The sequence below is a fragment of the Bombina bombina genome, chromosome 6, assembly GCF_027579735.1.
Source record: "Bombina bombina isolate aBomBom1 chromosome 6, aBomBom1.pri, whole genome shotgun sequence".
Taxonomy (NCBI): domain Eukaryota; kingdom Metazoa; phylum Chordata; class Amphibia; order Anura; family Bombinatoridae; genus Bombina; species Bombina bombina.
In genome coordinates, this window is record NC_069504.1 from 404,847,550 (window position 1) to 404,919,638 (window position 72,089).

Consider the following 72,089-nt stretch of genomic DNA (forward strand, 5'->3'; position numbering starts at 1 on the left):
TTATCGAATCATGAATAAAATACACAAATACCCCCTATTCGTCATCATTGAGTAAACTTTGACCCTGTACCTCGCAGTCAGAAGACACATTACAGCCAATCAGCAGCAGACCCTCCCTCCCAGACCCTCCCACCTCCTGGACAGCATCCATTTTAGATTCATTTGGAAGCTGCATTCTTAGTGAGAGGAGGGACAGTGTAGCTGCTGCTGATTTAATAGGGAAATCGATAGCTAGGCTAGTGTATTCAGTGTCCACTACAGTCCTGAAGGACTCATCTGATCTCTGCTGTAAGGACAGCACCCCAAAAAGCCCTTTTTAGGGCTAGAACATCAGTCTGCTTTTTTTTTTTTTTTCACTGTGTAATCTAATTGCAGTTGCCTGCCTGCCAGCGTGTGTGTTAGGCTCACAGCGTATACTGTGCCCACATGCCCAGTGCCAGTACTCATATCTGGTGTAACAGTAGTGTACATTTAAAAAGGGGGGATGCTACATCACAGCAAATGTAAATATGCTAAAAAAAAATTAAAAAAAAATTAAAAACCTTTTATTTTAGTACTGGCAGACTTTCTGCCAGTACTTAAGATGGCGGGGACAATTGTGGGGTGGGGGAGGGAAGGGAGCTGTTTTGGAGGCATCAGGGAGTCTGATGTGTCAGGTGGGAGGCTGATCTCTACACTAAAGCTAAAATTAACCCTGCAAGCTCCCTATAAACTACCTAATTAACCCCTTCACTGCTAGCCATAATACACGTGTGATGCGCAGAAGCATTTAGCGGCCTTCTAATTACCAGAAAGCAATGCCAAAGTCATATATGTCTGCTATTTCTGAACAAAGGGGATCCCAGAGAAGCATTTACAACCATTGGTGCCATAATTGCACAAGCTGTTTGTAAATAATTTCAGTGAGAAACCTAAAATTGCGAAAAAATTAGTTCTTTTTAAATTTGATCGCATTTGGCAATCTCTACACTAAAGCTAAAATTAACCCTGTAAGCTCCCTACAAACTACCTAATTAACCCCTTCACTGCTAGCCATAATACACATGTGATGCGCAGCAGCATTTAGCGGCCTTCTGATTACCAAAAAGCAACGCCAAAGCCATATAAGTCTGCTATTTATGAACAAAGGGGATCCCAGAGAAGCATTTACAACCATTTATGCCATAATTGCATAAGTTGTTTGTAAATAATTTCTGTGAGAAACCTAAAGTTTGTGAAAAAGTGAACAATTTCTTTTTATTTGATCGCATTTGGCGGTGAAATGGTGGCATGAAATATACCAAAATGGGCCTAGATCAATACTTTGGGTTGTCTACTACACTACACTAAAATTAACTCTACAAGCTCCCTACATACTCCCTAATTAACCCCTTCACTGCTGGGCATAAAACACGTGTGGTGCGCAGTGGCATTTAGCAACCTTCTAATTACCAAAAAGTAACGCAAAAGCCATATAAGTCTGCTATAATGGCATGTCTGGCACACAGTGTTGGGGCAAGGGTCCATCTGATCACTGATACCTGGTCTGCAAAGCATGGTCAGGGCAGGTATATCACCTACACTGTGCACTGTGAAGCGGGCGTAACCCTTACACTACCTGATCGATACAACATCATACCTGATGTTTTAAAGCACGCTATTCCAAACAATTTAGGAATGTTAGGTGATTTATGCCCTTTATGGATTAAAACCAGACTCTGCATCAACTATGTAATTTTCCATGGGAGTTTTGCCATGGATACCCCTCCGGCATGCCACAGTCCAGGTGTTAGTGCCCTTGAAACAACTTTTCCATCACTATTGTGGCCAGAAAGAGTCCCTGTGGGTTTTAAAATTCGCCTGCCTATTGAAGTCTATGGCAGTTCGCCGGTTCGCCCGTTCACGAACTTTTGTGGAAGTTCGCGTTCACCGTTCGCGAACCCAATTTTTTAGGCTCACAACATCACTATTAGTCAAACCATCTATAACATCTGATTCAATAAATATATTTACTGTTTCTGTACAAGTCCAAAAAAAAAAACTTTCATGATTCAAATAGGGCATGTCATTTAAAACAACTTTTCCAATTTACTTTTATCATCAATTTTGCTTTGTTCTCTTGGTATTCTTAGTTGAAAGCTAAACCTAGGAGGTTCTTATGCTAATTTTTTAGACCTTGAAGGCCGCCTCTAATCTAAATGCACTTTGACAGTTTTTCACTACTAGAGGGTGTCAGTTCATGTGTTTCATATACATAACATTGAGCTCATGCACGTGAATTTACAGAGGAGTGAGCACTGATTTGCTAAAATACAAGTCTGTCAAAAGAACTGATTTAAGGGGGCAGTCTGCAGAGGCTTAGATACAAGGTAATAGGAGAGGTAAAACGTGTGTTATTATGACTATGTTGGTTATGCAAAAATGGGGAATGGGGGGGCGGAGCTAACTAGCTTTCAGAACAGACGTGTTTGATCATAGCTCCTGCCATAAACATATATAAAAGAACTAAAAATCAAGATTATTGCGTATAAAATCTGCCCCAGACCACCCCTGTAGCTGAGTGAACAGTCAGACTATGTACCAGGAACCCGCGGAGTGTGAGACTTATGAAATCTGAAAGATCCTGGTAACATGCCAGCATTGGGCCTTCAGGCCGTGAGTGTCAGAACGGACATGATTTTCTTACCGCAACTGACCCTTCATCACCGAGGGGTAAGCAACATCAGCCTGGTGACACAAGGGCCATAAAGACCATCAACACCTCAGACACGGATGCCGGTCATGCTGCCTGACAGTAGCTAATCCCTACACAACATTATGCAGTGTTGCCACCTGCGCTGTTTGGAGCCTTACAACCTCCAGGATGGAGGATTTATATAGTGCAGTAAAAGATATGTTTGCGGAGTATGAGTCTGTAATGCTGGCCAGATTTGATCATCTCCTATTAAAAATTCAGGCTGTCAGTGTCCGGGACTATTCTGCTGAGGCTAAAACAGCAGGGGAGATGGGCTCTGCCAGACAACAGAAGAGTACGCTGTGCTTTGCTGGTCAGAATGAGGATGCGGAACTTGGGGAGCCCATCGTCAAATGTGGGGACATGCACCCTAACCTATATTCGTTGCCCAGTGAGATCAGATTTACTCATCCCAAGCTAACTGGTACTGAGAAACCATACCCCTTAGCCCTGGTTACTGCGCGGGGGGATGCGGCCGCCCCTCCAGTGCAGAAAGAAGAGGTTGAGGCTGGCTTTCTTCGTGAGAAGAGACTGCTGAGCATGCCCGCGGCAAAGTTTCCCAGTCGTAAGTTACCTAATGAGGACAGAATTACTTGCCTGGTGTCTGACGGGTCCCCTAGTTTTGTAGCTTACATAGTAGAGTCCAAGGGGCCACATCACAGGGTGGGTATGCAGGAGAGAAGCATTTGGCGCTGCCCTGTGCAGGGATTCAGCACAGGTCGGACATTTTTGGTTTTACAAAGGCTCCTCCATAGGACACTAACAGTGATTGCAGATGCCTTGGTAAGCTGTGTAGAGTCTGGGAGTGTAGCCTGCTCACTAGCGTGTAGGAAAGGAGTGGGTTGAAGAGTGACACTGTATGTGGATCTAAGCCTACAGGACATTGAGACACTGCTATTGTTGATGTCTGGTGACTTTAATCTCACAACTTACTAGAGCCGGGACACTGAATGTTATTTAATGTTTTTTATGAAGCCCCCGGGCTGATTTAGTATTGCAGCCTGTGCTCTAGATAACATGATAAGGCAAACCTTTTTAGTAAATATGCTTATGTTGACTTGTTAGTTATTTACTCCATGTTAAGATGTTGAAAAATACCCATTATATGCAACAAGTTTTTCCCAGCACTTATATAGACTGAGCATTGTTTAGTAGGGTCTTTCATACTAATAGATTTGCGAATCATTTATACTATATATTACAATACTAGCTACAATACGTGGGGTGATCTAGCATCCATGAGAACACATGTTCTGAAACTATCCAGACCCCACACTTATACCATAAGTCTGTCAGAAATCTCTATGCCATAGTATATATGTGTGTGTATCACCATTCTGTATTAAGGGGAGGTATAGATTCTACAAATAGACTACAGGAAGGATTAGACTTAAGCCCTCTAGGGCCCACTATATAGCATATCTGCCCCTAAACAGTCGGGTAATTTACCATTAGTGGTACCTCCGTAGAGACAGAATTACCTGCTACGGCTATATTATATACACAGAAACATATAGATTCTCAAACCTTTACGGAGGCCTTACCCACTAAAAGTTACTAGTAGCCACTAATCTAGAGAGACTTTTGGCATTCCCTGCCATACGTATTTTGTAAGGAGATTATTACCTTAATACTGCTATTGTCGCCTCTGGAAGCTATATTATTCTAATGAGAGCATGTACAGCATATACAGGTCAGGCTGGGTATTATGTCTGATATAGGGGACTTTGTCACAAGCCTTTTATCCGCCCCCCCCACTGTGTGGTAATGGATAGATTGTTTATCCTCCACATCTATTTTGTTGGCAGAGTTTAGTAGCCTCTGCCCAGTTTGTAGAGCCTTTATTAAAGTTTGTCCTTATATTAGTGTAAAGATGGCTCTCCGGGCCCTAACAAGGAAAGACCTATTGTGCCTTCTCGTATGTGTTTTATTGTTTGCAAAACTGTTTGATCATATGACTTCAGTATGACTGTTATCCTACATGAAAGCCAATTGTAACCGTTAAGACTGCAGGGATTGTGGTTGATGTTAAATGATTTTAGCTGTAAGCAAAGCATAATGAAAACAAGAAACTTTTTGCAACTACAGTCTTCACGGTTTCTGTTTCACTAGCCTTATGGCAGGTATAACAATGTTAACAGTCATGAGCTTTAACGCATTACCCACAGTTCTTGTACTTTCCTTTTTTGTTGTTTCTCTGGCACTGTATAAGCTATCATCATATTAACTGTTATTAGTCCATATCCTATTAATTGCTGTGACCTCCTTCAATTCTTGTATAAGTTTTTTGGACCTACCCATGGTCCTGGTAGACATGCGAAGGAAAAAGTTAAGTATAGGCCCAAAAGTGGCCTATACCACACAAAAATCCTCTGATTGCCTATTTAAATTCATTGGGGTCCAAAAGTGGCCTCAGCTATCCTTGAGGTAAAAAAAGAGGGAGGTCTTGTGTTTGCTCTCCAAGCATTATACATGTGATTTATTTCTTAACTTGGTCATTGAACTGAATTGTAATGTATAATCTTATGTATGTTATTAGGTATTTTTGTATTAACCTATATCTTATGTTTCACTGAGCAAACCGAATCTTGCTTTTGTACCTGTTGGACCCTCAATAAAAACTTTTTAAACAACAAAAAATCTGGTGTTGACTGTCCCTTTTTCCAAAGCTCTGAAGATGTGCTAACCCGAAAAATGTTATCTTCAATTGCTCAAACGATTGTGTTTACTTTCAACTTGTAATATAAGCGCAATTTAACTTGCGCGCAAACTAACACAAAAACCCAATATCGCTCGCAAACATTTGCGCTCCACTCATAACCTGGCCCTTTATATAAAATTCACAAGGTGTTTTTTCTCCCTTTAATTTTGACTTCCAAGTATCTTTAATCTTACATATAACATTTTTAGCTAGATTTATTATGATCTAAAAGTCCCGACTGGTTGCAGACTCGATCATGTGATCCTGCAACTGATATTTATGAAGCAGCAGTTTAAACCAATGCTTTATAAATCCTCTCGGCCAATTTAGAGTTGGCGGATGAAAATCAGCCCAGACTCATTGTGGTCATTGAAAAGCCCTACTAAATACAACTGGTAATGAAAGGGCAGGGGTGTGGCATTGCATGTGCAATTAAATGCTGACAGAAAACTAGTTAACCCTGCCCGTCTGTAAGTTGATAAATCTAGCTTTTTAAGTTGTGGCAATTTCCTTCATTCATCTTTTTCATAGTTTCTTCTTAATTGTGACTGATCTTGTATGCACGACTGCAATGAAAACAGCTTTCAATAAATCAGGAAAAACATTCAATTTTAAAATAAAATAGACAAGATCACACTGGTATTAATTAACTGGGACAAGATAAAAACTGCTCTATTCCAATCTCACCTGTTACTGTTCTGAAGATCTCACCCAGCAACGTATTGGCATTCTTGCTGTGCGGCTCATAGTCTTTGTCTGCTTTATTTTAACTCTCAGCAATGAAACATTGCTGTTACTTTGACATATACAAGTATCACTTAGTAGCCCCAAGCTGTGAAACCACATTTGTAACGCCTGAATAATTTATTTCTCAACCCAATAATTGAAGTTTAAAGCCCTATTGTGATTAAAACATCATTTTAAACAGCTTACTATGCTTTGAACAGGATAAGCATAGCAATATCATATAATTTAAAGGACCACTCAATGTAGTAAAAGTGCATAATTAACAAGTGCAAAATAAAAAGACAATGCAATAACACCTACTCTGAATTTCAAATATGCAGTAGTTTTTTTTTCTAAAAAATCAATTTTTTCTCCCATTTTCCTGGCCCCTTGTATCATGTGACAGACATCAGCCAATCACAGACTAGTATACATATACTCTGTGAGCTCGTGCACATGTTCAGTAGGATCTTGTTCCCCAGAAAGTGTGAATATCAAGACTGTGCAAAATTTGATAATGGAACTAAATTGGAAAGTATCTTAAAACTGCCTGCTCTTTCTGAATCATAAAAGTTTATTTTGACTTGAGTGTCCCTTTAAAATAATTTAGTGAATAACATTTTCAATTTTAGAAAAAAATATATATTATAATTACATAGTTATAGAACAGTGTACCTTTATTAATCATGCACAGATAAATGGCTTTCAAGAATAAATAACTTGACTTTTTATATTATAAAGAATTTTTTTTAAAAAAAATGAAATTTTCTTCTCATTTCTTAAAGGAAAAGTCTAGTCAAAAATAAACTTTAATGATTCAGATAGAGCATGCAATGTTAAGTAACTTTCTAATTTACTCCTATTAACAATTTTTCTTTGTTCTCTTGGTATCTTTATTTGAAAAAGCAAGAATGTAAGCATAGGAGCCGACCTATTTTTGGTTCAGCACCTGGGTAAAGATTTCTGATTGGTGTCTAAATGTAGACACCAATCAGCAAGAGCTATCCAGGTGCAGAACCAAAAATGGGCCAACTCCTAATGTTACATTCAAATAAAGATAGCAAGAGAACAATGAAAATTTAATAGGATAAATAAGTTTTATTTTAGTTGTAACTAATGCTTCACAGTGCCTAATAGGCAAAAGGGTGAGAGGAAAACAATGTGCGAGAGTACTGCAAATTATCAGCAATGACAGATCGAATGCTGACTGAGTAGGCATGCTCGGTCCTCATGAATGGTGAGAGTGTATTACTATTTCTCCTATGTGATTATTTGAACTATAAGCGTTCTGGTAATTGTGACCACTGTTGGGACGTATTATGTATTTATCAAATGTGCACCATTTAAAATTAGCTCCCTGAGAGTGACTGTGCAACTTTGAGTCACTAATGGAGGATATTTTTGAGTTTACAGTCTCTTATATCCTTTTCAGCGAAACAGTTTTGTATGTTTTTATATGCCAGTAAAAAGTAGCGTAGAATTATACATAGAAGCATCTAAATTATATTATTTTAATTTATTTTTAATAAATCTGGGCCCTTGGTAAGACACATATCTCACTATTAGCTATAAGTGGGTCTCTCTCTACAATATTTTTAACATATTTCATAGCACATCAGTTTAAGTTTTAAGTGAATTGTGAGCACATATAGTTAATTATGACTGCATATCTTTATATAGAGGCACATTAAAATAGGCCCTGAGCTTAAAGGGACAGTATACTGTAAAATAGTTTTTCCCTTAATGTGTTTACAATTGCTTTTTTTTCCAACTGCAGAGTAAAAAATGTATGAAAATGAGCTTTTTAAGGCTTATTTGTGTATATTAAAGCTCTGATTTTGTGTTTTGAAGCCACAACCTAATAAAATGGGTTGAGCTTGTAGGTATAATCTGATCTCATTACTGTATCACATTGTGCAAATATACCTGCTTCTTTATCTTATATCTGTCCTTAAAACAATCACCAGTACTTTGAGAGAACAATGGAAAATCAACATTTTATTACCTTATCTCTGCTATATCGCACTGGGAGTGTAATTTCTTCTGCTGGCTGTGTTTACAAAGCTTATCTATAGCTGGTACGCGCGGCCACAAACTTTCAGAATAGGTGGGGATACCACATGCTAAATCAACAATTTCAAATGCCAATATAAGGGTAAAGGAGCTACTTGTAAACAATTTAATACACTCCAGCAGGTAAAGTGGATCATTGGGAACAAATTAAAGGGGAGAAAATTTTTGAGTAAACTGTCCCTTTAATGTTCAGGAAGATCAAGACACAAAGTCCTATAGACACAGGAGATGGACAGGTAAAAAGAGAGACTGATAATTTAGACTACTGCTGTGATATAACCCATCCATTATGTAGCCCTGTCATGCAATATAAAGGGAATGATCTCAAGGAATAACCCTTAAGCCTAACAAACAAGTATTTCTGAAGAGCATTATAAGTTTTAATGACCATGACTGTAAGAATTCAGAAACTTGCAATCAGTCCTGCATTGCTTTTACACTGGACTCCACATGACACTGTGCCCTTAGGGGTTTATTTAGCCTATTTGTTTGTATTAAGAGCTAAGAAGTGCTGAGGTTAGAGTTAGCAGCCTGTCTGCACAACTCTATCATTCTGGTTAGATTAAAGAACGTTACATTTTTATACATACTACATTTTTTATTTCACTTATACATACCTAGTTCACAGGGCAGAACTATTTGGAATTGTTTGTACCTTAAGCAGATACATGCAACTGAAAACATTTGATGTCATTCTGATGATAAATTACATTCCTGAAATGGAGCATTTGTAATATAATGTATAAAATATTCTTGTATTATCCACCTATTACTATTTATAAGTTCTAAAACTGGAAAATATAAAAAAACACAATTTTATTTACTCCATTTAAAAGTAGTGAAGACTCACATGTTTATGAAAAAAAAATGATTAAAATTAAAACAAAGGTCAAGACAAAACACTTATAAAAGAGAATATAAACAAATGACATAATTTGGAAATTCTTTGATTTGGGAACGAATACCCTGCGTCAGTAATAACCAAAGAAATAATAAGTTAATTCAAGAAACAATTCAGAGATTGTATTGCAAAATCAAATGACCTTTATACAAACAAAGGCAGATCTTTTTAAAGTTCTTGCCATTATTAAAGTATTTTTTTAAAAAAATACACATTTTTCTGATTTAATGAAATGGAAATTTTTGATAAATGAAGAGATAACAAAAGATTCATAATGTAAATATGATATTGTCAGAAGCTATCAATTGCAAATAGAATTACTAAGATGACTCCTTTCACCCATTTTGTTAACCAAAATAAAAATTAAGAAAAAAAATAGTGTAAATATCACTAGAGTTAAACAGTTCTCTTTATGATCAGGGTATAAGAACTGTATTCTAGTTGAAACATAGTATTTGTACAATTGTTAAATCATACAAACGTGTGTAGAAAGGACTAACAGACATGAAGTACCTGTCTGTTTTTACTTAGAAGACTCCTGACATGGTTTAGCTTCACTTTGACTAAGTCAAAGGGACATGAAACCCCAAATTTTTCTTTCATGATTCAGATAGATTCAATGTTTTATGTTCTTGTAGAAATATTATATAATGATATTTTTGAAACCGGAGGATGGATACTTTTTCTTTTTTGTCCATCAATTGAACTTAGAAGCATGGGCATCCAGACGGGGTGGCAGTATGTATTTATGTACAGGCACCTCTGCCATTCATAAATGTGTTGTAAAAGCTTGAGAACAGGTCCAGCTCTATATTAGAATCTGGCAGAATATGAGGATGAAGTGCTAGCATGAGAACAAATCTGTGCAGATTTGAACTGTAATTTACCCCAAAGTTATAAAACACGGAAGGGGACTACACTCTCAGACTGGACTGGGTACACATCCCATGACCCTGCAACATGCTCAGCCCTGGGTGCTAATAGCACTCTCAGGAAGCTGTGCTTTCACCAGAGTCACAGGCAGTGAACCCCAGACAAGTCTGGGTGCAAGGCCCATAGGGAAAATTACAAAATAAATTAATACAACACACAGAGAAAGTCCAGCACTCACTTACAAGCTCTCAGCTAAGATTAAAAGCGAAACTATAAGAGTTAGTTACCGCATTTGGCCAAATGGGACAAGCCCAGGTGCCACATCAAAGTTTCACCCAAAACCTGGGTCCCTAATACAGCCATACAAATGCCAGCTCTCAATCAAACAAACTGGGAACAAGTCAGGGTTCACAGACTTATGTAATCACCCTAGACATATACAAAACATGGAAGGGGACTGCACTCTCAGACTGGTCTGGGTACACATCCCATGACCCTGCATCATGCTCAGCCCTGGGTGCTAATAGCACTCTCAGGAAGCTGTGCTGTCTCCAGAGTCACAGGCATTTAACCTCAGACAAGTCTGGGTGCAAGGCCCACAGGGAAAATTACAAAATAAATTAATACAAAACACAGAGAAAGTCCAACACTTGCTTAAAAGCTCTCAGCTAAGATTAAAATCCAAACTGGAAGAGTAGGGGGTTAAGGTTAGGGACCCAGGTTTTGGAAGAGACCTTGACGTGGTACCTGGGCTTGTCGCATTTGGCCAGATACGGTAACTAACTCTTCCAGTTTTGCTTTAAATCTTAGCTGAGAGCTTGTAAGCGAGTGCTGGACTTTATCTGTGCGTTGTATTACCACAAAGTTATAAGCAGGCTAGCTCATAACATTTGTGTGTGTGTGCGTGTGTATGTAAATAAAATATTTTTGATCATGTTCCAGGCTCCAAAATTTGGGTTTTTTGACTTGCTCCTAGATTTTTTAACTCATATTTGTCCAGCCATGTCTAATGCCTAAGCACTCACTTAAAGGACCACTAAACACAGTAGTGTTAGTATAATCAATAAATGCAAAATAAAAAGACAATGCAGAAGCACTTAGTTTGGATTTAAAATGTGTATTAGATTTTTTTCTGACAAATGTCCAAGATAGTTAAATTTTTCTTCTTCATGCATCATCTGACAGCCATCAGTCAATCACAAAATGTATATATATGTATATCCTGTGAATCTTGCACATGCTCAGTAGGAGTTGGTGTCACAAAAAGAGTGCATATTTAGATAATGGAAGTGAATTGGAAAGTTGTTTAAATTGTGTGCTTTATCTGAATCTTTAAAGGGACAGTCTACTTGATTTTTTAATTGTTTAAAAAGATAGATAACACCTTTTTTTACACATTGCCCAGCTTTGCACAACCAACATTGTTATATTAATATATTTTATAAACTCTAAACCTAAATCTTTGCCTGTTTCTAATCCCCTGCAGACATTCTGTAGAGGCTTAGATACAAGCTTATTATAGAGGTAAAAATGTATATTAATATAACAGTGTTGATTATGCAAAACTGGGGAATGTGTAATAAAGGGATTATCTATCTTTATAAACAATAACAATTTTCAAGTAGACTGTCCAATTAAGTCACTCTTTTGACACCAATGAGCTACCTTGTTTAAAATTATGTGCAGCTCATGCATAAAGCAGCAACTCTGTCTCCTTCACATATTGCCACTGATATTATTATACTAAAAGTATTTTTCTTTTGCCCCCCCCCGGAAAAATGTCTGCGGATGCCTATGCTTAGAATGACAAAGAATAATTATAGTGTTAGCTGGTTACTAGACTACTGTGAAATGTTGAAGTAATGGTAAATTATGGTGAATCCATATAATTTATTTATAAATATAAACCTTTCATTTATTTTTATAAAAATTTGTTGCTGAAGACTTTAAAATCAAATCTTTTATTGTTTGCGTTCTCACTGGAATCCTCTGTTGCCTTTCTCTTCCTGTTGTGCACCTAAGTGGCTTAGTGAACGGTCGAACCAACTCTCTACAGCGGCAGAAATGCACGGTCCCGAGAGTTCACCTTTTTGAGGAATAGTTTAAATGTTAAGATTAATCGTAATCAGTCAAAAGCATATGACATATACTAATTTATTCTAAGCCTGTGTTTCAGATTTAAACATTCTAGAAGCATTCCATTGGAAATCTAATGTGCATGTGTGCTACGTGCACGCCCACGATGTCCTGTACAGCTCAGAGGATTTTATGGACAGCAAAGATCATGTGCAGCTCGGCAACATTTTTCTTCTTCTTCAGAGTCATAGGGCAATATCACTGATTGGTTCAGAGCAGATATGGGCACGGGCAAATTTTTTTAGTTCTGCCTATTCTTTCAGACCAAATATTCTGAAAATGTAGTTTTCCAAATATTTGGCTGCTGTTCTTTTCAATATTAGTTTAGTTTTAAACTAAATGAATACTGAACATTTGTTGAACATTTACATTTGTTTTCCTTAAATGAAAGTAAATGTTCCTTCGCTACAGGTGAGCCACGCTAAACCCGACCCTTCTTCACCGAGCCACAGGGAGCTCTAATAAGTGGTTTAGCGAGCAGATCCCAGAGTTTGCACTAAAGCACCTTCGCATGCTAGAGGTATTTTTAACCCCAAAGGTCATTTAAAGGAAACAAATGAATACGGACAAATTTCCTCAGTATTTATTAATTTTCTTTAAATTGGTAGTGCATTAGTTTGGAAATTCATTTTGTAAAAATGAAACGAATATCAATGTTTTGTTAAATAATTTGCATTCATAACGAAACAAATACACATGTCTAGTTCAGAGATGCAAACACCACCTTAATAAAAAAAAAGACTAAATTTGAAGTGGCAGGTGATTAGTAGAATAAAAAAACAGGAATAAAATGTATGTTTTTACACATAAAATATAACAATTGCTGAATGAAAAACCCACAAAAAAAAAGTAACAGATTAAGACAATCGGATCAGTGAAATAAAAAATTACTATTACTGTAATATTATTATCATTGTCAGAATACTTGTAAATGTATCTAAGAAGATACAAATCTAAATGTGTTTTAATCAACCATGTGTACCCTGAAAAATAAACAACCAAATGCCTAAACAATAGCATTATGTTTATCTTTTCAGCGATTAAGAAACAGAAGATTAACCAAATACAAAGCTTTAACCTATTTGCTGCTACTTAAAAAGGATCAAGGCCTCATCTTGCACCACAGACAGACTTGCTGACATATAAACAAGTACTTCCATCAAATGATTAAAAATACAGAAAATGTGGGGATGACCGTACAAAATTGCAAAACAGCAGGATGTACCCTGTGTAGTTCAAATTAGAAAGAAAAAAAGGGCTAATTACACAGGACATTAAATGTAATAATCCCTCCAAGCAATGTTGATTTTCTAAGCACAACAATGTGAATGAAAGGGTTGTTTCCTAAATAACAAGATAAGAAACAAAATAAGAATAGACTACCACAGGGGTTCTAATCATAGAGACCATATTTGCTTGTTAATTAAAGAGAGAAGTTAAAAACAAGTTTTATCGCATTTATGTAATGTAATGTACTGAAAAAAGTAATTTCAAAAACATTAGACATAGATTCATTTATATTAATTAGTTATTGTTCTATTGCAATTAAAAATAAAAATGTTCCTCTTTAAATATAGATAGTCACAGGTTAAGGATTAGTGGACAGGTCTGATCATGTCCCTTTTGATAGAATATAGCCAGACTATTATGATCTGCCACCTGATCTTTGTCAGGCAAATGCCCTCTGTCTGTACCAATTAAGTTCAGCGTTACATCAGGCCTTTTTTGAAGACCACATGTCATATAAACAAAGGCACAGCAGCATCCGCCAGCCACACTCTCTAAGCCATATATATATATATATATATATATATACTCTGTACACTAAGGGCTAGAATACAAGTGGAGCACTAATTTATTGCGCACACGTTTACTGGCATGCAATAAATCAGTGTTTTTCAACCAGTGTGCCGTGGCACACTAGTGTGCCATGAGAGATCCTCAGGTGTGCCACGGCAGACTGACAACAGTGTGACATATTTTTTAAACTTTGCTTATTTTTTACTCCCAGTGTAGGGGTAGTTTGTAGGAGGCATGGCATAACAGCACAATACATACAGTATGTGTGTGTTTGTGTGTATGTGTTTATATATATGCTGTATTAGGCTACAATGTGTGATTTTTTTTAAATTTTGGGATAGTGGTGTGCCATTGGATTTTTTAATGTAAAAAAGTGTGCCACGGCAAAAAAAAGGTTAAAAATCACTGCAATAAATAACCAGCCATTACAAGTGACTTGTTATTGCTACTGCCAGCTCTGGTTAAGATCTGGTCAGATCTCTGGTTAATTTTATGTGTCCTCCGATTGCCCCTAAAATTAGGAATAGTGTGCCTTAAGTAAAATAAAAAATTATAGAATATTTTTTAAATAACTGCACTAAGCAATTTTTGGGGGCTAAGGTTGGCAGGTGTGGGGTGTTTGTAAAAAAAAAACGGCACTGAAAAGTGCCTTTACATTGCGGTCTATAGGGACTGTGTGTTCCCAATAAATATATATGCATGTGTTAATATACATATATATTTATGTGTTAATATGTGTATATTCATATACATATAGATTTATATTTGCTACCCATCGCTGTGCAACTTACCCCCTTTGTTGTGCTAGTTCTCATGCCGTGTCTGATGGCATGAGAACAAGACTCATATTGGAGTCTATGGAAGCGCGCTTTCGTGAGCGCAATGCTTCTGTGCACATTTGCATGTGCTGGTATTACTAAGTTAAGCACAAATTTCGCTATAATGGAAGTGATATTTGCCGCTCATCTTGTAATCTAGCCCTAAATAGTTAAATGATATCCATTCAATGAGAAATGTACATGGAATTACATTGAAACTAGTAACTGTGTAAACCCAATTGAGGTGTATAATTTTTTTCTTTTACTTTCATAGTAATTTACCCAGAAGATTACAATTTTACACTGTGGAAAATATTTTTACGAAATGGAATCTTAAATTTTTATCTCTGAAGCAAATATTTTGTTTAATAGATTGTGAATCATTTTAGAGGACCAATATATTGAAAGAGCAAAGTGAAAGAGTGTTTTCTTTCAAAGTTACACAATTCTATTTTTTTCAGAGACTGAAAATCTAAATTCTTGGGAATTACCTAATAAACATTAAGGGACATAACACACTTTGTAAAACCTTTGTGTAGTGTTGCAATAAATTAAATTATATAAGATATGTAGCAGGGTCAGGCTTGTGAAGTCTGCAATGTGTGTGTCCAAGTTTCAGAATTGGAAATCACATGCAATAAATTAGTATATTCCAAACCTTTTTTTTAACACTCATTATTTAGTATTTTATATATTACAGTGATAACAGTGATAACATTATTTTATATATTACAGTGATAACAGCCAATCAGCCTCATCAGTGTTGAGTTCACACTTTGCTTTACTGTGCTCTTTAGTGTTTCGTAATAATCTCACAATATTTCATAATAAACTTCCTTAAACTTAGGAGGGAAATACATTTATTGTGCTTGTACATGCCATTGACCCACACACTTGGCATTTGCCATTCCCACAATAACTGACACGACCACTTGACTCTGGGGTGAAAAGCCTGCTGTCCGCATTTATTAACAGGTCATTTTTATACAATAACCATTAAACCATCTTAAATCAATATATAAATAACATAGGCCTAGATTTAGAGTTTGGCGTTAGCCGTGAAAACCAGCGTTAGAGGCTCCTAACGCTGGTTTTAGGCTACCGCCGGTATTTGGAGTCACTCAAAATAGGGTCTAACGCTCACTTTCCAGCCGCGACTTTTCCATACCGCAGATCCCCTTACGTCAATTGCGTATCCTATCTTTTCAATAGGATTTCTCTAACTCCGGTATTTAGAGTAGTTTCTGAAGTGAGCGTTAGAAATCTAACGACAAAACTCCAGCCGCAGGAAAAAAGTCAGTAGTTAAGAGCTTTCTGGGCTAACGCCGGTTTATAAAGCTCTTAACTACTGTGCTCTAAAGTACACTAACACCCATAAACTACCTATGTACCCCTAAACCGAGGTCCCCCCACATCGGCAACACTCGAAAAAAATTTTTTAACCCCTAATCTGCCGACCGCCACCTACGTTATCCTTATGTACCCCTAATCTGCTGCCCCTAACACCGCCGACCCCTGTATTATATTTATTAACCCCTAATCTGCCCCCCTCAACGTCGCCTCCACCTGCCTACACTTATTAACCCCTAATCTGCCGACCGCAAAGCGCCGCCACCTACGTTATCCTTATGTACCCCTAATCTGCTGCCCCTAACACCGCCGACCCCTATATTATATTTATTAACCCCTAATCTGCCCCCCACAACGTCGCCTCCACCTGCCTACACTTCTTAACCCCTAATCTGCCGACCGGACCTGAGCGCTACTATAATAAAGTTATTAACCCCTAATCCGCCTCACTAACCCTATCATAAATAGTATTAACCCCTAATCTGCCCTCCCTAACATCGCTGACACCTAACTTCAAACATTAACCCCTAATCTGCCGACTGAATCTCGACGCTATTCTAATAAATGTATTAACCCCTAAAGCTAAGTCTAACCCTAATACTAACAACCCCCTAAATTAAATATAATTTAAATCTAACGAAATTAATTATCTCTTATTAAATAAATTTTTCCTATTTAAAGCTAAATACTTACCTGTAAAATAAATCCTAATATAGCTACAATATAAATTATAATTATATTATAGCTATTTTAGGATTTATATTTATTTTACAGGTAACTTTGTATTTATTTTAACCAGGTACAATAGCTATTAAATAGTTAAGAACTATTTAATAGCTAAAATAGTTAAAATAATTACAAATTTACCTGTAAAAAAAATCCTAACCTAAGTTACAAATAAACCTAACACTACACTATCAATAAATTAATTAAATAAAATACCTACAATTACCTACAATTAACCTAACACTACACTATCAATAAATTAATTAAATACAATTGCTACAAAGAAATACAATTAAATAAACTAGCTAAAGTACAAAAAATAAAAAAGAATTAAGTTACAAAAAATAAAAAAATATTTACAAACATAAGAAAAATATTACAACAATTTTAAACTAATTACACCTACTCTAAGCCCCCTAATAAAATAACAAAGCCCCCCAAAATAAAAAAATGCCCTACCCTATTCTAAATTACTAAAGTTCAAAGCTCTTTTACCTTACCAGCCCTGAACAGGGCCCTTTGCGGGGCATGCCCCAAGAAATTCAGCTCTTTTGCCTGTAAAAAAAAACATACAATACCCCCCCCCAACATTACAACCCACCACCCACATACCCCTAATCTAACCCAAACCCCCCTTAAATAAACCTAACACTAAGCCCCTGAAGATCATCCTACCTTGTCTTCACCATACCAGGTTCACCGATCGGTCCAGAAGAGCTCCTCCGATGTCCTGAACCAAGCCCAAGCGGGGGGCTGAAGAGGTCCATGATCCGGCTGAAGTCTTCATCCAAGCGGGCCAGAAGAGGTCTTCCATCCGATTGAAGTCTTCATCCAAGCGGCATCCATCCGTAGTGAAGCGGCAGCATCCTGAAGACCTCCACCGCGGAACATCCATCCTGGCCGACGACTGAACGACGAATGACGGTTCCTTTAAATGACGTCATCCAAGATGGCGTCCCTCGAATTCCGATTGGCTGATAGGATTCTATCAGCCAATCGGAATTAAGGTAGGAATATTCTGCTTGGCTGATGGAATCAGCCAATCAGAATCAAGTTCAATCCGATTGGCTGATCCGATCAGCCAATCAGATTGAGCTCGCATTCTATTGGCTGATCGGAACAGCCAATAGAATGTGAGCTCAATCTGATTGGCTGATCGGATCAGCCAATCGGATTGAACTTGATTCTGATTGGCTGATTCCATCAGCCAATCAGAATATTCCTACCTTAATTCCGATTGGCTGATAGAATCCTATCAGCCAATCGGAATTCGAGGGACGCCATCTTGAAAGACGTCATTTAAAGGAACCGTCATTCGTCGTTCAGTCGTCGGCCAGGATGGATGTTCCGCGGTGGAGGTCTTCAGGATGCTGCCGCTTCGCTCCGGATGGATGCCGCTTGGATGAAGACTTCAATCGGATGGAAGACCTCTTCTGGCCCGCTTGGATGAAGACTTCAGCCGGATCATGGACCTCTTCAGCCCCCCGCTTGGGCTTGGTTCAGGACATCGGAGGAGCTCTTCTGGACCGATCGGTGAACCTGGTATGGTGAAGACAAGGTAGGATGATCTTCAGGGGCTTAGTGTTAGGTTTATTTAAGGGGGGTTTGGGTTAGATTAGGGTTATGTGGGTGGTGGGTTGTAATGTTGGGGGGGGGTATTGTATTTTTTCTTTTACAGGCAAAAGAGCTGAACTTCTTGGGGCATGCCCCGCAAAGGGCCCTGTTCAGGGCTGGTAAGGTAAAAGAGCTTTGAACTTTAGTAATTTAGAATAGCGTAGGGAATTTTTTTATTTTGGGGGGCTTTGTTATTTTATTAGGGGGCTTAGAGTAGGTGTAATTAGTTTAAAATTGTTGTAATATATTTCTAATGTTTGTAAATATTTTTTTATTTTTTGTAACTTAGTTCTTTTTTATTTTTTGTACTTTAGCTAGTTTATTTAATTGTATTTCTTTGTAGCAATTGTATTTAGTTAATTTATTGATAGTGTAGTGTTAGTTTAATTGTAGGTAATTGTAGGTAGTTTATTTAATTAATTTATTGATAGTCTAGTGTTAGGTTTATTTGTAACTTAGGTTAGGATTTATTTTACAGGTAAATTTGTAATTATTTTAACTATTTTAGCTATTAAATAGTTCTTAACTATTTAATAGCTATTGTACCTGATTAAAATAAATACAAAGTTACCTGTAAAATAAATATTAATCCTAAAATAGCTACAATGTAATTATAATTTATATTGTAGCTATATTAGGATTTATTTTACAGGTAAGTATTTAGCTTTAAATAGGAATAATTTATTTAATAAGAGATAATTAATTTCGTTAGATTTAAATTATATTTAACTTAGGGGGGTGTTAGTATTAGGGTTAGACTTAGCTTTAGGGGTTAATACATTTATTAGAATAGCGGCGAGATTCGGTCGGCAGATTAGGGGTTAATAATTGAAGTTAGGTGTCGGCGATGTTAGGGAGGGCAGATTAGGGGTTAATACTATTTATGATAGGGTTAGTGAGGCGGATTAGGGGTTAATAACTTTATTATAGTAGCGTTCAGGTCCGGTCGGCAGATTAGGGGTTAATAAGTGTAGGCAGGTGGAGGCGACGTTGTGGGGGGCAGATTAGGGGTTAATAAATATAATATAGGGGTCGGCGATGTTAGGGAACCAGATTAGGGGTACATAGGGATAATGTAAGTAGCGGCGGTTTACGGAGCGGCAGATTAGGGGTTAAAAATAATATGCAGGGGTCAGCGATAGCGGGGGCGGCAGATTAGGGGTTAATAAGTGTAAGGTTAGGGATGTTTAGACTCGGGGTACATGTTAGAGTGTTAGGTGCAGACGTAGGAAGGGTTACCGCAGAGCAAACAATGGGGCTGTGTTAGGAGCTGAACGCGGCTTTTTTGCAGGTGTTTGGGTTTTTTTCAGCTCAAACAGCCCCATTGTTTCCTATGGGAGAATCGTGCACGAGCACGTTTTTGAGGCTGGCCGCGTCCGTAAGCAACTCTGGTATCGAGAGTTGAAGCTGCGTTAAAAATGCTCTACGCTCCTTTTTTGGAGCCTAACGCAGCCTTTATGTGGACTCTCGATACCAGAGTTATTTTTATGGTGCGGCCAGAAAAAAGCCGGCGTTAGTTTTTCGGGTCGTTACCGACAAAACTCCAAATCTAGGCCATAGGGTGCCGCCCCCCAGATAGCTACACATGCCTTCCCCTGGCTACTGCCAGGCATGCCCCCAATCTCAAAACTCTCCCCCTTCTTCAGGGAAGGTACCACATGGTCTTGAACCCGCCTCATAAGGCCAGCACCCTCCACAGATGCAACTACCTCATCTTCTACCTAATCTTCAACACAAAGGGAGGGAGCTTTTTTCCCGCTAAACAAAAATGACTCCCAGCATACGCTGCACACCCCTCTTTATCCTCTCTCTAAAACCTCCCCTTGGTTACTCATCCTCCTATTAACCCTTCCCTAAGGCCTACAGTGTGGTCACTAACACTAACTATTTTCTTCCTTTTGGGGTTCTATTGACCCACACATTCAGAACTTTCCATTCCCACAATAACTGACACGACCACTTGGCTCTGGGGTGAAAAGGCCGCAGCCTGCATTTATTAACAGGTCATTTTTATACAATAACCATTAAACTATCTTAAACCAATATATAAAAAAACATAGGGTGCCGCTCCCCAGATAGCCACACGTGCCTTCCCCTGGCTACTGCCAGGCACGCCCCAATCTCAAAACTCTCCCCCTTCTTCAGGGATGGTACCACATGGTCTTGAACCTGCCTCATAAGGCCAGCACCCGCCACAGCACGACCTACGGTCGAGCCCACCCAAGCGGACCAAGGCCTTTTGCACCCCTTCCCTCAGATTGAAATTAAATAGGTGTAGCCCTACCTCACTGAGGTGAACACCATCCTTTAGGAAAAAACACCTTTCAGACTCCCCCTCAAACACAACATGGTGAATGCCAAAACCCCCCAACTGTTCTACAAAACTCGAAATTGTCCTATTAACCTTTTTCCTGGATGCATCAAGCCTCCTGACATCCCAAGCTGACCTCCACACCAGCCTGGTCTCAATCTCAGACCAAATTATCAACAAGTGCGGGAACAGCTCCTTAAGCCTCCTAAATCCCTCCTTCATCCTATCCACCTGCTCTTTCTGAGCCATGAACCCAAGGTCATTACCAAGATGTCAGGAGGCCTGTATAACCTGGCGTATTCACACACCAAACTCACTACCCTTTCCTATTTTAAACTTCTGACCCTCAACCATCGAATTACAACTAGGTCCCCTGGAAAGGCTCAATTGAATCACCATCTTCTTCACTGCTGCCACCTTCCTTGCCCAATAAATGTATGAATGGCCCACTATCCAACAGTGGAGCGGACCAGCTGTTCGGAGACACAAAACTACACTCTCAAACTCAGCCTTACATAATGTCTAAAGCACCGACTTCCATCTCCCCATATGCTTCACCACATCCACACCCAAACCTGCTTTATACGCTTCCGTCACAGCCCATATCCTTGGAATTTTGACAACACACTGCCATCTTCATGTCTCAAGAACGGGCCACCAACCTCAGGGCCGCATCTTGCCATTCCTCAATCCACACCACCAAACAGGTCAATCTCCCTCTCTGCGACAACATACTCCCCATCCTTGACATTCTATCAAACCATTTTTTCCACACCGGTACATATGCCTTCCATGTATTAAAGGCTAACACCCCCTTTGCCAGCCTTAGTCCCTGGCCTAGAAAGTTAATCTGCCACAACTCCCCCGGGCAAACCAGCCCTTCTGCATCTGCCTCCGGAGCTGCAGATCTGAACCTCTCCCACTGCAAATAGGAAAGAGAATCAGCAATTATGTTCATCTTCCCCGGCACATGCACAGCTCTAAAAAAGACAATCCCCCTCAAACATTTAAGTACAAATACCCGAAGGAGCCATATCACAGGGACTGACATTGCCATCAACTTGTTAATAGCAAAGACTACCCCCAAATTATCTGAATGAAAAACTACCTTCCTGTTCCCCGAAACTTCCTTCCACACCATTACCACCACTACCAATGGAAAAAATTCCAAGAACACTAAATTTTTGGTTAAACCATCCTCTTTCCAGCCCGCTGGCCAGGAACTGGCACACCACTTGTCATTCATATAGGCCCTGAACCCGACACATCCGTGTACAGGTGCAGCTCGTCGTCTGCCACCGCCACCTACTGAACAATTAAACGCCCATCAAACTCTTCCAGAAATCTCAATCACACCCTCAATCATCCTTCAGAACTTTTGAAAGGTGGATCCTGTGATGTGGAGCCTTCAGACCGGCCATAGCCAGTGACAGGCGCCTCCCGAAAACCCTACCAACTGAGATTACCTGCAGGCAAAGTTTAGCTTGCCGAGCAGTGACTGCACCTCCCTCAATGTTACCTTCCCCTTTCTCAGAGCCTCAGAAATAACCAGCCTTAAATCCTCAAGCTTCTCACACGGCAAACAACACTCCATCCTTACTGAATCTATTTGAATACCCAAAAAACTCAGCATGGCAACCAGGCCCTACATTTTGTCACCCGCCACCGGGATCCCAAACTGTTCTGCTGTATCCAAAAATGTCCCTAACAACAGTTTCCAACCCGAGTCAGCTGCCCCAAGAAACAGGAATCATCCAAGTAATGGACAATTGAGCTCCGCCCCGACCTCACCTTCACCACCCATTCCACAAAAGAACTGAATTTCTCAAAATACGAGCATGAGATGGGGAACAGCCCATGGGTAGGCACAAATCTACAAATAATTCCCCCTGAAAATGGCACCCTAACAGGCAGTGACACACCAGGTGCACCGGCAACAGCCGAAAGGCTGCCTCCACATCCACCTTTGCCAAAAGGGTACCCCTCCCTGCCTGCATCCACCACTTTGTCTAAAGAAGCATAATGGACCGCTGTGAGGGTGGTTCAATTCCATCGTTCACCAATGTCCCTTTCGGATAAAAAAGTTGGTGAATCATCAGGAACTGACCCACTGCTTTCTTTGGGACCACTCCCAAAGGAGAAACTCTGAGGTTATCCAAAGGTGGGTCCTTGAAGGGACCTGCCATCCTACCCAAAGCCACCTCTCTTTCCAATTTAGCTCTTACCACCTGCGGAAATTGCAACGCAGACCTCAAATTGCCCGAAATCTCAGACCCTTCCGATTCATTAAAAGGAATAAGGAAACCCGAACTAAACCCGATAGCAACAATTCTGCATCCCCTGCTCTCCCCTGTCTCCTACCATATAGCCTTAGCCACGGACACATCTCTGTTACCCTCACCAGTGTCCGCGCCCACAACAGCACTCTCCCACTTCCTTTATTCTGCTTGAAGCACTTGGCGCCCGAGTGAGCTCCCCACACACTGAGCACTTGTGCTTGTATTTGCAGACTGACCCAAACCTGCACACTCCTTCATTAAACTGAAAGCACAATCCTTTTTGGATTGCCACCGCAGTTGCCCCCACTCCACTGCTACCTGGCCTCGTGCTCCGAAATGGACTGCCCCTCAATGGAGTCATGAGCTCCAACCAAACCCCCATTTCGCGTTCATCCCGCCGCATCTCTGGATGCACCGCCATCCTCTGGCGAAACTGCTCATCGTAACACCAACATGCTACCCCACCGTATGTTCTCTGTGCCCCCAAAATCTCATCAAAGCAACAGAATTTCTCCCTGATCACACTGGCCAATATACAAAAGGCCTTGGACCAGTTGGCAAAAGTTTTGGCAACTTTCTCCACCTTTTCTTTCTCTCCTCCTCCTCCTTCTTTCCCTGCTCTACCTTGGGGTCCTCCTTCACCTCAATAAAATTATCCAGAGGAAGCAGTGAGAAAATCTCCACAAACTCCCTCTTCCAGATATTCTCCACTTCCTTGCTCAAGTGAATTCCCAGCGGACCCACCGAACATAAACACAGCCTCCTCAGGGCCTGATACACAACCTTTAACACCACCTCGGCAGAAGCCGGGACTACCGCCTCTTTTCAAGCTGCTGCAGGGGCCACCCCACCTCCAACTGCTGGCAACTCTGCTCTACTTCCCCCGACGGCTACCCACGCCCCAGCCGTGCCCCCTACCCGATTTCCTTCTAACTGGGACACCAGCTTCTTCAACCCTTTCAGCACCAACTAATGCACTCCCCCCTTGACCCCCTGAGTATTACCCTCCAACAGCGAGGACCCTGCTGCCTCACCTGCCCTTGACGCTGCCTCCATTACTGTAGCATTCACACTTCTGGAGGTCCCCTCTACTTGACTCCTCCCACTAGCTGAACTCAATCTCTCTCTTCTCGGTCTATTTACTGCGCAAGCCTCCAGCCTGCCCCATGTGGGCGACGTGCGCCCCTCTCGCTCACTGTAGTGTCTCTGGGGCGATCGGGATCTCTCCCTTTGACATTCCTCTCTGACATTGATCCTAGCCTCCCTACCTGCCTAAGCAAGGTAGGGGCTGACTTCTGTCAAGGGGGAGAAGCAGTCACCCTGTGGCCACCCACTTCCTCCCTACCCCCCTAGTTCTCACACTCCCCCTCTACCCCTAGTACTTCCAGTTCAAACCTTGTCTCCCCCCACCTTTCCTGACCCCGGCACAAGGGAACGTAGCAACTGCATCAAGGCAGTTGTTAAATGCATTCCCTACTCTTCCCTCCACCCCACCTCTCCCCCTCCCATGCTCAACCCTCTGTCCTCTCCTGCTTCTTCCACTCCTCCCCCTACCACCCCTCACACCACCTCTCAGCTCCTGTACCAGCACCTCTACCACCTCGCCCCTCCTGTCCTTGCTCCAGACCTCTAACCTATCTCCTCTTCTCAACTCCCCCTCCTGCTCCTCTGCCAGACCCTCTTCCCTTTCCACACTCCTGACGTTCGCCACCCGCACCCTACTGTTTGCTCTCCATCCCTGACTACCAGCTCTCCTTTTTTCACTACCTGTCTGCCTCCCGGTGCTCTCCCTCCTCTGCCCTACACCATGCCTGCACTCCGCCACCTCCCCTTCTCCGTTTCGGCACCCCCCTACTTGTACTAATGCTCTCCACTGCCTCCTCCTGTGCACCGCTTCTCCGTGCGACCTCCTGTCGCTCACGTTCTATGCCATCTCAGCGCTGACGTCACTGGTCCTGGCAAGCCGCCCTCTCTGGCGCCCTCTAAGGCCCTCAGCCGCCATGACAGGCAATATTACTAGGCCTCCAGCGCTCCTCTTATGTCCGCCCAAACTCCAACTGCTCCCAGCCTCAGGTACCGACCTTCGTCGGCTCCCAGACCGTCTCCTTCTCCTTAATGATGGACTAAGCCTCTCCGGTGGCCGTGACCAACGCACCGGCCAGCAGTTAGACAGCACCTGCTTCATTGCAATCGATGGCTCCCCAGCCGTCCCTGCTCCAGCATCGCTGCCAGCGTCCTCTTCTTTCAACCTCTGTTGTATCCAGGTGAGACCCCTACTCTCAACTAAACCTTTAACCTGCTCCATTAACGCCTTAAGGCTCGCCATCCCTGCTCAGCTTTTTCCCGCTTAACAAAAATGACTCCCAGCTTCCGCTGCACACTCCTCTTTATCCTTTCCCTAACACCTCCCCTTGGTTACCCATCCTCCTAGCAACCCTTCCCTAAGGCCTACAGTGTGGTCACTAATCCCTCCAGTCTATTTTCTTCCTTTTGGGGTTCTATATACTGTCCTGTGACTAGCATCCTGATAAGCAATAAGATAAGGCTATTGAGAACATGAGTAAAATATCTTCCTTTTTTACATACAGAAGTTCATGTGATATTTTTTAGTCAGCTTTTTACAGATATGCTGCATCAGTTTCAAGTGATTCAATATTTGTGTCCTTTTTAGTCAGTGTTTAAACCTGTGGGATCTTGTGGGGGATAACTTTTAATGGGGAATAGCCACTGAGGAAATTATGGATGTGTGAACATCTATATGTAATAGGAGTTTGTAATTGTGAGGGAAAGGCTAGTGGGCAGGTTAAATGATTGGGGTGACAGTCAAATAGAAGGACCAAAAAAGTAACAGACGTCATTATTACATTTAATTAAGTTTGCGGGGTCCCAGTAAGACTTAAAGGGACATTCAAGTCTAAAAAAAACTTTCAGGTTTCAAATCGGGCATGTCATTTTAAACAACTTTCCAGTTTACTTTTATCACAAATTTAACTTTGTTCTCTTGGTATTGTTAGTTGAAAGCTAAACCTAGGAGGTTCATATGCTAATTTCTAAGCCCTTGAAGGCCGCCTCTTATCACATGCTTGCTTATTTGCTTTTCACAACAGGGGAGAGCTAGTTAATTTAAACCATATAGATAACATTGTGATCACGCCCATGAATTGTGGCAGACACTGCACTAATTGGCTAAAATGAAAGTCAATAGATAATAAATAAACTGTCACGTGATCAGGTGGCTGTCAGAAGATGCTTAGATACAAGGTAATCACAGAGGTAAAAAGTATATTAATAAAACTGTGTTGGTTATGCAAAACTGGGGAATGGGTAATAAAGGGATTATCTATCATTCAAAACAACAAAAAATCTGGTGTTGACAGTCCCTTTAAGTGATGCAGGGAGTTCTCAGTGGTGGTTAATTGTGACATTGGGTTGTGCATTTGTTTTACATCCCTGGACCTAAATAACAAAGGTACCAGTGTTATTATATTAGGGATGAACATCTTCTAACTAGGCTGGTCACTGAGACCAGCTGTAAGAAGTTGCTATTACATAGTAACACAGAACTTTAGAGATATCATTAAATAAGTTATGTGCTCACAAAAAGCATTTGTTTGTAAAATATATCCCATTTTTTGTTAGCAACTTGTGGGCTACTATGTCCCACAAGCATTAAGCCAAATAATTGTTGTTATTTTTTTGGTAAAGGGACATTTGTTTTACAAACAAATAAATAAATAACTAATTTTCAGCTTCATTCATTTACTATATATTCAGAAAATCAGGGAAAAGTGCAAGAAAAGTTACTAAGACTCCCAGAGAGGAGTTAATTGTGTGCTCTCGGATTCAAAATTAAATCAGTAATGTGCAAGTGTTGTTGGGTCACTTTAAAATCACCCTGTCATTGTAATTTTGTAAGTGCAATCTATGTGTGCCTAAATTTGAGTATTTCTGAACATGTTTCTTTAATCTGTGACTAATATTTAAAGGGACATGAAACCCCAAATTTTTCTTTCATGGTTCAGATAGAGAATACAGTTTTAAACAACATTCCAATTTACTTCTATTGTTTAATTTGCTTGATTATATATATATTCTTTGTTGAAGAAATAGCAATGTACTTGGGTGAGCCAATCACACAAAGCATCTATATGCAGCCAATCAGCAACTACTGAGCCTATTTAGATATGCTTTTTAAAAAAGGATAGCAAGAGAATGAAGCAAATTAGATAATTGAAGTAAATTGGAAATTTGTTTAAAATTGCATGCTCTTTCTAAATCGTGAAAGAAAACATTATTTCAAGCTATTTTCAATATGACGCTCCCCTTAACAAAGGGAATTTAGAACTTCTGGGGAAGCCTTCAACTGGGTTGGGTTAATGTACCCCCCCCCCATTTTATTAAATATTTTATTGGTTCATAGAGGCATTGGAAGCCTAAATTGACACAGGTTCTGGGACCATCAAAGTTAAAGGGACACTTAACCCAAATTTTTTCTTTAATTCTTCAATTTTTCTGCATTCTCTTGCTATCTTTATTTTATAAGCAGCAATGTAAATCTTAGCAGCCAGCCCATTTAAGGTTCAACACTACGGATAGTGCTTGCTTATTGGAGGCTTACATTTACCCACCAATAAGCAAGCACCCTTTAAGAGAAAAAAAAAATATCTCATCCCAAAAAAGTATACAATCAAAACTAGCCCTGTCTAATAAACTGTGCATTTTAGAGAGTTTTATGGTTACATTACACTAATAATTTTATTTATTTTTTATTATTACTTTAACTTTAAGGTTCGTGTATTGTTCCTACCAATAATCTCTCTGAGACTTGGTAAAATTCCTAAGATGTGGTTCCCTGCTGCATACTAATTTTTAAAGGGACAGTCAACACTAAAATTGTTATTGTTTAAAAAGATATATAATCCCCCAGCTTTGCACAACCAACATTGTTATATTAATATATTTTATAACATTTAAAACCTCTAAATGTCTGCCTGTTTCTAAGCCATTAAAGACAGCTTCTTATCACATGCTTTTTTTATTAACTTTTTACAAAAGGGGAGTGCTTGTTCATGTGAGCCATATAGATAACAAGTGTGATCACGCCCGTGGCTTGTGGCAGACACTGCACCAATTGGCTAAAATGCAAGTCAATAGATAATAAATAAAAAATCATGTGATCAGGGATCAGAAGATGCTTAGATACAAGGCAATCTCATAGGTAAAAAGTATATTAATATAACCATGTTTTCTGTGCAAAACTGGGGAATAGGTAATAAAGGGATTACCTATCTTTTAAAACAATAAAACTTCTGTTGTAGACTGTCCCTTTAATGTAGAATGTGTCATTCCTGTGTCAAATCTGATCATACACATTGCTTTAAAACTGCACTGCTGACATTATTCAGCAGTGCCGAGATCATTATTTTGTTTTTATGCAGAGCTATATTACCATTCTAATACTTCTAATGCTAATTAACTGCTCATGGGGCAGTGGATTGAAAACTGTTTTTAATAAAGTTTGAAGTTCATGATTTGGTTCCTAAATATATCAAGTTTACTGTAAAAGTTTCAGCTTATGATTAATTGGAATGTTGTTAGACAAGATAGAGGTTGATTTACTGTTTTCTGAAAAACAGGCTTTCTGTATGTCAGTCAAACCTCCAATATCACCTTCATGGAAACTCTCAATCATGCATATAAATGCTCTCAGAAAATGAAGTATCTTTGCCTTATTGTTATACACTTGTTCAAAGGGAATGGTATTTTACATATAGTAAGATTTACTAGGTATATCTCACATTTTTTTTTACTTTTCATATTTGAGAGGTAATGTGTATTCGCTTTATAGACACAATCGTGGCTGGGGGGGGGCGGGGGGGGGCTTTGTCTTAATTTTTTGAATTAAGTGGAAGATCCCCAAACAACCCTCCTCCCTGCGATAGTGTCCATAAAGTGAATACACATTGCTCCTTAAAGGCATAGTCTACACCAGAATTTGTATTATTTAATAAGATAGATAATCCCTTTATTACCCATTCCCCAATTTTGCATAACCAACAAAGTTATATTACTACACTTTTTACCTCTGTAATTACCTTGTACCTAAGCCTCTGCAGAAGCCCCCTTATTTCAGTTCTTTTGACTGACTTGCATTTTAGCCAATCAGTGCTGACTCCTCCGGGCGAGAGCACAATATTATCTATATGTCACACATGAACTAAAGCCCTCTAGTTGTGAAAAAATGCCAAAATACATTCAGATAAGAGGTGGCCTTCACGGGCTAAGAAATTAGCATATGAGCCTACCCAGGTTTAGCTTTCAACTAAGAATACCAAGAGAACAAAGTAAAATTGATGATAAAAGTAAATTGAAAAGTTGTTTAAAATGACATGCCCTATCTGAATCATGAAAGTTTATTTTTGACTAGACTGTGCCTTTAAATATGAAAAACAAAAGTTAGATTTACCTAGAAAAACTTACTATATTTAAAATAGGACTCAAATGCTTGTTTATTCTAAGGTATGTCGTACTGATGCCACATGCAGCCGAGATTGCAGCAGTAAACATTGAATCATTATGAGGCTGCTGTGCAATATTCATAGAACTGCACATTGGATTATTTACTGAGAGCCCTCAATGCAGCCGTGCAGGAGAGTGCTGCTGATATGATACATAAGGCGTATGGTGTATCTCCTATTGGTCCACCATATGCCTGTCAACATGGAACAGGGTTATTAAAAAGTTATTTATTAGGTCAAATGCATTTAGAATTAAAATGAGAGTCTCAATTTATATTAATAATTTAAAGCTATAATTGCAGATGTTTTATTGAGCATTCAAACAAAATATAACTAGAATCCAGTAGTATGTATTCGTTGAAATTGCTGTTTGTGACAGAATAACTGTAATTTTATCAAAGGCAAAAGGACTCTTATTTTATTAACTTATTATTGTTATCTAAAGCAACAAACATAATAGTACCCTTATAACCTTAAAGAAACCATTGAAGGAACAACATTTCAGAATCATTTTAAAATATACTGCTCCAGGAGGAAAAAAAAAACAATTAATAAGCAAAGTTTTTTAGGTATTAGAGAACAGTGCACTATTTCTCTGTTGAAGAGGACTATCTTCCAGAATGTTATTAAGAAGTTGCTCATGAAAATAAGATCCGATTACAAGTATGATACCTAAGTAAACAATTTTTGAAATGGCAAAAGATGCTGAGGAAGAAAAATAAATAATAAATGAAATATATTTTATTAACACTGAATAATAAGAGCAAAATTGGGAGGGAAAACACTTGTCTCTGTGTCTTTAATAAGGTCACGATTATTCCATCACAAAGATAGGATAATCTCCATTTCATTACAAGACAAGATACCTCAGATCTACAGCAAAAAGGCCTTAGGGCCTGGAAATTACAGAGAAAATATCTGGTATCTAATATTTGTGTGTGGAGAGCACTAGTCTGCCACAGTGCTGGATAGTACCAGCAGATACTCTTTTAGGAATGATACTCTTTTAGGTATGTTTTCCTTTGATATTTAGATTAATTAATTTGCATTTACATTTAAGTACTTAATTGTTCGTTTGCTTGTAGGTGCTGATTAAAGTACTAGAGAGAGTTCAGCAACCAAGATTAGTCTCATTGCTCTCTTGCTCGGTTACTGTGTTATAACTTGCATTGTCCCAATAAGGGTTTGTGATGAGTTTGGCCTCTCAGCAATTTATTTCAACTTGTTATAATTTGGGACAATAGCATACCAGATGATGCTGGAAAAGACGCAGACTCGGACAGGATAATGGCTTGCTGTTTTTTACAGTTGCTCAGATAGCACATGCAATTTTTAACAAGTTTCCAATTTACATCTATTACAAAATGTGCACAGTCTTTTTATACAATAATATATCAGCACTACAATCCTAAATGTAATGGTCCATGAGGGTGGAAGGAATATAGGGTTAAACCCCAATTAATAACCTACCACCTGTGCACGGAGAGTTAATTAATTTAATTCCATTATTAAAGAACAAAAGTAACTCTTAATCCAGCACAATGGGATCCCAAAATTAAAAAAATAAAAATAAATAAATATGTGGCACCATAGTATATACTTAATTACACTATTTCACACCTGGGAGAAAAATGAAGGAGAAGGAGGAGTTTTCAGGCAGGCTTAAAATCGTTAGAGCCCTGCAATGGATTACAACTCAGCTGGAAGAAGCCCGTTGAACTGTGGGTGAAACGCACGTAGCTGTTTGTCAATCGGCGGGGGAACAGCTGAACCTCGCCGCTGCTGGAAATACCCTTGTTGCAACAAGTCGTAAGGGTAAACCCTAGCTACACAATGCAGAAAGAAGTTAGGCGTGGATTACACCACTAAGTGCCTCAAACCTATATTACAATGTCCAAGCAATGACCAGGTAAATCAACGAACTTTTATGCCATAATGTTGAAGCATGTTGATTGAAGGAAGCCCCAGGTATATTACTGCAGTGTGCATATCGCTGTTTGCGCTGTCCTGGTTCAGCCAGTAATATCGAATGTGCTTTGAATACTTCTACAATCAAGCTAGCTCAGTTGCTTTTACTTTGTAACTGATCCCTAAATCGATCTTAGGTGTTATGATTGAAGTCAAGTTGGGATCGTTGTTTTTGCTGTCCTGGTCCAGCTTGTTTATTGGTGTGCTTTATTAATTCTGCTATTAAGAGAACTAAGTCACTCTATTTGTATACTTACAATTCTGCATCATGATTAATTTCTTTGGAGACCTAATGAAGGAATAGATCTCTTGGCTGTCAGTATTAGCCAAAATGTATGATCATATACCCTGCAATAGAGGCCTCTAAAAGGTTTAATACCAATTGACTTTGAATAATTACAGTGGGATTTCAGCTTTGTTTTAATTTTTGTTGCCATAAATTATATGTATATTCTTGTTTTTGCTGCTTATATTTGTTTTTGAAATATGATAAAATTTACCATAACTGCAATTTCTGTTTGTCTGCTTAACATTTTGGGGTAGCTCTTCAGTCTTTTTATAGTTACACTTTTTGAGTCACCAGCTCCTTCTAAGCATGTACAAGAATTCACAGAATATACTATATGCATTTGTGATTGGCTGATGGCTGTCACGTGATAAAGGAGGAGTGAAAATATACATATCTTTGAAATTAGTCAGAAAAAAAATCTACTACTCATTTGAAGTTCAAACTAAGGGTCCGAATTATCAAGCTCTGAATGGAGCTCAATGCCCCTGTTTCCAAGCGAGCCTTCAGACTCGCCGGAAACAGCAGTTATGAAACAGCGGTCTAAAGACAGCTGCTCCATAACTGGTCCGCTGCCTCTGTGGCTGTGGTCTTCAATCCGCCCGATCCTATACGCTATATGTTTGTGCAATGATAAATGCTGACAGCATATGCTGTCGGCATTCAGCAATGTCTGCCGGACATGATACGCTACAGCGTATCATGTCGGACAGACATTGATAATCGGCCCCTAAGTGCTATTACATTGTCTTGTTATCATGCATTTGTTAATTATGCAAATCTATTGTATTTACTGGTCCTTTCATTTGAATGAATGAAGCATTCGATAACCTTTGATATGCTGGAGATCATGGTAGTGGAACCGAGCGGGGAAAAGTTTCCAAATATCCACAAAATGAGCGCGCTTGCCACATACTTTTTTTTGTGGGAAGAATTTATAGTTTAGAGAAAATGCAGAAATCTCTGAATATTGTACATTTTGTTTGACCCCTGGATTGTCTAACTCTGAAAGAAGTGAATCTTCAAGGAAAGATACCAGGTCAGATAATTATTTTTGGGAATTTGCGAGTTACAGAAAAATTAAAAAAGGGTAGCTCTCTAGTACACGCCAGGTAAAAATAAAAGTGGAAAATAAAACTGTAGGTAGAAAACAGCAGAAAAATGCAACAGTAAAACTAAATGGTATATATAAAATAAGCTGACATATAAAGAAAAACAAATACAGGAAATAAAATACAGGAAAGCACAAAAAAGGAAAAGGTAAAATATGATTATTAAAAAAATAAAATAAACAGAGATTAATGAAAAATATAAAGTTACAACAATTATGCTGTAGGTAAAAATATCTGAGAATACTGTAGGACAATTTTTCACAACCACAATCATCAAGTACCACTAATAGATCATATCTTATTCTTCATAATATCTGAACTAGATCATAGACAGACCATCGGAAAACTGCTTCAATGGCCTTGTATATATATATATATATATATATATATATATATATATATATATATATTTAAATTTAAATATCATAATGTTGTATGGATAGATAGAATAGATGGAGTAAAATGGAGTTAAAAGGTTTGTTCCTATAAAATACGTCTTATACCATGAGGGTTTAATACCAAATTTCCTCAGTTCCCAGGTGACGTGGGTTATGGGTGCAGAGCCTAGTTGCTTATGCAATCACACATAATCTGCATCCAATTCAGAGAGCGTATTATCTGTCTGAGTCTCCCCTTCACCCTGATTATGAGGATGATCCAGAACATAGAACATACAGAAAGAGAAAAAGTGGTATCGGAGGCCTTTCAAGTTAAAGGAATAGTCTAGTCAAAATTAAATGAAAGCAGGATAGGGGATGCAATTTAAACAACTTTTACTTTTATCATCAAATTTGCTTTATTCTCTTGGTAATCATTGTTGAAAGCTAAAACTAGATTCAAGGCCGGATTGGCCTACCAGGATACCAGGAGATTTCCCGGTGGGCTGCAGTAGCTGGGGTTGGAAAGCTATAATTTAAAGGGGCGATTAATGGATGCAATTGGGTTGTAGGGTGCCTATATATTATCATTTTGGAACTTTTTTTAAATACAAACTAATATATTATAATTGTGAGAAAAAAAATATTTGAGGGAGGAGTATCCCAGCAATCCCCTTTGATAAAAATTGTGTGAACATTCTACTGACTCAAGTAAAATAGGGCTGGTCTCCAAATTTTCCAGGGCTGCTTTTTATACCCAGTCCGGCCCTGACTAGATTGGATCATATACTAATTTCTAAACCCTTGAAAGCTGCCTCTTATCTTAGTGCATTTTCACAGTTTTTCACAGCTGAACAGTGGTAGTTCATGTGTGCCATATAGAAAATATTGTTCTCACTCCCGTGAAGTTATTTATGAGTCAGCACTGACTGGTTAAAATGCAAGTCTATCAAAAGAATTGAAATAAGAGGGTAGTCTGCAGAGGCTTAGATACAAGGTAATCACAGAGGTAAAAAGTGTATTAATATAACAGTGTTGGTTATGTAAAACTGGGGAATGGGTAATAAAGGGATTATCTATCTTTTAAAACAATAAACATTCTGGAGTAGACTGTCCCTTTAAAGACCAAATGATGTCTTCTCTAACGGTAAATATCCATAACCATATACATATATGAATATCTAGGACATTTGCATTTAAATATGTTTTTACAATATTACGGTTGAAGCAAGATTGAAACTTTCTTGAATGTTACGACATCCTGAGCTGTTGAACAAGTTATATTCTCAAACATTGCAGTTTTTTTTGCTTATTCTTATAATTGCTAATTATTGTACATGCTTCTTAATTTACTAAAATATTTAAATTCAGTAAAATCTCTAGAGAAAATGAAAATAATTCTAGATTGTTCCCACGTGAAAAGTGCCCTCATTTCCTCCTTTATTTGTTTGTCAAATTTGTCTCATCTCTTAAAAGTATTGTATCATTGTTTTACTTATACTAATTGTCCCCTGCCCATGGACAGAGCTGTGGGATATGTTGGTGTTTTATAAGTAAAGTATAATAATTATAAAAAAAAAAACTTGATGCAAAAGGAATTTCTGACAAAACAGGTAATTTAGGTATTCTCTGTATCTAGCCGACCCTCCACCTCATGGCAATTACTTCCTTATCACCCTTCACCCTGTTGGAAGTCTAAGCCGTACTCTCAAGCTGAGGTAGTCAACATCACAGTGTCTATTGCTGTGTGCAGTCTCTTGACAGCTTTCCCGTAGTGGATTTCATTATCGCTGCTGCATGAGATGACTGCCGCTGTGTAAGCTGCTGTGTTCCAGGTGTATCAAGCCCTGTGACGGTGTGTCACCATTCATCCGCGGACCTCGCTGAATCCCTGGGAGTTCTGCTGTGAGCAAGTCTGTTGGGCAACTTTGAGGACCCGATCTGCCTGATTAGCACTCTTTGTGCTTACCACTGTGTGAGTAGTTTTCTTCCCCCTGTCCCATATTCCTATTGGTTTGTTGGTCTACCCTATGAGGTGCTTTCTTTTCCTTTTTAATGCTACAGTTTATAAAAATAATAATTAAAAAATGCATGGAAAAAAACAGTGCTATACCTAGTAATTTCTGGGCACACTACAGAGATTTCTGAAAGATGTTAGAAGTTTCTCTGGTACCATAATAGTATGGCATACTAAGGCCTCGCTTCCATTGAGTCGTTAAAAATGGAGCCGTAAGCTACCGAAGCGGCCGACAGCTAAAAGTAATTTACGGCTGCATTTTAGTACCAGGTTTCCATTGAAAAGATTAGCGTGTTGCGCGCAGTCGCTCTTTTCGTGTAGCTGTAAGTTAACGTTGTGTTAACGCTTCCATCTGACGTCGGATTTCTTGAAAATCAATTAGTTGCTAAGGTAACCCGACCTTACGCTATAGAATTTACGTTTAACATCCGTGCTTATTACCTGTGATCGCCTCTCAAGAAAAATAAAAAAACACTTATCCATATTTTTAATAATCAAATACTATTTTCTAATATAATTATATTTAACACTTCATAAATATAAGTAATATTTCTTGCTGCCCTAGGCATAGGTCTAGTTTGCATTCTGTAGATATGTTCTTGCATATATTATTATATTTAAATATATACTGATATTTCTATTAGAATATAAGTTAAACTATTTCTATACATGAGACAACAATAAATATTACTTATAACAATTTATTTCTACATTAAAAAACTTGCATTATTTGCAAGTTTTATAATTTCAATAGAAAATAGGTCTCAAAAAGCACAATTTTCCTCTTTTACACCTAGTTGAGCTGGGGGTAATATATCTCAATGTATCGACAGCCTCCGACAATGTATTAACGGTTAGCGCTTTCAATGGAAACCTGGTATAATTTATCGATTAACGGCTTCTATTACTTTCTATGGGACGCGAAAATCTTTTCGGCAGCCGAAGTCCGGCAGCCGATATTGAGGTATAACGCGCCATTGGAAACAGTCGTTAAACGCTATTGCTTTCGACAGCATATTTAACGGTTTGCGAGTGCACGCAAACTGAATTACGACTCAATGGAAGCGAGGCCTATGTAAGGTACTCATCCTCAAAGCTTAGTATCAGTGCCACTAAAGTGAAAAACTTTCTTGATTGAGTTACAACACACACTTTTAAACAACTTTCCAATTCACATCCATTGTCTAAATGTGCACAATCTTTTTATGTGCACACTTTCTGAGGCACCAGCTACTTCTGAGCATGTGTAAGCTTCACAAAATATACATATAGAACTTTTGTGATTGGCCGATGGCTGTCACTTGATGCAGTAGTTAGGAAAATAAAACCAACTTTGAAATTTGTCAGAAAAAAAATCTACTATGTAAAATTCAAGTGCTTAAGCATTGTCTATTTATTATGAATGAAACAATTATGCTATTTTACTATGTTTAGTGGTCCTTTAAAACAACAGTTGTACTGACAGATTATTCACCATATTTATCCTTACAATTCATACATACATTGCCTTACAGTTCTATTTTCTTTTGCTTCAATATTCAAATACAGAACAACTGCTTTCATTGTTAATCTCACTTGTTAATTTGGAATAAATTATTTTTATTTTTTTATTTTTTTATGGTAGAAAAAAACAGTGATATCATTAACAGACTATTTAACGCATTTCAAGCTATTGTAATGGCCTCAATATTGAACAAAGCACCAGACAGGGGTAAATGAGGACTTTGAAAAAAGTAGTAATAATAGGTAGAAGAAGATGAGGTCCTCTTCCTATACCCTCTGCAACCTTGATATTTAGTCTTGTTGCACGCCCACATTTTATGGGCTGTTGGAGAAACTGAGACTTGCATTTTCATGCACTAATTTGGTATATTCTATTGAAGTAGAATTACCTTGTAAAGGCTTTTTGTGGGACATCAGATTCAAATGTATTTCCCTCCATTTAAAAACTCATTAATGAGCTAACTCACTAAAGTGTTTCAAATGCATTTATGCCACACATATCTGATATAACTTTCACTATTCCAGTCAATCAGAAAACAACTTTTTAGCAGGTTTTCAAAGTAATTTTGGATTTTTCAAATTAAAGAAAGCTGCACTTCTTAAAAATATATTTTGCTTGTTTTTAGGGTCACTATTTTGGCTAATTTTGTATAGTTGAATATTAAAGTAATTGAATGTCAGTATTGTCAAAAGCCTCACAGTGTTACATATCTGTCCCTAACTAAATTCAGCAGAGTTAATTAAATAAGAAACTTTTACTAAAAAAAATAACCATTGCTAGTTGTGTATACTCCCATAACAAATCATGACTGGTTTCTCCATACATGGCAAGGGGTGGCTGGAGTTTGGCTATTTAAAAACAATTGCAGCAAAAGTTTTAATGCATACAACATGTTTTCATATTGCAGTGTCCCTTTAATCAAAAAATGAATTAAAGTTACATAAAATAATAATTTGCATGCAACAAAAATTTAAATTATTGTTTGAATTAAAAACCTGTAAACAGGGGGCGGAGCCTGGCCATAGCTGGACATGGCTGCTTTCTAAAAAAGCTCTGATGTCCCTGCCGAGCTTACACTAAAATAAGTGCATAAACTTTATAACCGTAAGCAGAAATTAGCATTTTCTATCATCCTAATGCTAATCCTCTAATTGGAGACACCTTTAACAACTTTGTGGCTACTTAATACACTGCTTAGCCGCACTCGATTGCGGCGCCGCCATTGCTGGGCCTGAACATACACGGAGGTAGTGGATACACTCAGACACCCCTGCACAGCTTTGAGCCTTACCGAATTAGCAACGGATCAAGAACGGAGCAGTATAGCACCGGAACCGAACGGTACTATCGCAACCCCGGAGCTGTCCTCGGCGGAGGTGAGCCTAGGCGCTGTACATATGCAGTGTGGGATATAACGGCTGAGCTAAATGAGCCTAAATACAAGCCACGATTAAGAGGGCACACTCACCGGACACCAGCCTCCTTCACAGTGACCCCGAGCAACAAACGTGACAGAGCCATGGTCTGAGAGCAGAACGGGCCCAGGCAAGATCGCTTCGCCAGACTTCTGTGAAGGGCCACGCAGTAGAAGGGACCACTGTCTTCTATTTATAAGGTACTGAACTTTAATACCCTTACCGGATTTATTTCTATGGACCCTGTAGTGGAGGCTTATCACAAGGGAACAGTGGAACTGTCATAGCCACACCTGAGTAGGCCGCAAAATTGATAAGCGCACCACGCACATAGAAAATCTGATAAACCATATACAGCACAAAACAGGGCCTATCCAACAGATCTCCCCAACAACTCTAGTGCCTTAGATCTGAAGAAAGAAATACAACCACTTATAGTAATATACAGGCAGCATATAATTTAACACTGCTACTTCACAGTGATATCCCTGTTTGTAATCACCTACTGCTGGGTCTGTCTCACCAATCTAGACGCATAAAGCTCAGTCTGAGGGTGCCTATGTAATGTCTAATAGAAGACAAACCAGACTGCCTAAGAATTCCCAAACTACAGTGATGGACAACTTTTTAATAGCAAATGATCCTGCAACCCCCTTAGGGAGGCCTGAGACACACCAGAAAGGAGTAACAGCACAGATTCATAATTCTGAAACAATGTCTACCCACCAAAACTGTGTGACTAAAGAGGATATAAAGCTTCTTTCTTCCAAAGCAGACATAAAAGAGGCCATGAGGGAATTCAAATCTATGTTTCATGAACTTAAACAAGACATTTCAGCTGTTGACCGCAGAGTAACTCAAGTAGAGGAAAAACATGAGGCACCCAACTCTGACCTACAACATCAAGCCAGCTTTTTACAAGCACAAGAGAGCACTGTACACACGCTATTAGATAGAATTGAAGACCTTGAGAATCGCAATAGGAGGAACAACCTCAGACTGCGAGGAGTTCCAGAATCAATTGAACCCCCTGCTATTCAGGAATATATCCAAGACTTTGTCAAATATCTTAGAAATGATATTGTAGGCCCTGAGATCCAGATTGAAAGAGCGCATAGGGCGCTGCGCCCTAAACCCCCTGGTCGGGCTCCACCTAGAGACATCATCTTAAAATTGTTATCCTTTAAAGAAAAAGAAGAAGTGCTTAAACTGGCTAGAAATAAGCAACATATAGAATTTAGAGGCGTGGAGCTACAAGTGTACTCAGATCTAAGCCCAACTACTCTCCAAAAGAGGAGAGACCTCAGATTTGTTACCTCTGTCTTGAAAGCTAATAGAATCCCATACAGATGGGGATTTCCCACCAGCCTCATGGTCACAAAAAATAATGTCACACATGTCCTCAAGAACCTAGCTGACCTCCCTTCCTTCAACCAGGCACTGGATCTTAACATAAGACTTCCTGTGAAGGCTCCCGTGGCCCCAGAGGGCCCAGCTGATGGAGAACCCAGTGGCTTGTAGCAATCCGCAGAAGGATTATAAGGAACATTCTTTTTCTTTAACATTTTTATGCTGTGACCTACCTATCCTAGCACCAGTCCTGAACCTGGGTTGCAATATCCTGGACATTGAGAATCGTCTCAGATAAGTTATGATCTAATGGTGTTTTAATTTACTTCAAGACTTGACTGATTATAGCCCATGTGGTCAATTTTTAGAACTATACTGGTAATAATGATAGATGAATACATGTATTCCCTATACTTAGGATGTTCTGTTATAACTGCACATGTATGGATAATTGTATTTTGTTGCTCATAGTTCTGAAAATTAGAGTGGATTATATTAATATTAATAATTATATCAAGTCCATAAGACAAACCAGTGGGGAGCAGAGGTGCTTGGGTCTGTCTCAAGAGTAGACTGACCACAACCCATGTGACCAATCCAAAGAATTATACTGTTAGCAGTACTGGATAAATGTATGTGGTTCTTGTACTAATAATGTCTTGTAGCATCTACCCATGTTTGAATTATTACCTGTCATTGCCTCACGTTTCAAAGCTAGAGTCTAGAACTACAATCACATCACCCCCGTGTATTAGTAAGGTTTGATTGAAACACGGATCACTTGACTCAGACAGATCAGCACTCAAAGCCTAATTGGAACACACCAGCTAGCATGAGGCTTATAGAAATTAATCTGTCAATGAAAACACATTGGGTTACAAAGTATAGGTTCTACAGTAAGACCCTTCTAGAGCAATCACAGGAAGTCCTTAATCTAAGTCTCTTTCTAAATATGTGGAGTAACATTTATGCTTATCTAAATAATTATTAGGAGTTGTTAGAAAAGGGGAAAATGTATCTTAGCTCCCTAAATTAACAGACTAGGGCAGAGGGAGATGACATCATAGTATAATAATCCTATTGTGCTCCTAAATCAAATCAGAGGAGAGCAGAGGTGCTACAAAAATTGGGCCTCCCTTTATTCAGATACCTCTCGACCAATCTTAATAGACGCCTTTTGCCTACTCGAAGTAGAAAGCACCCAATAAGCGCACAGTTAGACAAGAACAACACGGTTGGCCACAAGTTTAGAGAACACCTAAAAACAATCACCTAAATCACCAAGGTATAGAAGAGACAAGGACCTCTTTAACACATAGACTACTGATTTTATGTTAGGTCCCCCCCTGACATCCGATAAGAGATTCAACACAGGAGCGCACACATAGGGATATGGTGGGTAGGTCGTGAAAATGCTATCACTAAATGCACTTATTACTGTTGTTTATCTTTTCTAAGTAATTTATATGTAGTGTAAGTAGGCGGGGCACACTACCCCTGCTTTTACTGTTTATTGTTGTTATCTGTTCTTTCTTAACAGATTGGTTTCTTTACACTATCAGATTAGATTTTACGTATTCATCCTTCTAACTTTCATCTATTCTCTCTTACTCTCCCTCTATCCCCTCTGTTCTCTCTACCTCCCCCCTTATCCTATTCCTCTACCCCCCACTTTTTTTTTTTTTTTTTTTTCTTTCTTCCCTTCTGAAAAGAATAGGGAAAAATGGCAAACCAGCGCTTAGGAATAGCATCTCGTCCCATAGAATTAATTTCTATAAATGCAAAAGGCCTGAACAGCCCAGCTAAACGCTCTATGGTAATGAGAGACTTACATAGACAGGGAGGTAATATCATCTACCTCCAAGAAACACACTTCGCAATAGGTCATGAACCCCGCTGGTTTAGCCGACAATATCCACTTGCCTTTTTTGCCTCAGGCCCCCAGAAAAAAAATGGGGTGGGTGTCCTTTTTAGTGCAGACATACCTTTCAAACTTGCACAAATATACAGAGACCCAGAAGGTAGATACTTGATTCTCACAGGTTCACTATACAACAGGCCTCTAACTTTAGTTAACGTTTACTGCCCGAATCAATCTCAGCAGGTCTTCTTTCAGAAAGTAATCCACAAAATGCTTGAGGTCCAATCTGGGATTCTATTCTTGGGTGGGGACTTAAACATCTCCCTGGATCCAACCCTTGACACCTCCGATGGACTTTCCAGCGTCCCCCATAAATCGCTTAAACGATTACTGACTACTATTAAGGACGCAGCACTACATGACATTTGGCGAATACACCACCCCACAGCCAAGAACTATTCATTCTACTCCCATCCACATAGAAAATACTCCAGAATAGATTACTGGTTAACAGACACTATCGGACTCACACTCTCCACCAATAGTAACATACTTCCCATTACATGGTCAGATCATGCCCCGGTTACTTGTACCATATTATGGTCTAATGTCCCGGCCACACCTTACATCTGGAAAATGGATGACCTTCTCCTGGAGGATCCAGTATTTAAACTGGAAGTTGAAGGGGCTCTAAAAGAATACTTCCAAATACATAGAGATTCGGATTCCCAGACCACTGTGATCTGGGAGGCTCATAAATGCACAATCAGAGGCCTCTTTCTCAAACAAAAGGCTAGACTAGTCAGGAGAAGGAGAGAGAAATATCGCAGATTGCTTGATGCAGTAGAAACAGCTGAACAAGCACATAAAAGAATGCCAACTGATATCGCATTAACCAAGACTCTAGCTCAGGAGAGGTCGGAACTTATGAAGTTCCTTCAAGTAGACTATCAAAAAGCGGCCTTAATTTTAAGGCAACAGTTTTACGAACAAGGTGATAAAGCTGGACGCTTACTAGCCAGAGCAATAGCGAGGAAAAAACCAAACACTATGTATATAGTATGATCCACCCAGACGGGGAATCGAGAGAGGATGGCAAGTCAATTGCTGAGATCTTTGGATCCTACTATGATGGCCTGTATAACATACAGAGAATGCCTAATGTAGGAGACGAGCCCCTCCTCCGATCACGAGAATCGTAACAGATTCTGGAATATCTAGAAGGGGTAAAGATCTTTCTGAACAAGATTCTGAAGCGTTGGAGTCTCTGTTCACGCTGTCAGAAATTAAACAAGCCATTAAAGATCTGGCAACCGGGAAGAGCCCAGGCCCGGATGGATTTTGAACCAAATACTATAAAACATTCGGTGATATATTGGCACCAGAACTGCAGACTCTTTTTAATCAATTGTCTGACTCCCCGGTTTTACCCCATTCCATGCTCGAAGCGCATATCACAGTCATCCCTAAACCCAACAAACCTGACAATAAACCAGAGAACTTCCGCCCTATCTCATTACTAAATTCAGATATCAAGATTCTGGCGAAAGTTATAGCCAATCGTCTCAATAAATACCTACCGCAGCTGATTTCCACTGACCAAGTGGGCTTTATTCCAAAACGTGAGGCAAGGGATAATACCCTTAAGGTCCTCCAGATTATAACACATGCTCACATCACCACAACCCCGCTGGCCCTGGTCTCTACAGACGCAGAAAAAGCGTTTGACCGGGTCAGCTGGGTGTTTATGCGACACACTTTAGAGAAATTCGGCCTGGGCTCCAAATTTATAAACAGAATCATGTCCTTGTACTCGTCTCCGAATGCTAGAGTTAGGGTGAATGGAGTGCTTTCTGGCGCCTTTACAATTCGCAACGGGACTAGGCAGGGATGTCCCCTGTCCCCTCTCTTATTCGCGTTGACAATTGAGGTCTTAGCGAGTAGGATCAGGGCAAACCCAGATGTACATGGTATTCCGGTGGGAGGCGATGAACATAAGCTCGCCATGTACGCAGATGATGTCTTACTTATGATATCGGATGTGAAGGGATCCCTGACGGCGGCCTTAGAAGAGTTCACACTCTTTGGCACCGTATCAAACTTCCTTTTGAACCCTACCAAATCAGAGATTATGAACGTTACAATTCCACACCCTGATTTTCAGGCGTTGGAAGGCTCATGCCCGATAAAAATAGCACAGGGCAAACTGAAATATCTTGGTATTCATCTAACTTCAAACATAAAAGAGATAGTGGATATGAACTGTAAAAACATCAGAGACGAAATCCTTAAGGACCTATCGTCCTGGAGAAATAAAACCATCTCTTGGCTGGGGCGCATAGGGGTGGTCAAGATGAATGTGTTACCACGGGTGCTATATGTCATGCAAACCATCCCTTTATCGATGGCCTCACACATTATTCATCAGATACAGTCTGCTCTAGAGTCCTATATTTGGAGAGATCTGAAACTGAGAATCAACAGGAAAGCTACTTTCCTACCTCGGAATAGAGGCGGACTAGGTATACCAGATTTAAGAATGTACCACACAGCCATATCCCTCCAGCGATTAGTAGAGTGGTGTCACAACTCGGCCCAAAAGGCATGGGTACAGATAGATGGTGTAATTCTAAAGTGGGGCAATGTGGGAGCTCTCGCGTGGACCCCTGCTAATGACAGACCCCCAGTGATCAGTCTATACCCAATGATCGAGGAGGTATTCTCGATTTGGGATAAACTACTTAAAAAAGCCAATTATGTTTCGACGCTACCCTCACCGATTACATCTCTCAATGAAAATCCTGAGATGGAATTTCTGCCCAGACTCAATCTCCCGAACAAGACGTATAGTTTAAGCGAAGCAGCAATATATAACATACTCACTCGGGACAAATTGAAGTCACAAGAAGAACTAGTTGAATGGAACAGAGAGGCATTTACCTCATGGTTCACAGTGACACAGACTCTGCACTACTTCACCACTCATAAAGCTAAGTCAGATCTGACTAGACGCAGAACTTACTTTGAAACTCTGTGCACAATGACCACGCCCCCTTCTCATTTGATCTCTCAGATTTATAGATTACTACAGCAAGGTGGAGAAGACTACCTTCCCGGTTTCACGCAGACTTGGCAAAATGAGCTAGGCTTAGATATAGGACCCAAGGAATGGAACAAGATATTTGACAAAACAAAGAAAGCTTCAATTTCAGCTAGGGTTCAAGAAACACAATACAAACTGATGAGCAGGTGGTATCTGACCCCACAAAGGTTAAAACACATATACCCCCACACAAATGGGGGATGCTGGAGAGGATGCGGAGAAAATGGCACCCTACTACATATTTGGTGGACCTGTCCCCTACTAACACCTTATTGGAATGACATAATGGCCGAAATGAGTAGGGTCCTCGAGGTGATCATCCCTCCTAATCCAAGTTACTTACTATATCATCAGCTACCTAAGATCACGAGGGAAGATAAGTATAGGCTTCTTCTGGTGATGCTCAATGGAGCAAAAAGCTTGATTCCCATGTATTGGAAAAAACAAACCACCCCCAGTGTTCAAGAGTGGAGAGCTAAAGTGGCAGACCTGCTGAGACTCGAAAGATACCACTACCTTAAAATAGGAAAACTAGGTACACATGAGATGATGCTTATGATCTGGGAGGGAAGAGGATTATGAACTAACGAGGTGTCGCAATGGTCTGAGCTGGTACACAGTTTAAAGGGGAAGAGTCTCCTTCTTCCCCCCCCCTTTTTTTTTTTTTTTTTCCCCTCCCCTTTTCCCTCCCTCATCTCTACATCCTGTAACCCTTACCCACTTATTCTACCTCTCTAGATATCTACTTTTCTTTAGGAGTACAGTATTATAGGCAGCAGTGTGATATGAGTAAGCTGCTGAAAATCGATAAATACCATGTGATCTGTACTCGAGGAATTATGATTATCCTTCTTTCTGATATCTTCTATGTATTTATAATTTGTATCACTAAGCAGCTGATGTTAGACGTTATTGTTATATAGTCAGTATACATTTCTGTGGTATCTGACGAAGTTTTTTCTAATGCTGTTTGATTTGAACTAATTCCTATCTGCGAAATGACATAAACAAACCTTAACTGTACAGGTGTTTGAAATTTTGTACAACTGACTTTGCAATGTATGCATATTAATGCCCTGTATTTTTCACATTTCGCCAATAAAGCTTTATTTTGAAAACTAAAAACCTGTAAACAGATCATTATCAGTACTGAGCTATTTAGCTGTCGCGCTACTTTTACTTTGGTTATGTATAAAATTTTTGTTCCATGAAGATTTGTAAAAATCAAAACTTCACCTGTTTTCTTAAAGCTCTTAATTATTTTTTTTGTGTATTGAACAATATTTTGCTCCTGCATAATTTTGTAATTTTAATGTTTTCTTTCCTAATTTAGGGCCAGATTATAAATTGAGTGCAAAATATCGCTTCCGCAAAAGCGATATTTGTGCTCAACTGAGTAATACCAGCGCACGCAAATGTGCACTGGTATTACGAGATAGGCGTAATGCGAACGTGACCTAGACATATTAACACATACATATATATGTATATTAGCATATACATATGTCTAGGGCAGTGTTTTTCAACCAGTGTGCCGTGGCACACTAGTGTGCCGTGAGAGATCCTCAGGTGTGCCACGGCAGACTGACAACAGTGTGACATATTTTTTAAACTTTGCTTGTTTTTTACTCCCAGTGCAGGGGTAGTTTGTAGGAGGCATGGCATAACAGCACAATACATACAGTATGTGTGTGTTTGTGTGTATATATATATATATATATATATATATATGCTGTATTAGGCTACAATGTGTGATTTTTTTTAAATTTTGGGATGGTGGTGTGCCACAGGATTTTTTAATGATTTTTTAAAAAAGTGTGCCACGGCAAAAAAAAGGTTAAAAATCACTGGTCTAGGGAACACATAGTTCCCAGAGACCGCTACTTTTTCCCCCTAAAAAACAAAAAGACCCTTTATTTTGGGGCACTTTTAGAAAATTAACCAATTGCTACCTCGAACTCATGGTAGCAATAACCAGCCACTTGTAATGGCTGGTTAATTATTGCGCACCCGCACTTGTAATCTAGCACTTCATTGGCAGTTTTTCTTATTGATTGTAATTGCTTTGAAATTGATTTAAAAATGCCCAGCCTGTTTGTTTGTTTTTGCACAAATTCCTTCTCATCGAAATGAAGCCTGTAGTCAACAAATTATAAAAAGTTCCATGTTATTTTTTAGCATTTGGTTTGTAAGCAATGAGCAAGTAAAACATACAATTCCATCAACACATTTATGGATTGCATCTCGCAATACATATTATTAGGCTGACATTTGGTTTCAGTATAATTTCTTTTGACAACAAAGATTTTTCCTGATTTTGCATTTAATTAACATACAGTTGCTACAATTATTCATTAACTTAATTATTGCTAAAACATTGTAATATGTATTAAAAAGGATTAGATGCAAAATGTGTTAGTATATTTTTGGATCATAAAATGAAAGGTAATTCTTACAGTACAAAATCTCCATCTTGTGGCTATATCTAGAATTGCACTCATTATGTATTTAATACATTTTCAAGTGAAAACATTGAGAAAAATAATTTCTTCATATATTGTAAATGTATGTAGCTACAATAATCATTTATTGAAGACAACAATATAATTCATACAATAAGATTTAATTTTTCCTAAATTAACTAATTTATCAGTGGTTTGATATCACCAGTTACCATGTAACCAAAGGGTAATCTATTCTGTATACTTACTATTAATACAAGTAATCTTTTTTATCTTTATTCTAAAAGCTAAATTATAACAATGTTTTTGTATTACAAATTAGTACAATTAGTTTACAAAGTCACTAAAATAAAGCTATTCAAATTTTAGTGAGCTTAAAGGGACAGTATACTATACAACTGTTTTTCCCTTAATGTGTTTTCAATTACTTTTTTTTACCAGCTGCAGAGTATGGCATGTATGAGATTTGCTTTTTTAAGGCTTATTTGTATATATGAATTAGCTGATTTTGTGTTTTGAAGCCACAACCTAATAAAATGGATTGAGCATGTAGGTGTAATCAGATCTCATTACTTTATCACATTGTATACATATACCTTCTTCTTTATATTCTATTTGTCCATAAACCAGTCACCAATACTTGGAGAGAACAATGGAAAATTAAAGGGACATGAAACCCCAAATATTTCTTTCATGATTCAGATAGAGAATGCAATTTTAAACAACTTTCCAATTGACTTCTATTGTTTAATTTGCTTCCTTCTCTTGTTATCCTTTGCTGAAAAGTTAATCTAGGAAAGCTCAGGTTCTAACTGTTAATTGGTGGCTGCATATATATACCTATTGTCATTGGCTCACCCATGTGTTCTGTTAGAAACCAGTAGTGCATTGCTGCTCCTTCAACAAAGTATACCAATAGAATGAAACAAATTAGATAACAGAAGTAAGTTACAAAGTTGTTTAAACTTGTATTCTCTATCTGAATCATGAAATAAAAATTTTGGGTTTCATGTCCCTTTAATATTTTATTATCGTATCTCTTCTATAATCCACTGGAAGTGTAATTTCTTCTACTGGCTGTGTTAACACAGCTTGGTCTTGAGGCCAAAAACTTTCAGGATGGGTGGGGATAACACAGGCTAAATAAACTATTTCAAATGCCAATATAAGGGTAATAGAAATACTTGTAAACGATTTAATACACTCCAGCAAGTAAAGTGGATCATTAGGAACACATTAAAGGGACAGTCAACACTTACTTTAACATGTTTTTATATTGAAAATAACAAAACGGAGGTCCGCCTACACTATACCCCTCCTGCCTTGCCGCCTTGCTTCTGTCCTAATCAGCGGCGCTAACTACTCTAATACCCGGTAAATATGGATGCCGGACTCCCCCCACCATTACGTAGCTGCCTTCTTCTTCAACTTATAAGCAAATCAGAATCCAGTCCTCGGACTGAAATTGCACGCGCTTGCAATTTCTGTCCGATGCCTGGATTCTGATTTGCTTATAAGTTGAAGAAGAAGGCAGCTACGTAATGGTGGGGGGAGTCCGGCATCCATATTTACTGGGTATTAGAGTAGTTAGCGCCGCTGATTAGGACAGAAGCAAGGCGGCAAGGCAGGAGGGGTATAGTGTAGGCGGACCTCCGTTTTGTTATTTTCAATATAAAAACATGTTAAAGTAAGTGTTGACTGTCCCTTTAAAGGGGAGACATTTTTGAGTAACTGTCCCTTTAAGATATTATTTCTTATTATAAAAATCTAGCAGATCTATGGAGTCAACATTTTACAATTTAAGACAAAACAAGACAGAACAGAACAGCGCAGACTCCTCTGAGTGTAGTAGTTAAAAACACTTCATGGTAATTTATTACAGCACACAAATTCAAACTCACTCTAAACAACGTCAAACATGTGCGGTATGTTAAAACATATCCGGAAACACCATTAGGTTCCACAGCAAATCAAGACAGTGATGTCCAAAAAGATACCTCTATCTCAGTAAGGTAAGTTGTCCACGTTGTTAAGGGTGGCAGGCGAAAAGTCTTATCTCTGGGTCAAGAGGTTCCAGAAGTCCCAATAAAAGTATCCAATGTAAATCAAAACCGCCACACTAAGCAGCTTGATCCAAACAGTAGCCGGCTCGTGGATCCAAACAGCTGCGTGTGTCGTAGATGGTGGGCGAGGGAGAGGTATCTTTTTGGACATCAGTGTCTTGATTTGCTGTGGAACCTAATGGTGTTTCCGGATATGTTTTAACATACCTCACATGTTTGAGGTTGTTTAGTGTGAGTTGTGAATTTGTGTGCTGTAATAAATTTCCATGAAGTGTTTTTAACTACTACACTCAGAGGAGTCTGCGCTGTTCTGTTCTGTCTTTTTTTGTCTAGCAATTTTCCAGCTTCCAGTGCTGAGCCTTGAGAAAGCAGCGACTCCAATGAGGATTACTATCAACACCTGTTAACTCTTCTGTTTTTGATACTAGGGCGCTTGAGATTTTATTTGTTGTTTTATATAATTTTATAATTTAAGCACAAATACTTAAAGGAGATCATTTACACAAAGACCTAATTTTCTAAGATGGACCAAGTGTTTAACTTCCAGTATGAAAAGGATTTGGATGCTATTACCATACAAGGGACTCTTAAACCCAAGAAACTTTATTAATGAACTTAGGGACTATGTCTAGCTTGAAAAGGAAAGGAGGCCAAAAACCAAGCCTTGCAGTATGCCCACAGTGGAAAAGGGGCAGAGGATGCCCAGATATGGATACCCAGAATATATATTTAAGTAGGAAGAAAACCATGTGAGGGCTGTGTTGCAAAGTATTAGAGAGTTTTGGCATAGCATAGGATGGGCCACGCCCATTTGACACTACGGGGTATGTGTGCGAGCAGTGTGGTGCGGTAGATCTGAGCCGGCTTGTACAGAGAACCGCTCACGTAGCCACACACCTCCGTTTTTAAGTTTGTAGTACAACAGTAAAGTGATAGTTATCCCGACCCCAAACCATATGCATTACTCTAGTGGGGAAATCTTGTAGTGAGATGACAAGCTGCGGTCTGTCTATATACACCCACAGCAATCCTAATCAGGCATATAGGGGGAAGACAAAGGGAGGAAGCACTGGATGTAGAATGTCGTTTGTTTACTACTCATAAACCAATGCTTGAACATACCTCATATTTTTGAGTGTGCATTTTTTACACTGTTTTCAATAAACTTTTTACTGTTTAATCTGCACTTAGATTGTTCTACCTGTGCACTTTGTTGAGCTCTGTTTGTTCTGTTTTCACAGATAATTTTTTCAACATAGGATGGACAACAATAAGAAAAGCTGCAGAGAGAAATAATAGTAAACATTACATTTATCCTCTTACTAATTGTAGTCTCTTGGAAGAGTTGGGATAATATAATATATATTTAGTATTTTGAGTTGTAATATAAATTACATAGGGTCAAGTGCAGCATTTGATTTGAGGTAGTACAATACTAATTCATATACCAGTCATTACTGTGTGGGTTCCTGCTGGCTTTTCCTGCCTTTGATTCTACTGGTCATTATTGCCAGTGTAACCTGCAAATCATTACTACTTGTGTTCCAGTTGATCATTACAGTCAGTGTACTGTTTCTTTATATAACAGAGAAGTATTGGTGATACATGTATATGCATTATTTTATAAAGTTGTTTAAACCATCTCAAGTTGTTGGTATATATATTTTATATATAAAATATATAAGTCAAACACAATCAGTGTATATTAAAAAACCCCCAATATAATTATAATAAAAAAAACATGAAAAAATAAAGAAAAAATAGAGATAAAGAAAAAAAAATAAAGATAAAGAAACCATCGATGCAACCATCTGATGCAAGTAACAAACTTCCAAAAAACCTTTGGTTAGTGTATCCAATAGTTGCAACTTGCTTGTAGTTAACATTCTGAGTACTGGTCTCCAGATTTCTATAGTGTTCCCATTGTGCTACAACCGGACTTGACGGAAGAGGAAATTTATATCCAATAGTTGCAACTTGCTTGTAGTTAATGTGGCCTTGAACTACACTAGCTCAAAGATTATCACTTTCTGTATAAATAACTCTTGCAAAACAGGAACTGGTGATCAAATATAAACTTATTCCACAATTTAAAAAAATAAAAGTCACTCAGGGCACAAATATTGACACCAAAAGCAACATAATACCACAATAGAAACAGGGTTCAAAAGCACAATAGCTCATAGTAACCGAGTGTAAAGTGGTATGAGTCTCTCAGAATGTTGCGGTGGTCATATGATGTCCCATCCCGGAGACATATCCTGACATACGTTTCACTTTGATGGCTTTTTCAAATGATATGATTTGCTGTGAACCTCTTCCTTATATAGATCCAGTCCCAATCTGCTTGGATATTTTAAATATCTGTTATATTAATTGGATTAATAACACAAAAATGAATAATGTCTTTAGGATTTTTGCTCTGTTGTTATGTAACAGTAAAATGTTCAGAGACCGAATATTTTAAAAAACCTTTCCTAATATTGTATACATGTTCGACCTAAACGTGTACTTAAGCTTCTTGTTGTATAGCCTACATATTGTAACTGGTGTGAACATTTCAGGAGATACATTATATCCTTTGAGTGGCATGAGATAAATTGCTTGATATCATATTTCTTGTTTGTGTTACAAGAAAAAAGTCAACAATATGTTTTGTACAATTGTAGACTGATTTACATCCTACACATGTGCCACATTTATAAAAGCTTAGTCATTGATCTCTTTTCCTTGATGTCATTCTTTGGTAATTCTAATCTTAAAGGGACAGTAAACACCAAAATTTTTGTTGTTTAAAAAGGTAGATAATCCCTTTATTACCCATTTCTCAATTTTGCATAACCAACACAGTTATAATAATATATATATTTTTTTTTAATACATTTTTTATTGAGGTTGTGCAAAATATTACAGCTCTTTATGCAATAACATAGCATAAAACAGATGAAAATAGTACAGTGTAATTTGACAGCTTCCTTATAGGGATATAAAGTTCACATTACACACAAGACAATGTAGAAGACTGGAACCTCTTTTTCTCTATAACATGGTCTAATTGGCAATCAACCTTTGAAATAATAACAGCAATGAAAGATCTGTTCCTAAGTGAAGATAACTTGATGAAGTAAGTAAGGACTCACCTGACAGATTATATGGATCAGTCCTGCTGAATGGAGTGCAATACTGTGGTATTATGTAAAAGTAGATATTAAGGGGTATTTAAAGTTGTGGCATAGGCAAGAGAAGCCGCGTAGAAAGTCCTCCTCTTCTAGGAGGATCACTGGGTGTGTGTGGGGGGGGGGGGTGGTAGTTTTAAATTCTCGAAGAACCTAACGGTATATGTTATATGTTATTACATATTTCTCCTTTATATCAAGGTTAAGGTAGTACAGATGTTAATTATTAGACTAGGTTCTAGGAATAGAAGGCCTATGCGAGTTACTATACTGGACAGAAGTGTTAATTTTTTTGAGAATTGAAGCCAGCTAGTCAGATATGGGAAATGTTATTATGCAAGACATATGTGCTCGCCTCTGCAGCCTGACAGCCAAAGCTGAGAAATAAATAGAAAGGTAGCAGTCTAGCTCCACTTGATTAAACATGGAAAGATATATATGTATAACAATAAATTCAAACTTCATGAGCCTCCTTGTGTGTGCAAACAAAGCAGCAGGCGGCTATAACACAAAGCTGAACCTTATAAGTATAATATAAAAAAACAAAAATGGTTGGCATTAAAAGAAGCAGTCATATATTTATCCGTTGCGAAAAATCACATGTATCATTATCCCAGCAAGGGTAGACCAGCTATGAAACATATATTAGTAGCTAGAATGTATGAGAACATAGCTCAGGGTGTCGACAGAGTGCGGTAACATTTAGGATATACAAGCAAACAAGGTACTAGAGTGTCCATGCCTAAAGGTGATATAACATAAGTAACCCTCCAGTATTGGGAGGTACATTACTAGTAGGAGGGGGATAATAAATTGAACAAGATGCACTAACTATAAGATAAAGCAGGAAAAGCCAATTATAGCAGAATTATGGCTAGAACTTGACATGGCAAATTGGCTTTAGATTTTTTAAAGTATATGGGGATGGAGACTAAGTAGGTATCAGCTGATCAGATACGGAGTGGGTTAGCTTAAAGTGCATATGCATTCGCTATGACTATGAGACCGCAATAAAAGTATTTAAAACATATCTAGAGCCCCACTGAAATGTAGAATCAATACTTACATAGATTCAATTCTCACTGCTATAGTAGAAGGCTAGATCTAAAAGTCTCTGCATAGCTGTGCATTTGTGCAAAGTAGGAGCCACGCCACCCTGGCCGCTGGCAGTGGTGCGTCCTGACCGGAAGCTATATCAAAGCTCTCTGGGGATAACTATAGCGCATGTAAGCCAGCTATAACGCTGAGAAACAACCATAGAAGTTGCAGTCTAGCTCTAATTAGATATCATAAGTCACCTCTGCCTTCCAAAAATCATAAGATGAAAGAGATAATTCTAAAATAGTATACTGTAGCTGAATACACAAAATAGGTGTTAATTATTTTCTCTCATCCCAATAATTATAGACACTCCACATTAAACTAAGACACCAGCATGAACAAGGCTTAAGTTACCGTAGGTTAACTCATGCAGCAGGAATATAATAAACATACTAACTGTCCATTAGAGCTGCTACCGGTATTCTATTGAGCAAATAAACAAAGTCGGCAGCTTAAAAAAGAAATGAAAAAGAGAAACAAGTCCATAACAGTTTGTTTGATGGTTTGCTATAAGCTTTTCCATAGCTATCAGGAAAGTGCTAGCCGATATCAGAGTGATGGGCTGATAAAGTCACTGATAGCGGGTCCAGTCACCTCTCAACATTATCCAATGCCGCGCCTGAGGCCAGTCTGTCCAAAGAGTGGTGAGTAATAATAATGCACCAGATGCCAGGATGACAAGTGGCCAAACTCGCTGAAGCCCTGTTACAGAATGACCACTATTAGGGGGATTCGCTTGAGCAAGGCCTAACAGTTCCGGGTACTTCTCGCTTCTGTGAGGCTGTTTATAGCGGAGATTGGGGTTAGATTGCTGGGTGGATGGTGGTAAAGACATCGGGGCATAAAAGAGAACATGTAGGTTCGTTGCCTTTGTAGCGCTGTATAACTCTAGGGTCCTGCGGCTGTTGACATGTATCTTAGGAGAAGTCACCTGTGGCTTACCCTCTGCTTGCCTGTGTCGCAGAGCTAATTCAATCACTGTATGTGCGGGCGCGCCAACAGGAGGAGTAGCCTCTGAGGATGCTATGTGTCCAGCCGTGGGGGTCTTGTCTTCGGCAGCATTCCGGAACAGGTTATCCGCTACATGCCCACACTCCACCCCTAAACTCTTATAATGAGGGGATAGAGGACGCCGGGGCCCCGAAGCGGGGTAGCCAAGTAGTGGGGTGAGTGAGTTGCATGTTCCGTAGGGGTGCCTTTTATCCGTTTGGATGCCAAAATAGTTAGTTGTTCAAATACACCACAGCACCCGTCAAGAAAGGTGTAAATATCGCTCATAATTTGCTCCGCAATTTGCATAGTTAAAGTAAATGGAGGGCTCCTGGCTCAGGGATAATGATGGGCCCAAGATGGCCGATTTCAGAGCCGCTGCGATATATGTGCCAGAGTTGCAGAATTCAGTCAGTTTTGTGAAGCTCTCAGCAGAATTAAGCACACAAGTCTCTTATGTTGGTCAGACTTATAGGAGTACCAATTTTTTAAGCAAAAACAGTCCTTAAAATTGTGTTTTATATAAGTTATAGCCGGAGCAGCTGAAATGTGCGACTGTATTGCTTCCTAGTTGGCTCCGCCCCATAATAATATTCTTTTTAACCTCTTATTTCAGTTCTTTTGACATACTTGCATTTTTAGCCAATCAGTGCTTGCTTCTAGGAGCTTCACGTGTCTGAGCTCAGTGTTATCTATATGAAACACGTGAACTAACGCCCTCTAGTGGTGAAAAACTGTCAAAAATGCTTTCAGATTAGAGGTGGCCTTCAAGGTCTAAGAAATTTTGTAAATGCGTTTTTTTATCTTGTGTTATTTTTTGAAGTTCTTCGGGGTAAAAGCTACCTTCGATAGACTCATCAGCTAAATCTTTCACTTTGTAAAGAGGTTTAAATCCTCTTGTATTCAGACCTTCGATTATAAAAATTTCATCTGTGAAATTTTGCTCATAACCTTTTGTGAACGTGTTCTTATGTTTCGAAATCCTGACGTGGTCACCGATTTTTAAAACAGGTTTAACCTTTTTTAGTTTTTGGAGAGGAACCGTAAATATTTTTCCAGACGACGAGTGAATTTTCTTGCGTCACTTCTACCGGTTTACAACGTATGGTTCTGTGGTATGTATTATTATAACTATGAATTAATTTGTTCAATATATTTATATATCTGTGTGTGTTGTGATGTGTAAAATAGCGCCACATTCTAGTCTTTAAAGTACGGTTAAATCGTTCTACGATTGTTGTTTTAACACAGTTGTTTGCAACAAAATGTTGAATTTTAATTACATTTTTTCAATAACTTCTGTACTGTTCCATTTAAAAATTCTTTGCCTTTATCAGTCTGTATTTTCATAGGTACACGACCATCTTTGAATATTGTTTCAAAACCCTTTGCGATGCTTGGTCCAGTTTTATTATGTAATCCAACGCCCCAAGCGTATTTAGAAAAACAATCTATAACGGTTAGAATATACTTTATACCGTCATTATATTTATGGTAATCTATCATGGACACCAGGTCAGCTTGCCATTGTATATCTAAAGAAGATGCATATATTTTATTTCTTTCAAAAATACGTCTGGCTGGTTTATGTAGCGTATAAACATCTTGCTGATTTAAAAATTTTACAATTTTTTTTCTGTTGAATCCATATTTTTTAGCGGCTTTGTACAGATTTTCAACACCGCCTAATGACCCGGGGTTTATAGGATTATGATATAATTCTCTTAATACAAGTCCACGATTGACGTTAGCAGACTCCATTCTTTAGGCAGTATACAGCTATTTTTTTCATAAAACATTGATTTATATGATTTTTACGAAATACTTGTGAGATATTAGTCTGTTTTGAGTAAAATACATGTCCTAACATGCCACATAACATTTTTGTGACAAAAAGATAAGTACTGGCACGCCTCATTGTTTTTGCTTAAAAGACACGCCCCTAACATAATGTTAGAATTTCTGGCAAAAGACATGTCCTGACATGCCTTATTAAACCTATTGAACATTAAAGTTCAAAATTATATTTTATCTCCCATTTTTATAACCTCCTAATAAAAGAAAATATCAAAACAATTGAATTTTATACACTCTTATACCTCCTCCTTTTAATCCTATTACATTTTATATATTTTTTTTTTCACAGCAAGTCCTGACATGCCTTATTAAACCTATTGAACATTATAGAGGATATATATATTACGATTTTATATCTCCCTTTTAATAGAATACAATATCAAAGTATACTTTCTACCTTTTTTAATTAAATAACATTAAAAGTTATAGTCTTTTATAAAGCTCCTAATCAACCATATCAAAATAAGCTTAATAACCTCTTATAACCTTTCAATCCAAATCCTAATAAAAAAAAATCTATTTAATATCAATTTTATATCAAATTCGTATTAAAAACACTTTTTTAATATCAATTTTATATCAAATTCGTATCAAAATCCCTTTTTATATCAATTTTATATCAAATTGATATAAAAAAGGGGCATAAAAGTGGGAGTGGAAAGGGGCGGGTTTAGGGGAGGAGAAAGGGGCGTGTCCACCTGTCAAAAAAGTTTGACATAACCTCCATACTCTTACTACTCACATTGTTTTTTTTTTCAAGGTAAACAACTGTAAAGTTAAAATTTGCCTTTCTAAAATTCTTTGAGGAACTTGGCAGCACTGACAAGAATTATTAGATCATCTTGCCAGAAAAGAGAGCTTTAGATCATCAGGTCTTATGTGTTTAACCCCAGCAAAGGGGAAAATTACATAATTAATGTGCTGCTCAGGAGTTGCAGAGAACTGCTAGTCCCAAGCAGATAGTGGGGCTGATCCAATCAGTATCACTAGTCACACATCTCCGCTGAGCAATGGCCACTCCTAATTGGGTCAGCAGGAGTTTCTGCTTAGGACAAGCAGTTCTCTCTCCAGAGCAGTACTTAAACTATGTATTTAATTCCTACAATTGTAGGATACTGGCACTAATAATTTTCTTATTACTTGGGAGTTGGAAGTACTTGAGCTGCTTAAAATTTAAAGGGATGTGAAACAGTCTGCTTCATTTTTTTACTAAAAAAAAGCAATAAGCTTATAGTTAATCGTAATTATTGCAATATGTATTATTGATCATTTTAATCGGGTTTTACCTTTTATTTAATTTTTTTTAAGCTTCATTTGTGCAGTGTATATCCCTTCCTGTCATGCCATACAATGAGGCTGGGGCATTCTACAGGAAAGCATATCTAGCTTGATGTTATAAAACTTCTAGAGTAACATAAGCTAGTTTACTATTAAATGAATACTAAATAAAAAGGGAGTCAGATTTTACCACGCTCAAAAGAAGCAGAATGCAACCTAAATTTCCAACATGACAGCTCTCTCATTTTCTTGAGGGCAATGACTATACTGAGAATTTCTAATTGCTCATTTTGCAAAAATCTAGTTGAATTTCTGGTTATGGTCTTTTCTTTACACCTGCCATGCTAATGAATGCACACTATTAAAGGATTACTTTCTGTTATAATTTTTAAGCTAAACAACTAACATATTAAAGTTAATAAACATTAATTAAAACCTACTGACCTATATTTTCTCCAAAACAAAGTTTCATAACGTTCTAAAAGTTATATCTTTTATTCGCCGATGATGTCACGTTTTTCTACCCACTAATTTCAGCACTGCATGTTCAAAATACTTAAACCAATAACTTTGTGTTTAAAGCGCCATTTTGAAACCTAGGTATTGTAAACGGATTGGTACAGAGCAAAGGATACCCACGGAGTGGGTTTGGAAAACAATTAAATTTGCAGACAAGATTTCTGACATACGGTAGAGATATGTTAATGAAATGCTATTGATAAAAAGCGTATTTGGGGTAGTTAGTTAGTAACAGGCATAGAAAATATTTACTTACAGTGGCCCTTTAAGTGATAACAGTTAACACTGACTTTCCAAAAGCATAAAAAGACAAAGTGGCATTTTTGATTTTGTGTGAGAACAATATTATTATTATTATTATTATTATTATTATTATTATTATTATTATTATTATTATAACAGGTATTTGTAGAGCGCCAATAGATTCCACAGTCAATACGTGACTGAAGACTTATAATATTTATAATACAAGCTCAATGATCTTGCTACTATTGATTTCCATTGAAAGTATAGGCTGCACTATCATTGAAAGTATAGGTTGCACTATCGGATGCATTTCCAAAGTGCTTTAGATAAACATTTTAGCCAACAACTTTTATTACCATTTTAATATTAGACTGTGCATTATTGTTTGTGTGAATCATTTATAAATTGCGTACAACTTGTAATGTGTATTGCAATGTAGATCAGTCTTTTATAAATAGTTGTACATGTTTTTGTGAGGTTTTGATGTTAAATATAGTTTTCATTCTCATATTCCAGATATCTGCATCAAATAATTACAGCTCATTATTTGTCTTTCTGATATGAATAAACACTATCTCATAAGGAAGCTTCTGTGAAGGTGTCTAAGGAATAAGAAAAATGTTTTTCTCTCAATTTTCTGTCTGGCAAAATCTTGTAGGAAAATAAATTGTGTTGTCTTAATTAACAAAAATGTGCTGCACTTAGAACTTGATCAGTCCTTCCATTACATGTGCATGGTATAATTTTTTTAAATCAATTTAAAATAAACAAGTCAAGTAACTCCACCCTACTTGATGTTTCTGTATAAAATTTAACATTGTATTAAATTTATGCAGTAACTCATTTTATGCTCTTTTGTGAACTTGAAGCATAATCCCCTGCTGTATATACTTTATTAGTCAAACATTCCAAGCTGCACTTTACAAGCACACTATAAGTGGTTACAGATGCTGTTTCAGAAGTTACAGGACTGACGTGCAACAAGATAGTTGTGTTCCTCTTTAAAATTTCACCTCATTTATCCAAATGGTTTTAACCCTGTTAAAATCAGCTCTCCACCCTACAGCCTGTAATGTCCTTCTGGTATAAAGTGCTGAAAATAAATCAAGCAGAATCCACTTTTTCAAAAATGCTGGCTTGCCAAAAATAGTGTAAGAGTATCAGATATTTAAGGAAATAGTTTGAAACTTGTGTTTCATTAATTGTGATAATATTTGTGTTATTGCTACAGTTAGAGCATGTATTACCATATTCAGTTTTATGAAAATGGCTAACTTAATATTTCAAATATTTATTCAGAAGTACATAAGTATATTTTTGCTGGGTTTCTTTTTCTTCTTCCAAATCAAAAAGTAAAGATCAAGCTTTTAACTTAGAAACATATAAAATAATTTATGTTTTTGTATGGCTCTTCTTTTCATCTGAATAAGCCAGGCAAAATGTCATCTTTTTTGAATCTCTTAGGCCTAGATTTGGAGTTTTGTCGATAACGACCCACGTAGCTAACGCCGGCTTTTTTCTGGCCGCACCATAAAAATAACTCTGGTATTGAGAGTCCACATAAAGGCTGCGTTAGGCTCCAAAAAAGGAGCGTAGAGCATATTTAACGCAGCTTCAACTCTCGATACCAGAGTTGCTTACGCAAGCGGCCAGCCTCAAAAACGTGCTCGTGCACGATTCCCCCATAGGAAACAATGGAGCTGTTTGAGCTGAAAAAAAACCTAACACCTGCAAAAAAGCCGCGTTCAGCTCCTAACGCAGCCCCATTGTTTGCTATGCGGAAACACTTCCTACGTCTGCACCTAACACTCTAACATGTACCCCGAGTCTAAACACCCCTAACCTTACACTTATTAACCCCTAATCTGCCGCCCCCGCTATCGCTGACCCCTGCATATTATTATTAACCCCTAATCTGCCGCTCCGTAAACCGCCGCTACTTACATTATCCCTATGTACCCCTAATCTGCTGCCCTAACATCGCCGACCCCTATATTATATTTATTAACCCCTAATCTGCCCCCCACAACGTCGCCTCCACCTGCCTACACTTATTAACCCCTAATCTGCCGAGCGGACCTGAGCGCTACTATAATAAAGTTATTATCCCCTAATCCGCCTCACTAACCCTATAATAAATAGTATTAACCCCTAATCTGCCCTCCCTAACATCGCCGACACCTAACTTCAATTATTAACCCCTAATCTAAGCTAAGTCTAACCCTAACACTAACACCCCCCTAAGTTAAATATAATTTACATCTAACGAAATTAATTATCTCTTATTAAATAAATTATTCCTATTTAAAGCTAAATACTTACCTGTAAAATAAATCCTAATATAGCTACAATATAAATTATAATTATATTATAGCTATTTTAGGATTAATATTTATTTTACAGGCAACTTTGTAATTATTTTAACCAGGTACAATAGCTATTAAATAGTTAAGAACTATTTAATAGTTACCTAGTTAAAATAATTACAAAATTACCTGTCAAATAAATCCTAACCTAAGTTACAATTAAACCTAACACTATACTATCATTAAATGAATTAAATAAAATACCTACAATTACCTACAATTAAACCTAACACTACACTATCAATAAATAAATTAAATACAATTCCTACAAATAACTACAATGAAATAAACTAACTAAAGTACAAAAAATAAAAAAGAACTAAGTTACAAAAAATAAAAAAATATTTACAAACATAAGAAAAATATTACAACAATTTTAAACTAATTACACCTAAGCCCCCTAATAAAATAACAAAGACCCCCAAAATAAAAAAATGCCCTACCCTATTCTAAATTACTAAAGTTCAAAGCTCTTTTACCTTACCAGCCCTGAACAGGGCCCTTTGCGGGGCATGACCAAAGAAGTTCAGCTCTTTTGCCTGTAAAAAAAAAAACATACAATACCCCCCCCCAACATTACAACCCACCACCCACATACCCCTAATCTAACCCAAACCCCCCTTAAATAAACCTAACACTAAGCCCCTGAAGATCTTCCTACCTTATCTTCACCATACCAGGTTCACCGATCCGTCCTGAAGAGCTCCTCCGATGTCCTGATCCAAGCCCAAGCGGGGGGCTGAAGAGGTCCATGATCCGGCTGAAGTCTTCATCCAAGCGGGAGCTGAAGAGGTCCATGATCCGGATGAAGTCTTCATCCAAGCGGGAGCTGAAGAGGTCCATGATCCGGATGAAGTCTTCTATCAACGGCATCTTCAATCTTCTTTCTTCGGGAGCCATCATCTTCCATCCGACGCGGAACATCTTCTTCTCCCGACGCCTACTAGCCGAATGACGGTTCCTTTAAGGGACGTCATCCAAGATGGCGTCCCTCGAATTCCGATTGGCTGATAGGATTCTATCAGCCAATCGGAATTAAGGTAGGAATATTCTGATTGGCTGATGGAATCAGCCAATCAGAATCAAGGTCAATCCGATTGGCTGATCCAATCAGCCAATCAGATTGAGCTTGCATTCTATTGGCTGTTCCGATCAGCCAATAGAATGCGAGCTCAATCTGATTGGCTGATCGGATCAGCCAATCGGATTGAACTTGATTCTGATTGGCTGACTCCATCAGCCAATCAGAATATTCCTACCTTAATTCCGATTGGCTGATAGAATCCTATCAGCCAATCGGAATTCGAGGGATGCCATCTTGGATGACGTCATTTAAAGGAACCGTCATTCGTCGTTCAGTCGTTGGCCAGGATGGATGTTCCGCGTCGGAGGTCTTCAGGATCCTGCCGCTCCGCTCCGGATGGATGACCATAGAAGATCCCCCTTGGATGAAGACTTCAATCGGATGGAAGACCTCTTCTGCCCCGCTTGGATGAAGACTTCAGCCGGATCATGGACCTCTTCAGCCCCCCGCTTGGGCTTGGATCAGGACATCGGAGGAGCTCTTCTGGACAGATCGGTGAACCCGGTGAGGTGAAGACAAGGTAGGAAGATCTTCAGGGGCTTAGTGTTAGGTTTATTTAAGGGGGGTTTGGGTTAGATTAGGGGTATGTGGGTGGTGGGTTGTAATGTTGGGGGGCTTGGGTATTGTATGTTTTTTTTTCCAGGCAAAAGAGCTGAATTCTTTGGGGCATGCCCTGCAAAAGGCCCTTTTAAGGGCTGGTAAGGTAAAAGAGCTTTTCTATTTTAATTTTAGAATAGGGTAGGGCATTTTTTATTTTGGGGGGCTTTGTTATTTTATTAGGGGGCTTAGAGTAGGTGTAATTAGTTTAAAATTGTTGTAATATTTTTCTAATGTTTGTAAATATTTTTTTATTTTTTGTAACTTAGTTCTTTTTTATTTTTTGTACTTTAGCTAGTTTATTTAATTGTATTTATTTGTAGGAATTGTATTTAATTAATTTATTGATAGTGTAGTGTTAGGTTAATTGTAGGTAATTGTAGGTAGTTTATTTAATTAATTTATTGATAGTGTAGTGTTAGGTTTAATTGTAACTTAGGTTAGGATTTATTTTACAGGTAATTATGTAATTATTTTAACTATTTTAGCTATTAAATAGTTCTTAACTATTTAATAGCTATTGTACCTGGTTAAAATAAATACAAAGTTACCTGTAAAATAAATATTAATCCTAAAATAGCTATAATATAATTATAATTTATATTGTAGCTATTTTAGGATTTATTTTACAGGTAAGTATTTAGCTTTAAATAGGAATAATTTATTTAATAAGAGTTAATATATTTTGTTAGATTTAAATTATATTTAATTTAGGGGGGTGTTAGTGTTAGGGTTAGACTTAGCTTTAGGGGTTAATACATTTATTAGAATAGCGGTGAGCTCCAGTCGGCAGATTAGGGGTTAATGTTTGAAGTTAGGTGTCGGCGATGTTAGGGAGGGCAGATTAGGGGTTAATACTATTTATTATAGGGTTAGTGAGGCAGATTAGGGGTTAATAACTTTATAATAATAGCGGTGCGGTCCGCTCGGCAGATTAGGGGTTAATAAGTGTAGGCAGGTGGAGGAGACGTTGTGGGGGGCAGATTAGGGGTTAATAAATATAATAAAGGGGTCGGCGGTGTTAGGGCAGCAGATTAGGGGTACATAAGTATAACGTAGGTGGCGGCGCTTTGCGGTCGGCAGATTAGGGGTTAATTATTGTAGGTAGCTGGCTGCGACGTTGTGGGGGGCAGGTTAGGGGTTAATAAATATAATATAGGGGTCGGCGGTGTTAGGGGCAGCAGATTAGGGGTACATAAGTATAACGTAGGTGGCAGTCGGCAGATTAGGGGTTAAAAAAATTTAATAGAGTGGCGGCGATGTGGGGGGACCTTGGTTTAGAGGTACATAGGTAGTTTATGGGTGTTAGTGTACTTTAGAGTACAGTAGTTAAGAGCTTTATGAACCGGCGTTAGCCCAGAAAGCTCTTAACTACTGACTTTTTTCCTGCGGCTGGAGTTTTGTCGTTAGAGTTCTAACGCTCACTTCAGTCACGACTCTAAATACCGGAGTTAGAAAAATCCCATTGAAAAGATAGGATACGCAATTTACGTAAGGGGATCTGCGGTATGGAAAAGTCGCAGCTGAAAAGTGAGCGTTAGACCCTATTTTGAGTGACTCCAAATACCGGAGGTAGCCTAAAACCAGCGTTAGGAGCCTCTAACGCTGGTTTTCACGGCTAACGCCAAACTCCAAATCTAGGCCTTAGTTTGTTGAACTCGTTGCATTTACAGGAAACAATCAATGAAATTAGAACTTTCTACTGCAACTAGATTATGTTTTCCTAAAAATGTTAAGCATATACTTTATGATTATATATTCCATTCCCAAATACAATAATATTTCAATAAAAAATAGTAATTAAAAATTAAGAGATAAAGGGCTAAATTACGAGTGGTGTGTTAACAGTTACACATGAGCGAAAAGGGTTTTTTCAAGGGTATTTGTGCATTTCGGGTTTTCCGATAGTATTACAAATTGAGAGTAAACATGATCACTTGATCGCAATTTCGATTTTCAATAGAATGATGACAATGTCCTCAAAGCTCTGGTTAAACACATCAAAATACATTTAAAAGTACAGTTACACCCGTAATTAAACTATCTAATAAAAACAATTTTAAAAGAAAATTGCAGAAAAATTTATAAGGGCTCAAATATATGAGATCTCAGGTGTTAGAAGAAAAAAAAATGCAGGCAAAGGGCTTTAACACAGATTGCCCTTAAAGGGACAGTCAACCCAAAAATTACTATTACTTATTTAGATAAGTTAATTAAAGGGACAGTCAAGTCAAAAAAAAAACTTTCATGTTTCAAATAGGGCATGTAATTTTAAACAACTTTCCAATTTACTTTTATCACCAATTTTGCTTTGTTCTCTTGGTATTCTTAGTTGAAAACTAAACCTAGGAAGGCTCATATGATAATTTCTAAGCCCTTGAAGGCCGCCTCTAATCACATGCTTTTGTATTTGCTTTTCACAACAGGGGAGAGCTAGTTCAGGTAAACCATATAGATAACATTGTGAGCACGCCTGTTAATTGTGGCAGAGACTGCACTAATTAGCTAAAATGAAAGTCAATAGATAATAAATAAAAAGTAATGTGATCAGGGGGCTGTCAGAAGATGCTTAGGTACAAGGTAATCACAGAGGTAAAAGGTATATTAATATAACCGTGGTGGCTGTGCAAAACTGGGGAATTGGTAATAAAGGTATTATCTATCTTTTAAAACAACAAAAATTCTGGTGTTGACTGTCCCTTTAACGATTTTTACAAGCAACTAGGGATGGGCAAATGTGTTTATATTCGAATTCGAATGTTAGAACAAATGTTATTGTAGAAATTCAATTTACATAATAGAATGTTGATAAGAACGAATATTCTTAAAAATTTGATTTTCGATTGTTATTTACAGTTTTTTGAATGTCACATTCGAATTCGAATGTCACATTCGAATTCGAATGTCACTTTCAAAATCAAATGTCACTTTCAAATTTGAATATTACATTTATAAAACACAATTGTAGACTAGAAACACTATTTCGAATTCGAATGTCACATTCGAATCTAATATCACATTCAAATTGAATATCACATTCGAATCGAATATCACATTCGAATCGAATATCACATTTATTAAACACAGTGGTAAACTAGAAATACTATTTCGATTTTGAATGTCACACAGTGGCGTCACTAGGGTTGGTGTCACCCGGTGCGGTAAGTTATGGTGTCACCCCCCCCCCAGAAAGCAGACACACACAAAAACACAGGCAAACACACATACAAACACTCAGACACACTTAAAACATACTCAGATGCACACACAAACACTCAGAAACACACTCAGACACACACACAAAAACACTGAGACACACACACACAAAAACTCAGACACACACATACAAAATATGTAAACTGCACTGCATTAATTATAAAGCGCATGCCTAGAGCTGCTCCCTGGCTCAGCAGAGCATCAAATGAAAGATAAACAGAACTATGAAAATTCTGCTCTCTGACTCTGTTCCAAGTCTGTCAGTGCACAGCCCCGGGCCGCGTGCCTACCGCTTCTTATGGCCAATCACCTCTGCACTCTGCCCACCCCCAGACCCCCGCCCGCCCTCCTACCTGTTCAGTGTGCACTTAGTGTACCGTAACCGTAATGGTCTGGTGGGCATCATACGTGGCTTCTTCACTTTAAAGACAGTGTCAAACAGTCATGCGGTCAGGTGCCAGGCATCCCCTCATGATTTGCCAGTTCCCGTTTAGAGAGACAGCACAGCAGTGAGTGACTCCACTGCTCCACATGTCACTGAGCAGTGAGCACAGATAGGCAGGCAGGTTTAGGCTAGCAGCGCAACTTTGCAAGCCCCACGGCATGCCCACAACATTCATAGCGAAATTGGGCAGGGGAGAAGCAAAGTACAAACAAGCAAAAGCAGCCGGGAAAACTATTTGTTGAAATTGCAGCACTGGCTCAAGGGGCAAAAAAATTGTGTGTCTACATCTTCCCCAGTCCCACCAATGTTCACAAATCCCAGCCCCTCTAATAAAAAAAAATCTATGCATCTCAACATTATATTTCTTTGAATTTCAATAAAATTAAAAAAAAAAAAAAAAAAAAAAATTTTTTTTTGGTGTCACCCCCTGGTGGGTGTCACCCGGGTGCGGCCCGCCCCCCCCCGCCCCCCCCTAGTGACGCCACTGATGTCACATTTGAATTTGAATGTCACATTCAAATTCGAATATTACATTTAAAACACAGTATTAGACTAGAAATACTATTTCAAATTCGAATGTGACATTCAAATGTAGCATTACATTTATTAAACACAGTTGTAGACTAGAAATACTATTTCGAATTTGAATGTCACATTCAAATTCGAATAATACATTTTGAAATTGAATAAATAAATAGCTAAACATTCTATTATTCAAACGAATATTTTCGAATTTTATTGAAAAATTTGAAAGCGAAAATTCAAAAATAGAATGTTAGAATGTTATATAAACATTCGAAATTCGATTCAAATGAACGAATGTGTAAAAATTTGTTTTAAATTTCGAATTTTTAGAAACATTCGCCCCCATCCCTACAAGCAACTGTAGCCCAATTTTCATCTAAATAAACTTTGCCAGTAAATACACTTACTAGTTCTCATCTGGCCATTTTGAAATGGCCGCCTGACCTTCTCTGATGTCTCCCAAAGCTTCCACTACAGGATCCTGTTGATCATGCGCATTCCTATGTCTTCCGCATGCTTGCCTAACACTGAGAAGAGGTGTTTTTTTATTGCTGTGTTTAGTGCTTTACTTAGATGGCACAACACTAATTTTGCTGTTATCAGTTGGAGGTCCTCTGTGAGACACATTTCCTGATGCTGGGAAGAGATTGTCCAGCTACGGCTTCTTTTCTCTCTTAGTTAGTAGATTGATTTGGACCCAGAGCCTGCTTTACTGAGTGGCTTGCACTCTTCAGCTTTCTCATGTTGGTTAGTCTGAAATCAGGGGGGCTCCTATCACACCATGCTTCACTTTGCCGTCTTCAGGGACTGTCTTAAACACAAGGGGCGCCATGTACTAAGAGGCGGGCGGACAGCTTCTTAACTCGCAAAGCTGTCCGCCCGCCTCCGCTACACACGGGCAGCGGATCTATTGATCCGCTTGCCCGTATGTATCATTACACACTCATCGGAGTGTGTAATGCCCGCCCCTTCAATCACACTATAATTATGGCGGTATCATCACTCTATCTACTCTATCATTGAACTAGTTAGAAAAAACTGCTATGGAAACTGCAATCTTTTTATCTCCCATCCCCTTAGTAGAGGTATTCTTAGAGGAATCCCCATACTTTGGCAAGAGATCCTTTTGGTCAATGGTCAAAACCTCTCTGAATGCTCTCTCTACCATATTTTTGGGTAGCCCCTAGACTTAAAAAATGAGATTTCAGTTGCCTACTTTCTTTTATGAAAGTCCTGTCAAGGGAGTAGCTTCATTTAGGCGTATAAACTGCCCCTTTGCTATCCCTTTGAATACATGTCTGGTATGGAGAATGGAAACAACAGTTTTGTTTACATGATTAGCAGTTAATGTGATGTCCATAAAATTGAGGGCATTATTCTACCATTCAAATGCATATAAACACATAAATACATATGTATACATAACATGTATACATGTATATAGTTAATTGAAGTGATTTGCAGTTAATTAGATGAAAACATGTAAAGTCATACTTATGTAATATTCATATTTAATAAAGAGTTTATGTATTTACTGTAACTATTTCACCTTCAATGTTCTGCACATAACAGAATATATTATAAATATTTATAAATAGATATTCCTATACATATCTGTATATATTTGTACCTATATATAATCATGTATATATATATATATATATATATATATATATATATATATATATATATATATATATATATATAGTTATAGATATATTTTGTAGCAAAAAAAACCAATAGAACATATTTTGCTATGTGAAGATCTCTGGAATGTGAAATATTCATATTTACATGTTGTGTTAGCACACTTGAGAATACACGATCGTATTTGCACGCGAGTAGGGTTTTTTTTCAACTTTTTTGCTCTATTGACTTCTTTGGGGGAATTAAGTTATATTGTAAGTTCGGCATTTTACACTCGTCGTGAGCAATAACTTTTTACTTTCGCACTTACTTGTAGAGCAGTTAAAGCTCAAAATGTACCACTTTATGTACAGTACATTTTGTACCATCTGGCAATTTATGAGTAGGAAAAAAATACCTAATCATAAAAGTATTAGATACATTTTCTGATTTCATAGTGAGGAGGCTATGCATGCTACTGCCTATTTTTTTATTATTATTATTATTATTATTATTATTATTACTAACATTTATTTGTAGAGCACAAACAGATTCTACAGTGATGTGCAAAATAAATAAAAAAATCCCCCACCAAACATAAAATTACATGTGCCAAAATATATCCTATATAGTTCCCCCCCCCAAAAAAAAATGTCACACATTTTTACACAGCTCTCCTTTTTTATTGGATACCAAGACATTGCATAGTAGAGCATGACACCATGTATACCTCTATATTGGAGCAGTTAATTGTAAATATTTATTTTAAACACGTTCAAGTTAATGCTGAAATTTACTTTTTTTATTCAAACATTGAAAATCTAGGAAATCCTGAGCATAACCCCCCTATCTACCTTTGATGATCATGTCACGCATTATATCATTGATGACTCTTTATAAGTTAGTTTAGAAGGTGCTTAATTTTCTCATTTTTAAAGATTGTTTGAAAGTACAAATTATAAAAATACTTTTAATTTATGATTAGGGCTTTATGTAAAACTCTACTGATTATTATTAGTTGCTATATTTTGCTAAATAAGTATATATATATTTTTTCTAGATATAAGATATTGTTTCATTTTGATAAAAAGAAAAAAATGGCTAAAATTATTATAACATTCTTTTCAAATGTAAAATGTTTGAATTTTTTTTACTCTAATATTATGATTTAATATGCTATATGTTAAATGTTTATTTAAAAATTTGTTGTACTATTAAAATTGGAAATACAGTTAAAATCAATATTTTTGTTTTGTTTATTGCTACAAAATGTATTTGTTTATTATGTTTTTGCTATTGAAATAAAAACAAATACAACTCTACACATCAATGATAGCTAGGAAAGGGTGTCATATTTTGTCAGCTTTTTAAATGCAAATACACAATGGTACTGTATATGACATTATGACATTCATAGTTTATTTAATTGATGTCATGTGCAACATTATTTATTATGTTTTGAAACAAAGAACTCCATGGTAATTTGATGCATTATTTTTTAGCTATCTGCAAAGAGAGAAGCACAGAGTTAACACATAATTTTTTTATTCAAGAAAAAGCTGAAACTAGTAGCTTGATCAAGATTTTGTTAAATCCAGATTTTTAAATACGTATAGCTTTTCAATGGATCAATGAATCTGTCTTTTTTCCTTTGCCATTACCATTCACTAAAACCTTAAAGGAATATTAAACATTAAATACATGCTAGACATAATGGTATATTCAAAGATTAGCCTTAGAATAATATGTAGATTTATTTTTACAATTATATTAGTTTAAATTTTGAACATATAAGTGTAAAGATTTAGTTTTCATAAAGTACTCTAGTTTCTATTAAGTAATAGGCTCCACCATGTTTGAACTATTTATCTACATTGTTTGTTGAGAACAATTAGGGAAATATATAAATTAGGCAATAAAATAAAGTGTGTACACAAGGTTTTATGGAAAACCACTCAGAATAAAAGCTAGTTATTGCATAGTTTTTTAAACACTTTGTATTGTGTTAACATCATCAATCCTTTGCATTATACAAACTCAATGGTTGTAGTTGGATCCATTTGATAACACATTTAGTTTTCAAGCAGTTTTATGCATGATTTTTGGAGTTACGGAAAAAAAAAGCCTTGCCCTTTTGAAAATTCATTTGGGTCCTTTGGAAAATGCCACTTCAAACTTTTAAATTATAAGATATATTCACAACAAAAATGTATTCAAAATGCTAATTCAGAATTGCAATGACATTTAAATATGTAATTTATAAAAACACATCTAATTCACAAAACTATACATAATTATGCATTTATATTTATAAAAATAAGATCATTATAGAAAGAATATCAAATTGTAAAATGGAAAATAAAGTATCATCTGACCAACCAAGGAATCTCACGTGGATGTTGCAAAATCCAAGTGAAGCTGTAGCTAGGTTAAGGGTATGAAATATATAATAGTTGCTCTAAGGAAATGGTAGATTGTAAGGTCAAATACAAATGAGATATGAGCTCTTAAAGGGACAGTCAAGTAAAAAAAAAACTTTCATGATTTAAATAGGGAATGTAATTTTAAACAACTTTCCAATTTACTTTTATTACCAATTTTGCTTTGTTCTCTTGGTATTCTTAGTTTAAAGCTAAGCTTAGGAGGTTCATACGCTAGTTTCTTAGACCTTGAAGGCTGCCTCTAATCTGAAAGCATTTTGACAGTTTTTCACCACTAGAGGACGTTAGTTAATGTGTTTCACATAGATAACATTGAGCTCAGGCACGTGAAGCTCCTAGGAGCCAGCACTGATTGGCTAAAAATGCATGTCTGTCAAAAGAACTGAAATACGGGGGCAGTTTGCAGAGGCTTACATACAAGGTAATCACAGAGGTAAAAAAAGTATATTATTATAAATGTGTTGGTTATGCAAAACTGGGGAATGGGTAATAAAGGGATTATCTACATTTTTAAACAACAAAAATCCTGGTGTCTACTGTCCCTTTAAATATGGTATCTCAAAAGAAAGATAGGGCTAGAGAAAAAAAAAATAAGCAGGGGATAAAGAGTAGCAATGAGGCTGTTGAAGAGGGGGTGTAGTTGGTAAATTATAGGGAAGTTTATCTTCCAAACACTTGAAAAGTCAAGAAAGAGGCAGACTACAGGGTCAGGTAAAGTCCCTAAAATGCTTCTTAAAGCATAAAAAGGGGAAAAGTAAAAATGACATTAAAGATATTGGGCTCACACATCCTGCTTCCCCCCACTCTCTGCCACCTTTAACCACGCTTGTTCTGGGTGATTGACCGGCCCTTCTCTTGTGTGATTGGTCACTCGAGAGAAGGGCGCAGCATTCCACACTCAAACGAGTGTGTAATGATACATCCAGGCAGTTACCCATTAGATAAAAAGCCATGTAGACTTGAGAACCTTGTCCTCATGTCCTTAGAAAATGTGGCCCATGGAGTCCACCTATGACCACAGCTCCCAGGAAAGGCAGGGTAAATCAATATTATTATTAATCATGAAGACATAAGACTCCATCAATTTAAAGTAACTGACATGAGTTATATGAGACAACAATGGGGATTGCTTTTGGAGCCAAGCTTAGGCCAGGGCCAACTTAACCATCATAAATAGATATTTGCAGAAGTATTTTTGTGGAAGAGGTAAAGTTTTTGGGGATGATTTGAAATAGTCCCAGCAATGGAGACTAAGTTAACAAAAAGTTCAAGTTATGCAATAAAAGAACACCAAGGTTCATAGGGCAACAATAAGGGAACAATTTACCACAAATGCCAACATTTGTGGGAATTAGTATAACAGATCTTAAACAATCAGACAGTAGTAAGATTCCATTACATAAGGATTTTCAAATATAAAAATTAGAGAGTGGCAGAGTGATAAGCGTTAAATTTTGAAACCACATTTCCCCCAGTTCCCATCTCCTTTCCCAATTGGTTTTCGGTCCGGAGAAAGGGTTAGGGTTAATAGATTAGGAAGTTTATTGCAGAGGGCTACTGACAGT